Below are 72,089 nucleotides of genomic sequence, written 5' to 3'. Positions count from 1 at the left end.
TTAATGTCAATAATACCTACTAAACTCATGTGGATGAAGACAATTCCTCTGCTCACAATAAGGCAGGGAAGAAAGGATCTTCCTCAGGCTGTTGTTCTCATGAACTCACATGGAGCATGGATCATAGACAGCCTTCTTTGAAACTTAGTCCCTACCATGGGTAAATCAGGCAATATTTTCTTATCCAATAAGCTGACTACCCTGGTTGGTTTCCTTACACTTTTTTCTTAGTTATATTCTTTCTTGTTCATTCTCATGATCCTAAGCTTTACACATTTTATATAAATGTAACACATGAACTTTGCTTGTGTTATCAGAATTGTATTGTTCCTGAAATATTTGCTGATAGTGTACATCTAAAATTTTCCATTTTGAGAAAGAGCCCATTTCCTCTGGGGCAGGCTCCTTGAACATCTCTGGTTTCCAGCCTATGCATGGAAGCCAGCATGCTTTGTGGTGTGCTCTGCTGTTGCCCTCAGACTATTTCTGGATACATCAGTTCAACTGCCCGTGCAAAGCTTTGCAGTTATTTTCTGTCTTCATTGCTAAAAGGGCTGGTCCCTGTATTTGTTTTTTTTTTTTTGTTTTTCTAATAACTTTATAATAATGAATAATACTGGTCCTTTGGTAGTCTATATTATTTATACCACAGTTATGTCTGAGTGCCAAAGTGGCACTAAAATACAGTGTAGAATGTGCTACATAAGACACAGAAAGAAAAGACTATCTTTGTTCTGAACAAGTAGTACATGAAAAATTTGAAGAATATTGGTTATTTTTTACTAGAAATTAAATAATAATATAAAAAATTGTGGAAGTATAATCAATTTTATAGGATTGGTTATTAAATGCTAGCCCCCATTCTTTTATGAAAAGAGTGCTAGGAAAACCCTATTTTTGTTTTATTTTTAAAAGTATGGCACCTTGCACTTGCATCCATCTGCATCTTTTTACACCACTCAGTTGAAAAGTTAGCCAGTTCAATCACATTTACTGATTCACATCCCAGAGGTATCTAGAGCCCAACGAAAAGGTGTCAGTGCTACAGACCTGTAAGCATGGTGATAGGAGTTCACAGAAGAGACAAAATGAAACTTGTGGGCTCAAGGGTTTTCCAGCAACATTAGAAGTTTCAGAGATGTTGAACATTATTGATTTTCTTATGAAAAGCCATTATGGACCAGCAGCATAACCCATTTATTCAATTTAGAGGAAAACTGTTGACCAGGGAGTATCACACCTTGGGGAGCCCAAGGCAGTTTCGCATTCTGGCTGTATTGCTTTCATCCAAGACCCTCTTCCAGGAACAAACTGGCAGTAAGAGTCTAACCTGCTGTCCACTACCTAACCTGCTGAGGTTCAGTGCACCTCATCTGGGAAGCCTGACCAGCATTTAGAGTGTTTAAATACAGACCACAGTTCACAGGAGCACTAAAATCCACATTAGACCTTAGGTGAGCACCTTGTCCACTTTCCAAAAGTCGAAGATCTCCTCCTTTTGTTGGCTTTTTTTGTCCCTGGACCCTTGTCAGCACTTCAGTGCTGGTGAAGCTACTGCTATGTGTAGATGGTTCTGTGGAGAAATGCATTACCCAGAGCTGTTACAGGTGGGATCCTTGAAGCTGGATGTGCATCCAGCTTGGCCAGGAGGCTGCGTGCATACTTGTCCATGTAAATGGTCAGTGGGATCAAGGCTGCAGTGAGTTAATTACCCAGCTTGTCTCACTTTTCTTCCTCTCAGAGCTGACACATAACCTGGGCACAGCCATTCTGGTGGTGCCATAGAGGGACAAACAGATCTGACAGATCACTGTCACTTTCAGTCCCTGCAGTTTAAACCACTTACTCCAATGTGTTTAAGGTCTTCTGTGTTGCTTCTGAAACACTAAAGGAGTAAAAAACTCTGCCTTTTGTGAATATTTCAAGGGCTTGCTTTTACTTCCAACAAAAATGGTACCAAGTAAATTTTGTTCTAGACCAAAATCTGCTTTCTTCATCTTCTTGCATAGACCTCAGCCAGTTGCAGGATCTTGACATTTGACTTAAAACCATCCTTGGTGTAACAGCCTCACATTGCTGGTGTTACTTCATGATTTACAGTTCTGTCTTTAGAGTGAGCTTTTTGCATATCTGGAGTGGTACCTGAGAAACCTGCAGCATTTGGCTGTCTTGGGAACAGGCCATACACAGATTGTCCAATCTCTGTCCAACTACTTTTGGAAAGTGTGATCTTCTAATTCTATGGCTTTACATTTACCTCCTCTGTGATGGGCATGCAAGGATCTTGCACAGTATCTCCCAGTGCTATGGGTCTCAGTGGGCTTTTAAAGTGACCCAATAGCCAAGGATGTCCTGGTCCTTCCACAAAGCTCTCCCTTGAGCCTTCCCTTTCACACTGAATAGCCTACTACTCATACTGGGGCAAAGTCTGTCCTGGAAAAAGACTACAGAGTTTAAAATAGGCAGCAGACACCTTTGCTATTAGATGCTATGTCCTGGAAAAAATATTCTTCTCAAAACTGGACAGGGAAGTTTTAGATGCTGTGCAGTCCAGCTTCCTCATAGATAACAGATTTTCTAATGTTTTTCAGCGTAAATTAAGAAATAGGGTTTTTTCCTCTCTGGGCCATTATCTTTCAGAGAAGTGCTGCCATAAAATTTTGTTTAAAAATTAAAAAAAACCCCAAACACTTTGTTGTGAAACTAAACTAACGCTCAACTACCTTTTCCTCACTTGGCCACCACTTAAATGAAAGAAGACTTCTCATATGGTAGGGAAGTTCTTCTTTCTTGGAAACCTTGACCCTGTTGCCAGTAAATATGGAGATACCGTTTAGAAAAACGTCACAGATGATTGTGGTCAAATTTGTTGAAAGTGGAGCAAGATGTATAAAAAAGCACAGCAAAAATACCAATCAGCCACCACATGAGCAATAGGTTATCTACGTGAGCATCTCGGGGAAGAAGCTACTTTGAGGGTTAACAAAATTAGGTTAACCTCTATCTTCTAACCAGTCTGGCTGCATCACACATGCTGCTGTGACTGCAGAGGCTCGAAGATTTGGGAGCGAAGATGAAAGTATGTTCTATTTTCAGATCTGGGCATTTTTTATTTCTGCTTTGTCTATTTGCTGTGGAAGGCAAAAGGTCACCTACAGGAAAGCACACCTGCCGGAAAGGACTCCTCTCCCAGGTGACAGAGAACCTGTATATCAAGGCAACTAGTTTAAAATCGTCTGTTCCTGTAAGTTGATCCCACTAGTTGGAAAAGTTTGTTTTATTTATAGATGCTTCTTTATTAGTTTAATTGTTGAGCTTCTGGACACTTTAATTAGGTTGAATGATCTCTACAGTGCCATATAGGGTAATGCAGCTACTTCTTTTGTAAAGGTGGGGAAAAAATGATGCATAGAAGATGCATGGAAAGGTTGGATGGGCTTGCCATGAAGGAAATTTGTAGCTAGGATAGGATTGGAACACAGATTTACTGAGTCCTCATCCTACATCTGAAGACGATGATGAAGAATAATTTTATCGCTACTCAGTTTTGTACAAATCAGACTTGAAACTGTCTTCCTTCCTCTGCTCAAGTTAATTAACACCACCACATCATATTTTACAGAAGGATCTCATCAAGACCACAAGACTGCTTAAAAAGACTACGAAAGTGCTGTTTATGGTAAGATTTATACTACTGGTTTTCCATTTCCTCTCTTTGATTTTCTCTGGTCAATAAAAGCAGGAATATGTGATCAAGAGCAATGACAGCCAATGCAAAAATCGCTTGTGTTTAATTGGGAAAGACATTTATGACAACGACAAACTTAATGATGCCCTCTGCTTAGAGGAAGAGTGTTATTTCTGTCACATAGAAAGGGGTATTCCCCTGGGACGTGAAGGGACATTTGGTCATGGTATGGGGAGAAGGAGGTGGATTTGGACAGCCTGCCTGGAGGCATTTCTCTCTAGGCAGTTGTAGTCATGCTCTGCCAGGGAAGTTGGGGTGAGGGTGGTTGTGGTGTCAGGGAGGAGTGTGCTTGTGGTAGCACTCACTCCTGTGAGCCCTGGCTTCATGGCAGCCTTCCAGCAAAGCTTTCAGGCACCAGCCCTCAAAGGAGGGCCAGAGACACTGTCCTGCAGCTGAGGCACCTTCTGTGGAGGGTGTGCATGCTTTTATGCGGATGAAATTTTAGGCCAAAGTTGACCTCCAAGGTTTTCATCTGGCAACTCGTTACTTGATTTGTTTTCAGACAAACTGCAGTGTTCGAGATCAGCTCCTCTCCTTCTATGTAAAAAATGTCTTCAGTCGTCTTGAGGTGAGAAGCGACAAGTTGTATGTTATTAGTGCCTTCCGGGTCCTGCAAGAAAACATGGATGCATGTGTAAGTATATTCTTGAGAGCTAAGCTAACTTTGTCCATCTGAAAAGTTAGGGAAGAGCTCCATCTCAGTTTTTCAGCAGACAGAAGGGTGATTCAATCACTGTGTGTCCCATGCCACAGTGAACCCAACTTCTCGAGAACTTCCCCCTGGGGCCAGGAAAGTTTGACACTGTTCATTCCCTCTCAGAGTGATCTTGTGGAGTGTGCAAGGTGGTGGAGATCCTATGGAGACAAGCCACCTCCTTACTGATGAGGTCACCTTGTGCTGCCCGCTTGTCACCAAAGCTGCAAAGAGACTGGGTGGTCACAGGGAGAAATGGGTCTCCTCAAGGATCTGTGATGAAACAGTGGTAATGCTTTCCTTCTTCAACAGTGTACCCTCTGTATGTGTGCAATCTTTTCTCACATGTAATCTCTGCTCCTCCATGCTGAATTTTGAAAGAACCACAACTTGTGGTTGTGTCTCACGAGGTAGCAGGAACCACAATTATGAAGCACATGGGAGCAGTTCCCATGTATCAGCTGTGCCCACAGTCAGAGCAGGTTGTCAGGGAATGATGTTCTACACTGGCAAAATGTCTCCAGGTGCCCAGAGAAGAGGCACTTTCATCAACACTGTCTAAGTAACAACAGAACAGCAGCTAGAGTCTGTGCAAATATACTTACTACCATACCAAGTGGAATGCTAAGATGATGGCATCACTTATGGGACATTTCCAATCTAAGTTTTAAGGGCAAACAAATCGCAACAGGGTGTTTTTAAATATCCTATGGATTTTTTTTTTCTCCCCTAAACCTGCTGTCTTCACAAATCACGATGTCCCAAAATGTGGAGCCTGACTTTGGGGAAACTATAGCCATGGATATCCAGGCAAATGTCTATAGCGATTTTAAGAAGTCAGAGCAGGATGGCACGTCAATGAATTAACGAATTAAATTAATTGAAACTTTGTCTAATCTGTACTGTATCATAGCATGAAAGAAAAGGACATTGGTTCTACACGCACAAAAATATTTGCAATGCAAAAATAAGCAGTTTCAGAGATCTCTGCAGGGTTATAGCTCAGAACTCAACCAGGATATTTGCATAATGTAAAAAGATTCAAACTTCAGTGGGAAAAAACTCCACCAGCTTTCAAGTTCTGTATTTAAAACCATGCTAAACAGTTGTAATTTACAGCCATTATTCACAGCATTCTGCTGTGATCATACTGCTGTGGTTGTCTGTATCTGTCTAAATTCCAGATAATACTATAATATAATTCCAGAATGCGATAATATAATTTCAGATGGTGTAATATGCTTTATAGAGATTTCATTCTTGTCTGGAGAAACAATTACATTCTATAAAAGTGCCAGTACACACTGAGAAGTTTAGACTGTCAGCTGTGACTGAATTCAGAATATCAGTTATTCTTAAATACTGCTAGTGTCTGTAGCTTGCTAGATAGCTTAGTAATACATTCTGTGCTCTATGGAGACAAAATGCTGCAGATTTCTCAGCGCTCCTACATTCTTTTTCATGACTAGTGCCAGCGTTTTACCCAACAGAAATCTAAACATAACAACTTACATTTTTGGGTCTTAAAATGTGCTCATAAGAGAGATAAGACTTCCCTTGCTAGTAGAAAAAAACCTGTCCCTTTGAGAAATCATGGCTTGCCATGATTTTCTAGGACACACCTCATTTCTGGAAACTAACACTTTTTGAAATGTTTCTCTTAATTCAAACCCAAAAATACAAGACAATGTGAAAGAATAAGAGAAACTGTGAATAGAGTGGAAATAATGGATCCTTTGCTAATACCAAACTCAAAATTTTTCATCATATTATTCCTCAATAAATCAACATTCATTCATCCATGTACATAAGCTCTTTAGATGTTATTATCTAATTATGCTATCAGATGTTTATTAGAAGGGATTTCCACCATGACAACATATGCAATTAATTTGTTACCTTGCAAGGATAAAATTCTCTATACAACTAAGGGAAACAATGATACCTTTATATACATATTCACCCTATATTCATTCACAAAACCAGGCTGTAATTCAGCCAGCTAGAGGAAGGTCTATTATCTAAAAATCCCAACAATATTTGCCTCCAAACCAGTTCTAGTACAACGCTAAAATATTATAAATGTCACCATGCCAGTTCTTGGTTTTTGTCCAAACAAGGAAGCATTAATATTTTCCAATGACATAGGGGCACAAGGTCAGTTTTTCAGAAACACATAAATTCAAAAATCTCTAAACTAATTTTCTTTAGTACAGTCAGACTTTTTCATTTAGAATATGACTGTGAGGTAAAGGCAACAGGCATTTTTCCTTGGATACTTGATGCATCCACCTGCAGCACCACTGACCTCATTAGTTGCTCAAGTGCCCTGGTCAGCATTGCTGAGAATGGTCTGGAGCTTCTTCTGTGGTTGAACTTATATTCCTACATCAGTAGTGGATTGTGGAAGCGTTTTCTTGTATTTGAATGGAGTGCAGAAGGATGATATATTCCCTGCAGAACCTTTAATATTTCTCTGTCATTGTAGGCAGGGCTTATAGACCTTAAGCTGAGTTTGAGTGTTGTTTGCAATACTCAAACTTGCTGGATAGCTCATTTAGTTACTTAGAGTTTATGCAGGAAGAGAAGAGTTTGTAATGTGTATCACCACAAAAGCCAACATGTGCATACACTCATTTAAGGTCAGCTCTGCTACCAAATGATATTTTATGGAAATCTGCATCATACAAGATGAAGATCATTACTTAACAAAAAACAAAAAAAAAAGCCCCAGGTCTGAAAAAAAGCCCCCGGTGCAGAAGTCAGATCTGAAAGAACTGCTGTGGTTAAAAGAGTTTAAAAATTTACTTTTATTTATTTACACTGTCTTCTAAAGATTTACTTTTTTCTCCACTTTTATCATGTGAGGTGACTTTAGGAAGCATAAAAGGCAACCGGAAAATATTTGTGCTCCTTTTTCAAGTACTGTGTGTGAGATAGAAAAGGACCAATTACCAATCATTTAAGCAGAGTAGTTTCCTTCCATGAGTTGAGGTGAGGACCTTTGCCTTTTTTCCTTTCAAACATGTTGCCCTTTGCAGATAGGAAAAGATCAGATTTTTCAAATTTTTTTCACTGAAAGAGTGTATCTTCCCCTTTGAAAACCCAAGTAGCTGAGGAATCAGCAAGACGTTGCTCAGAAGGCTTTGTCTGGCAGATCTAAAAGAAACAGCTGGAACAGCTTTGGGTGGCCAGTGCTGAGCAGCCAGAGATAGGTGGTGAGGAGAGGACTAAGCCCTGTAATTAGCCAGACACTGGAGAAATGAGCAGGGAGACAGAGACCAACACAAATTAACTTTATAGGCATGTTTGAAGGGCTTGCAGAAATGTGCAAAATTGTTCCCTGTGCTTTGCAATGGTCTTTGACCCTTAGCCTTGCCTTCTTTCAGGCTCAGAGATTCTGAGGGTTCAGAGTTAAAGGACCTAGAATCTTAGAACCAGGATATAATGTGCAAAAGGTGTAAGTGCAACTTATGTAAAGGTTCCTGAGATGAATAGAAAGTGTTTAAAAAGAAAGCTTAGAGGTAATCATGGTACCAATTTTTTGTGTTGTGAACACACTTGGCAGGAGGCACACAGGTAAAAGAACACATTTGAAGTATTGGGAGATGCTGAAACGATGCTGAGATCATGCATTTTACTGGTAGCCCTAGAGTGCCACACTGTGGGCTGCACTCTTCCTCATCACTATGTCTTTACATCAGCATCTTTGGGTTTTTTTCATCCTTCAGCTTCCGTGTGCTCCATCCACAAGGTTAACTTCTCCTGTCAAAAAGTTAAAGAGAGAGTTTCTTAAGGTAAGAACAGGAGGTGCTGGCTCCCCACTGCATTGTTCAAGGGCTGTAGCTACTTTGTTTTCTAATGCCTTTATATTCTCAACAGCTCGGAGATCAGGGAATCTACAAGGCCATCCATGAGCTGGACATTCTCCTTCCCTGGATTCAGGCCTACATACAAACTGTCCTATGAAGAATGAGGAGGTGACAGACAACGTGCTGCTTCTGTGCTAAGAACAGATCATTACCTAGAAGGCCTGAAAATGAGCTGAGAGCCAGATGTACAATGAACCTGGCAGTAACTCCATCCCATGGAAGGACACCTCTGTAACACAGCGGTGTAAAGAGGAGTTTTCACAAGGTTGCATGGTTAGCCTGGCACAGCAGCTTTGCCTCTTCTGCCTCTGGAGCAGTCACAGTACCCTGCTGTGCTTCCCATCCTGCCTGCCTGCCAGCTGCCTCGCAGGCAGCCCCAAACACTGGCAGAATGAGGAATCTGCTACCCTGTGAGTCACACACAGTGCCCCATGTGCCGTGGGTGTGATCCAGCCGTGGCCTGTGCCATACTGGGTGAATACAGTTCAAAGCAATGAGGATCACTTTGGAAAATCCTGACCCTAAGTTATATTTCTTTTGGGGTGTGTGGTTGTAGATATATAAGAGTTATAACTGTATACATAGTCATTCTACATGTAAATAAGAAATGTAATCATATGCTGCTTATCTTTATTATTAATTTAAGGTAATAATTGATCCCTAATGAAAATACACAATTAAAGTAAAAGCTTTGTTCTCGTACTCACGCATGACCTTCAGATGCCATATGATCTACATGAGATCAGACATTCAGAAAGCACAATAAATGGATTGCTCTGACTAGGATTGTAAAATGATTTGTGAGAGGTTTATGGAAGTTGATGGTAGTGGTTTCCAAAATGTCTTTCATATAGCATAGAATAAAGATAGTGTTCCAGTTTTCTCATATTTTTAAAGATTTACCAGGAGAAACTCTCTAGGCAAGGAACGTATTCCCAATCTGTATGTTTGGCAGTTCCATGGGGCTGAGATTCTGCAAATTTTGAAATCTCACAGTTCTGCTATGTCAGGAGCATTTGAAAACATTAGTGTGATGACACTGATGAGCCTGAGCCAGTTCATCTTCTGCCTTGTGTCCTTCTGCAGCCCACCGATGTTACCTCTCACATAACTTGATGGTGATTGAAAGCTTCCCTATGCAGAACTCTTTTTTTTTTTTTTGGTGCTGTATCATTTTCACATAATTTTTGATCTCCAGCTCCCTCAGGCATTTAAATAGAAAGACAGAGCTTGGGAATAGCCTACCCAGGTGCCCATGGCATAAGTAAAAGAGAAGAGCAAGAATACTTTTTAAGATCAATTCAGTTGCAAGCTGTCCTATAAAAGCAAGTCGGGAAATAATTCGCAACCCCCCTCCCCCCATAAGTAAAAGAAAAAAAATATAAAGACCTAACCAGTAAGGAATATATCATCTCCTAAAATTATTCCTAACAACTTGGCACTATACATTTAAACCTGCTCCTTGTGAAAGATTAAAGAGATGCCTGACAAAAATGTTCCTAAACATATACATCCTTACTCTGGGAGACAGCAAATGCTAGTGCACCTAGTGCACCATCCTGCATGATGATTTAAAATTTGACAGGGATCTGCCAGTGCAAAACATACATGGAATAATATATAAAAAACACAGGCAAGGAGAGAAGAACTGCCTTATACCCCTCATTCCATAGAATTACCAGCTCCTGCTTGAATGCACTGCGTGTTTAGCAATAAGACACAGATTTAATCCTCTATTGTATTAGTAGTTATATGGTTTCATTACTTGTATTTATTACTAGAGGGATTTGCAGTATGTGACATGTGAGGTTTTGTTGCAGTACCTTACCAGTCATCTGTATTTTATCTGAACAAACTGTGTTATAAAACAAACAGAATCTGAGCATAGCACTCTTGGCTCTGAGGTATCACCTCCAAATTATTTAGATCCTACTGAATTCCTTGGTTTTTTGTGATTTGATATGCTCATAGGAGCATAATAAGACACCTAGGAGGCTAACAAGACCAAAACATATTCCTAACTCTAACTTTTAAATTTCATGAAGCTGGTTGTTGCCAAAATAGCACATTCAGAGAGAAGAAACAGAAAAAGCTGGCCCAGTGCTTAAATTAACAGGAAGCTGCAGAAGCAGACCCAGGCAGACACCTGATACCATTGCACGAAAGTGCAGGACCCATCCTGGGCACATGCTGTGGGAGCAGGAGCCTGAAGGTTTTGTAGGATGTGATGCCCATCCCAGGGTGAGCTGGGCACCTGGAGAACTCAAGGAAAGGGAGGTGTGGCTGGAGGAGTGTATGTTCACCGGCTCACTCCTAAGAGCATAACTCCATAATTTCAAATGTTTGCCTTGCAGACAAGCAACTACATCATCCCACCATTCTGCAGTGTCAATATTCAACATTAGCTTGCAGTGAAATTAGAAAATGTCTAACTAATGCAAGAGGGTTGCTATGCAAAATACATTTTTTTCAATTGAAGACAAAATGGTTAATTAGAGGGACAGTGGCAAATTTAATGTCATGGTCTTTTTTGAGCATGTAATTTAATTTTTAATTAACACAAGGTTCCTTTTAATAGATTTTTTTTATCTATGACACATGAAGACACAAGGAAAGAGATGACCTTTGAAAAGGGCAAGTAACACCTTCCCTGCCATGCTGCATTCCTGGTTTCAGCCTTACGGTGGGTATGGGCAGCCAGCAGACCTCCTGCAGCAGGGTTTGAGGTCAGGCTGCAGCAAGGCTCAGCCTCTGTTCATCTGACAGGGAAATAAAATTATGTTATGGCATAGAAGCTTAGGATTTGTGTATTTCAGCCCTCATTTTCCTTATGGCTTGGGACACTTTGTGGATTCTTAGTTGCCTGTCTATAAAATGAGAGTGCCTCTGGGCATGGTGCATCACTTCATACAGTAATGATAATCACATTTCCAAACCAATTAAACTCTCCTGAATGAAAGGCAAAATGCAGCATCTGCAAAATAAAGGAAGGTCTTTACTTAACACAAAAATGTTGTGGTAAGTGATGCATTGCCATATGCATACTGTCTAACAACAAATATCGCTTTGAATCTTCACAACAACATAGCAAAATAACTGTTATTAAATATATTCAACGGTCAATTCAAAGTAATAAGTATGGACAAAGGCTTGCTACCTTTTAAAACTGGACAACTGAAAGAGTGCATTTTAATTTTACATATGAGACTCTAGGTGTCACTCTTAGAAAACAAGACTCATGTTTGTCCCAGTTTACTGCTGACTTCAGCTGATGGAGAAAGTGTTAGAGCATATTTCATAAGCAGTTTCCTTGGATGGAAACTGAGATATATATGCAGTTGGGTTAGAAAGATTGAATTATTTATATTCAATTGCCAGAAATGAAAAAATTGAAATGAAAAATGAAGGGAAAAGACAATGGGCATATAGCCAAATACTAATCAAATTCAGTCTTTAGTTTTACTACAGAATTTTTATGTGACTATAGACAAGTTCCTATATTAAAGTACTGTTCTCCTTTGAGAAATGGAAAAACTGTCTATCAATTATTTGTTCAAGTTAATTTATCTTTTCTTAGCATACAGAAATCCTCAGAAGGAAATTATTTCCCACGTAGTGTTAATTGTTGTCACTGCTGCTTAGTGTATCTTATTACAGTGTTTTGGTCTTTTTGAAGCAGTGACTCTTGTTAAATGGAAAAAAAAGGTATTTTTTGTCTGTTACTGCAAAAGCAAGAGTGAAAAATATGAAGTTGTGTATTAAAATTGTCACTAGATCACAACTTCATGAAAAACACTGATCTAGTGGAAAGTAGCAGCTGCACAAGCAGTTTTGGTGTTATGTAAATAGTACAGCAACAGTCAGCGAAGACAATTTCCATCATAGACAAGACTATGTACAATTTTCTGGTTTCCCTGAAGTGTTTTTTTTCTCTGAAGTGTGAAATCTTCAGAGCAGAGATTATCACTCAATAAATTATTTCTGCTGTCTGCATAACCATCTACTGCAATTTCCTGACCTCAGCTGGAGCCCTGAAGTGGTGTTACAATGCAGTCACAGAATCATGGAATCATAATACCATAGAGTTGTTCAGGTTGGAAAAGACCTTTCAGATCATCAAGTCCAGCCATTGACACAGCACTGCCAAGTCCCCCAGAAAACCATGTCCCCAGGTGCCAAATCTACAGGTCTCTTACCTACCTCCAGGGATTGTGACTCAACCACATCCCTGGGCAGCCTGTTCCAGTGGTTGACAACCCCTTCAGTGAAGAAATTTTCCCTAGTCTCCAATCTAAACAAGTCCTGGCAAGTGCTGGGATAATTGCCATCAGAGAGCATAAGAAGGATTAGAAGATTAGGTTAGAAGAGTGTTTCCTGAAACATGGAAACAAGAACGGGATTTGGACAAGGATGTAACGTGTTGAATTTGGCTGTTTGGTCATTGTTTCTTTGTGCCCACAACATACATCAGTTTCTAGAGACAGCAACCTCTTCACTGCATAGATGCCTGGCCAAAGGTGAAATGCATGGACTTTTCATCTTGTGATTAATGAGGTCCTTCCCAAATAAGTCCCCTGTAGCCACTGAGCCTGCATATTGTTCGAGTCATCTTCCCCTCAGCAATTGTGGGGTTGCCTAGAGAAGGGGTGCTGGCTATCATGGGAATGGGAGATTGCAGGACTGTCACAGGAATGGGAGGGATACAGCAGCCCCTGTACAGCTGTTGCAGTGGTCACCTTACAGCTTCTCCTATCTCTAGCCAACCTTCATATTGCAAATAATGACTGCCCTGGGGGTATCCCCTCCTAAAAACTGCCAGGAACCACTAAGTTCTCCGAGAACACATGTGGAGAATGGTCTCACCTCATATCAGTTTTCATTGAAAAATCAGTATTTAGAGTGAAATTCCTATTCTGTTGGTTTCAGTGGAAGAGTGATTAGGAAATGTAAAGGCAGTTGGTAGGTCTATTGCTCTAAAGGAGCATTGCCAGAGGGAAAAGGGAAGCAATGGAATACCATCTATTGAAGGTGGAGATTATTGTGGAATGAAGATGCTGGTGACATATGCCAGGAGTAGGTTTGAATTGCAAAATATTATGAGTGTTTCTTTCAGTCCTTTGGATGGAGCTGGTTGATGCCCTTCCTACAGTTTTTTGGCTTCTGATGGGTTTTCTGCCCCAGCAAACAGGCAAAGCAGCAGAATAACATGTTATGCTAGGACATTTAATATCAGCTATCTGATTACCATTCCCTGATTTTTGAATAGTCAGAGATAGATCCTGAGAAAATATAAATTTAATTCTGTTCAGTGAAAGAGGGTGTATAGAGGTAGAGGCAGCCCGAAGAAGAAGAATATAGAAGAGGAGTGATGATCGGTGGGTAGAGGAGCCTGGGGTGTTGTCTTATCAATATGCTTCAGCATGTTGCTGTATTTTGCACATTTAAAAAAAAAAAATCTCCTTAAAGGAAGCCAGAAGTAAAGCTTCTAGCAGCTGGAAGTAAAGCTTCTAACAGCTGGAGTTGCAGAGAAAAGAATGAAACTCAAACAGAAATGATGAATGAGGTTATTTATAGATATTAAGGTGCATGTAGATACTGTAGGTACTATAGATACTAAGATATCGAGGTGTGAACAGGTTTGGCTCTGCTTTTCAAACAGCCCTTTAGTCAATTATGATTCTTCATATTTAATAAAATCTAATTTCTCCTCTACTTAAGACCTCAAAAAGGCCTTACACTCTTGACATAATAGTAGAGTTTGGGGTAATGATGTGCATGCCTTGTTAATATTAACCAATGGATGCTTTTCCTTCCACTTTCTCCCAGTGCTGCTTATTTAAACTGTTTTGGCCATGCTTTCAAATGAGCTGATGAGAAGGAAATAACTTCCTTGAAGTACCCATGGTGTGGAGGGGGATTTTTTTTGCTTGTTTCCTCTAAAGATTCAATGAGTAGTAGTTAACAGCAGAATACACTGTGGCGGTTTTATTGCCGTAGGTGAAGCTTGTAGCCCATGTCCACCATTTAATAAAGCATCATCAATTATTGTCTGATTTTTCCCTCCCTGCATGAAAGAAGAAGTGATTTGTGCCAACCCAGCTCATTGTCCCTAACCACATGCAAAGAACCCACTGACGTCTCCTAGACAAATTTTTTCATGCCAGTCTAAATGTTTTCTCTGTTCCTGTCTGGTGACTAAGGAATACGCAGCAGCAATTTCCAAGTGATGAGGAAAGCTTGCAGAGATAAACCACAGGTGCCTTAAATTAGTCACTTGATAAAGCGAGTCTCTTACAAGCGAGCCTCTTAGATGTGAGGAAGAATTTTTTTTGTGAATGAGAAACCACAGGCTGGCAGTGGAAAAGACAACCTGTTTTTCTACCCGCAGTAGGGGAAAGAGTGCTTCACGTACAGCGATACCCGCAAGGGTCGTAGATGTGAATCCCAAGACAGAGCACAACTGCAGAGGGGAAGGAGAAGTTCAACATTTGGGGAAAATTGCAGGGTTGCAGAAGGATAGAAAAAGGGGTTGCAGCATCTGGTGAAAAGCTGCAGCTTGACTCAGTGGCCTCTTTGAGGCCAGCAAACTGAGCTTTCATGCCCTGTACCCCTAAAAAAACCTGCTGATACCAAAGGGTGACTGAGTCAAATATTTCACTGATATCAACTGCACTCAGCTGATAGATAAATCCAACACAATCTGGTTTCAGAACATTTAAAGTGTGTGCTTATTCTTCTGTATAGAGAAAAAACAAGTGAATCTTTGGGGAGGTTTTATAGAAGGAAGGGAAGAGGCCATACTAATGTAGTGGAAATATATTAAAGAGTATTATCCTGGCCTAAACCTAGAATGAGTGTTTCACTGAGCGTAAAAAGATTTAAGAATTGTTACAAACTGCATGTTACAAACTGTATGGCAAAAAGGGTGAATATATGTGCTCAACTTGTCCATGAGTGAGCGCTACTGAGACAAAGCAGAAGGATGTAATTTTTGTATGTGGTTTCACTATTGATTTTCTGAGTCTGCTCCAGCTTTTAAGTTCTTTGAAACATTGGAATATTGCAAAGGATTTAAAGAAGAGTTGTAGGAAAATTTGCCCTATGGTACAAGACATTAAAGATATCAGTTCAACCCCACCCATGTGAGGGAAGATAAAAGCATCAGTCAATTGCAATTCATCTACAGAAATGACTTTATAAGAAACTCCATGTTTCCTCAGCCAAATGGCAGAAAGCACAGCAAAGTTGTACTCTTCAATACTAAACCCAGAAAACTAAGATATGCTGGAACTAGCAGTAAGACAGACACTGACCAGGTCAACTGGTATAAATGATCACTTTAAAGACTGTAAATGGAATCTCTAAGTTTTTTTATAAGTTACATCTTCCAGATACCAAGCACAGAAATGGAAAGAGCTCCTCTGAAATGCTTAACCTATGAACTCACCTCTGGTTTTGTTGTTTTGGTGGTTTTGTTTTTGTTTTTGGTTTTTTTTGTTTTTTTTTTTAATGAAGGCTGTTGCAGAGTTTCATGTTCTGATTGCCAGAAATCTTTCATTTTCTGGTCTGAATTTACTCACTAGCAGTTTATAGACATTTTGTCTAGTGTCAGTTTATTCTGTTAGCCTACATGTGTTACTGAATTTGCTGTTTTCCCACTCTAATGTAGTTCAGATAACAATTGGGTCTTCTCTCAGCTTATATTTTTCTAAATATGAACAATCCCAACTCTTCTAATCTTCCATTATAAAACAGGAGCTCTCTGTTTTTGTAGTTTGAATAATCTATATAGCACAGGGTTAACCCACAAATGTACATTGGCACTGCTGCCCTCCTCAGTCCTCTGGAAACACCTCACCCAGTTAACCTTCACAGCATCAATTTCCATTGCAGCATTGGCACAAGATACTGCTCCTGTGATGAGCACTGGCACCATGGAGTCATTCTCGTCCTCCAAAGGGTGTCCTCCAGCTTCTTCTGGCTATAAGCCTCACACCCAGAGTGACATTTACACAATCACATTTCTGCCTGTTTTATTCATTCTATCTTCATGTAAACCAAATTCTTCTCACTGAGGTCTGCCTTTGATTGAATCAAGGCTGCATTTTATTCTTTACCCTCCTTGTCTTTGATGGTTCATTATTTCATAATTTGTTCTAAAGACTTGCACACCACTCTTGTCAGATAACATATCTCTTTCTGCCTTGCTCATGCTACCACTCATCTGACAGATGGATTAAAAATTTCTCACTATTGCAACAGCAATTTTGTGTGCCCATTTGTTCCATTTGTTTACTTGATGGAAGAAACTTTAACTCTACCTTCCTGCTTGTGCTTTTGCCTTAGAGGAGACTGTTTCCATTCCTATTGTGGTCAGTCACCTTGACTTTACCTCTCTGTTTTGTGTCAACATCTCTCAAAATAATCTTGTTCACCTAGTACATTCAATGCTTCTTAATGTACCCATCATTGAGATGAATTGTCTGTTTAATTCTGGGCCTAGAATATATACAAACATCCAGGCCAGTCTGAACCTGCACCAACCTCTCTTCTTCCCTTATGCTCCTATTTTTTACATTCCCCTGACATGATTTTCTACTTCTGTTTTTACATTTGATTTGGTGAATTTGGGAAGTTGTTTCACACCCTTTTTCACATCTGAGATGCAGTTATCACTCGGGATCCTGCTGTCTTCCTATTGTTCTTGGGGAAGTGGCTAGCTGGGCTGCTCTCGTCAGAATAAAATCACAGCAATGCCCAGGTTGAAAAAGAGCTCTGGAAGTACCTGGTCCAAACTTCTTCCGTGAGCGTGGCCTTGGGGTTAGGTTATTTAAGATTGTGTCAAGCCCAGTGTTGAACACTTGAAGGTAGGTTCCACCACTTCTTCAGGCAGCTCGCTCTGACATTTAATGCTTCTCATGCTGAAACAATTTGAGCCTGTTGCACCGTGTCCATTCACTCTGCCCTGTGTGAAAAGAGTACCTCCACCTTCTTTATAACTACCTTTTGGGTAGTGGAAAGCTGCAATTAGATACCCCTGAACCTTCTTGTCTTGTGGCTGAACAAATCAAATTCCTTCAGTCTTTCTTTGCAAGTAGAGATCTTCAACCCTAAATGACACTGGAGGCTGTTGGCAGAACATTCTGCCATTTTTCAGTGTCTCTCTTGTGATGTTACTCTCTGTGGGGGGACAGCAGGGGATGGCAGCCCCCCAAAACGAGGTCCCTGGGGGGCATATCTCCACCATGTCCGGGCCGGGCAGCCCCCGGCGTGCGCTTAGTGTGGCGTGGGTCTCTGAGTCACAGAATTTCAGCAGGAAACGCAGTGAGACGAAGGAACAAACTGAACCCATCTCCTTTCTGCCAGGAAGGTTTATTTGGGGTTCTTAGGTAGGGTGCAGGGACGGGAAAGGGGGAGGAGAGCGGGGGATGGGAGTAAGGTCTGGCAGCTCAAAGATGGAGACCACGAGCTGATGCAGGCATCGGCTTATAAGGGAAAGGAAGGGGACGGGGCTGGCTTCCCCGGAGCCTATCCCTGGAGGTCTGAAGGGAAGACAGGCAAGGGGAACACACCAATAGATTTCGGATACAGCAGGATGCATATTTCAAAAAGAACCAATAACATACAGAGCAGCGGAACAAAGGAAAGCCACATGGAGATCTGAAAATCGCATTGCTACACTCTTGAGCTGGGGGACCTAAGCTGGGTGCACTATATTGGGTGTGGACTGAGAAGTGCCAAGCAGAATGGGAGAGAGAATGTCCAGTGACTCACTGGCTGCAATTCTGCCGATGCAGCCCAGGATCCTATTTGTCTTTGCAGCTGCATAGATGAAATCCACTCCCATTCAGCCGTCCACCAGCAATTCCAGTCCTCAACAGCAGACTTGCAGTCCTGTCATATTTTTTTTCTTTACTTTTCAGGCAAATTTTAAATAATTTTGCACTTACAACTTGCAGAAACCCCAGTCTTGTTTCATGTTTATCTTTACCTTCTGGCCCATTGATTAGTTCCTTCAGCTAATGGTTCTTTCAGAAACATTAGTTTGAAACAAAATGTTTCTTTTTGAAATGAAAATATAATTGTTTAACTGAAAAGTTACAACTCACAGGACAACATCCAGTCTTATTCAGAGAATGAGCATTGACCGTAATGATTCCTTTTGTGGTAGTACTTGACTTCTGTTGAAAAGACCTACAAACATCTTCCTAAATCTGTGAATATCAGCGAAGCATAACCTTCTGGTTTGGGATGTCTAGAAAAACAAAGTGAATCCATTCTTTCCTCAACTGAGTAACACTTCGTTATTGCTGACTCCTAGACACACAGTTCTCACAGGGACTTCCTTGGAAGCAGAGGGGGAACTGATGCATCCCACCACAGGCTCTTTTAAATGTAATTCAAGCTGTAATGCCATAAATTAGAGGGATTTTTAATGTGTTTCCATGTGTACCTATGTATGAGAAGATCCATGACTTCTTTCAAATACTTAATTACTTCTTCAACAAATATTTATTACTGCACACTTACCTGTCTACTTATGTTTGATTATTATGGTTCAGGTTCTAGTACAAATAACATTTTAATTTCATGCTTCCCATTGCTTAGACCATTCACCTTGGGTGCTTAAATATTTCAGGTAAGATCTGAAATTGTTGGAAGATAATTTATGTCTTCATTAGCAAAAGGAGCAATACTACAGGAGCAGATTATTAAGTTAAAAAAATTGGTCTTGAGGACCCAACTTCCACACTGTGCTTGTTTTGAGTTTGTTTTGAACAATCTCTAGACTGGTCCTGTGACCTGAGCTCCTATGAACAATTGGAGAGCATCAGAGAGTTTCTGAAAAACATTTTTCAGTTTTATTTTATCTGAAAGGAATTCATTTTTGCTGGTTCCCAGAGTGCTCCCAAATGCAAGACAAAGTAAAGTGAGTGGTGCTCAGGAGATTGCCCATGTGTAGGACAATTGTCACACAAACACAGAGGATCTTGTTGATATGCCATTTTGCCTTATATGGGCAGAAAAAAAATTGTGAGTCAGTCTCAAATGTCTTTGGGCATTTTCTTTTGGCAAGTATTGAATCAGAATTGATGGTTTTCCAGAGGAAAATTCTCTTATGGAAATGGCAGAGCAGTTCAAGTGTGCTAATGGAAACCAGAGTTGGTGTGCCTGAATTCTGAGCTCTTTGCAATTGATACTCAACTTGTCTGTGTACTTTTGCAAAGCTGTGAAAGGACAGTTGTACTTTGCCTATGCACACAGAGACAGAGGTAGAACACTACTGATAAATTCTGGAGTATCACAGCTCCTCTTCTACTGATATCCACACTAGTTAGATTAAAATAAACCCACCTTAGCTGTTGTGGTTCATGCTACAGTTTCTCCTTCAATTTTGCTGCACAGATATTCACAGAATAGGCTGGTGTGGCAAACCAGAGGTATTGAAAAAGGATAAAGTAAGAATCCAGAGCCCTGTACACATTATTACAAAACAGAATGATCAATTAAAGTGTCAGGGGAAAGTTCTTTTCACTATTCTTTTTCATAAATTTTGGAAGATTTTCCTAATTGTCGTATAGACTTTCCTAGATGTTAACAATCCTTGAATAATTGATGAGATAAATATTCTTTCATAACAACCAAATAGTGATGCTAGGAAAGGTATTCCCCTCCTTATGGTAACTAACTCATACAGACGTTAAAATACCAATGTGTGGTCCATCATTAGTAGGGTAATCTTGCTGTTGCTTAGCTGTCAAATTTAATGAAGGTGGCAGGAGTTAAATTAGCTGTGAGACCTTTAAGTCTCCCAAAATCAGAAGACACTGCTGACTCTGCTCAAAAGTTACTGACAAGGAAGGAACTGACAGCTAAAAAACTGCATAAGTTTCATTTCCTTAGGAAAAAAGATTAACAACCCAGCCTGCCACAGTACCTACATTTTGATTACTTTAAAGTATGCTATTTGAGACTGTAGTTTGTAAATTTTTGAAAAGTGCATTTTTGCAGTTTGGGGGGAAAGAAAGAGCATATTTGTTTATTTTATTGTCTTTTAAAAAACTTGTATTATTTTAGTTTGGGGTCAGAAGCTCAATTGTCTCTTCAAAAAAGCAAAGAAATTTATTTCTGTCATTTCTTGGGTTTGTTTTCTTTAAAAAGTATTTATTACTAACTAATTAAATATTTTAATTGTCTTAGGAGCACTAGAATATATTAATTCAGAGCACTTCATAGTTGTAGGTTCAGGCCTTTGAAAAAGGAAGATGAGCAACTTTAAAATGAAGTGCATCTACACTCGACCCACAGTAGCTCTTCTACAGGCAGCCTTATTTCCTGTGGAGATGAAGAGGAAATGTGTTTAGGGTGTGAAGTACCTTCTTCATTTTTTAACTACTAAAAAGCAAAGGTCTTGCATATTTCTCCTTTCACTTTAAAATCGGAATCTAACTGAAAAACCTTTGCAAGCAAACTCCTCTCAAGAAGCCCGGTTCTAAGTAAAATGTTATCTGTGGATGAATTGCTTGTAAGCCTGACTTTCTGGCATTCCCCTACATGTCCTGGAGGCTGGACAGAAACAGGTAGGACCAAATCTGTGTACCAATTTGCTTTTTTCTGTGAGAAAACATGACTGGCTTTCTTAGTCACACAATTATGAATGGTGCTAAAAAGATTGGCAGGAAAGGGGGATCCCCACCAAACCGTCTCCTGGATAGTTTTAGAAGAAAAGATTGCATCATGTAATAGATTTCTTCTAGGAAACATCCTGTGGAGGTTTCCAAATGATTATGACAGAAAATGTCCACTCTGTAGGCTGGTTTGAAAGATTTAATGGATATTTTTTTACTGATGCTTGAAACAGATCGTTGACTTAGCCTCCAACATGTGCCCACATGTACACACTTGTGTTTCCATGTACTTATGTGATAATTAACTATTATAAACTGTATAGGGGATAACATGTAAATGATCAGATTTTTCCTCCAAATGCTCACCTTTCAAGGTAGAATATTCAATAATAAATTATAGCAGGGTTGCTTCCACTACTTCTTTCTTCCAAACTTAAATGTATTAATTTCTAACAACAAATACATATGTAACATAAAGTACTTAAACTGTGAAAACAAATGCAACTACACAACGAAAACCCAAATAGCACTTGAATTCCTTATTAAAAGTTAGATCAAAAAGCTCCACTGCAAGTAAAAGCGAACAGCACCAAAAAATCAGCATAATGAGAAGGAAAACAACACCCAGCTCATGGAGAGTATTCTATAAATATAATGAGAGGAAGAAGAGCAGGACTGGCTCACTAACACGTTGATAGTCTGAAAAGTGCCATTTTGACATAGTATTAAGAATGTGTGAGAAGTATTAGATTGTTATCCATCTGCAATGAATATTCAGTTGACTCTGTGCTGCTTTGTGAGGTGGCAAGCTGGCCTCTGATGAGGTTAATGGAGATCCCTGAATGGTTTGATCTAACACATGCAGAAACTGACAGCTGATCCAAGACTAGCATCCTTCAGTCTTCTCCCTTTAAAAATGATGTGGTCCTTTCAAAAAAGAGACTTGGGGTATTATCACAGATACTTGGATGAGAAGTTCCAGTGGTTTTTTTGCTCCTTTTGAAGGTGGATCTGATCCTATGAAAATGAAACTGAATAACAGACTGAGAAAACACCAGAGGTCTCTGCATGGAGAATTAAAATATAGAGAAAAACATGCACTCATTTACTGGGAATTGGGGAAAGAAACTGAGCAAAACATCTATTTTTTCTATCTAGTACCATACAGCAACAGTAGACATACACATATATATTTACAGGAAATATCAGAAAGTCAGAATCACAGAACACAGTCAGGGCAAATTACAGCGGAATTGTTTTCTCCATGAATTAGCTTTCTCAAAGTGAATTAAAATATTACCTTGAAACTAATGGAAGCATTTGTGGAAAAGATTATGGTAATACTAGCATGATGGTCTTATGAAGAGCAGGGCTATTAGAGAACCTTGGAATCATAGATCATCCTGACCTGGAAGGAACAGAAGAATTAAAAAACCTTGGAAGATCACTTTGGGGACAACTATTTTAATAATATATATCCTTATTTTTTAGAATACCTCGCATCCACAGAGTGCCTTAGCTGAGGTCAATATGTTCCATTGATAACATTAAATATATAGCATTGCCTGCTTAACATTAAAAACCAACAAATATGAATGTTGTAGGTGATAGTGCCTAAAAAGCCTAAGCAGAAGTATTTCAAAAATATTAGGAAAAATCTTGTAACAGTCATGTTTAAATAATTTTTTTTTCTATTTGCTTTATTTTGCTTTTAGAACTTCTTGTTTTCTGTCTTTTCCCTGCAACTGTACTGATTAAAAAGTGATTAGAAGAGACATCCCAACCCCAAAACTCTAAAACAGATCCCAATATTCATGAAATCATATAAAACAAGAAGCTGGTCTTTAAAGTAGAAAAAAATACTGTAAGATCCATGAAATAATGCTCATAACTGGCAGTACCTCCAAAGGGTATTATGGCCCTGAAAACAGAAAACTTTCAAGAGTGTTTTATTCCTATTGGAAGAATGAGGAAGAGCTGGTGAAAATGGAAGATTTTATGTGGAAAAACCTGTAGACACTCTGTGTTTGTAGCACGGGAGGTATAACACAGCCATAGTTTTGGATTGCTGCTGTGCCAACAGTTGTGCTGCATTTCCATTGATATGGACTTAAACTAAAATTGCATAAGATTTAGAATTTTATTCTATTTTATGGGCAATAGGTTATCATCAGGATTTGGATATGTGGAAAGATTCCAGACAATAGAAGTATAGAGTAAAAATGCACACCATATTTGTCCATCACTGTCTTCTACATTGTCATATTTTTTTTCCATACTTTATTACAAGAAAAAGAGTATTTTGGAATTTCACCTGCCTTTCTCATGGCTAGCTCTCACTAGTAGCTTATATTTTCTAAATCCCACATACATGCAGACTATGTTTTTTTTGAGAGCTGGAAAAACAGTTTGTACCAACGTGAAATACAGCACAAGAAACAAGAAGGAAACTTTGGTCTCCATTACTTATTGCAGTCCATGTACAATTAGCAATGAGGAAATGTGTTATAGGTCTCTCTTTCCAGACTCAGAATTCCTCATATATATCAAGTCAATAGTGTTTCAAGGAGAAGAAAAGAAAGACAGCGGTATGCTGATTTTAGAAACGGACGTGAGCAGCTACTAATGAGGATAGATGTTCTGAGAAAAATATTTTTTATCATCTTCAGAAAATTATTTTAACACTAGTCCTGAATATTTATATTATGCTATTGCTGAAGTTTTTAGAAAATGCAAAGATAGTGATACATTTAGGAATTACCATAAATTACCATAAACACCAAAGTGTTTGAGAAAGGCCGGAGGCTATCCTCTTCTTGGGTAAAGCAAAAGCTTGAACATTTACGGGATAGATGAGTACTCAGACCATGAGGGGTAGTTATTTCTGTTGCTAGTTCAGAAAGGAATCATTAGTATTTGGTGGGGAACTCCTGCATGAGTTTACCAAATTAAAAAACTGAAGGAAAGTATGAAACGGATGTCTTGTGTAAGTCAAAGTATCAAGGTTTTAATAATTTTGAACTTACACTCTAATCAATTCAAGTTGTATCCATCAGCTCATTATCTATTTGGAAGTTTGTCTCTCTAGATGTCTAATACCACTGAGTGCTAATTTCCTCTTCCTTCTTTTTCTTTGGGAGACTCAACAGCTTATGTGTATAAGAAAATTTGTGAGTGGAAAGAGGGATCAATAATACGCCTTTTCCCCTTGCCAATTGCATGCAGACAGGGGTATGTAATGGAGGCCAAAGGACCATCCTAGTGTCATATTTCAGATGGTATAAACTGGTTTTCCAGTTCTCTCAAACAATATCTCCAAAGTGTCCTTGGAATGGGATGAAATTTTATTTAGAAAAATGCTAAAACAATTACTTTTGAACATTTCAGAAAATCTCTCTACCCTGAAATTTTATTTTATAAAACAAAGTAGATGTTTTGTGTCAGTATTATCCCTAATGAGGGATAATATCTATAACTCTATCCAGAGTCACTGGAAACATCCTCTAAATCACAGAGATCCAGTGGTCAAAGAGAGTAGACAATTACATCCTCTATAATGTGTAGTACTGATGAAGCATATCCTTATCTGTAGGAGAGTGGTGGGTTGGCTTTTTAATTTTATTTTTGGTTTTGATTTTTGTTTGGTTTGGTTGTTGTTTTATTTGCCAGTTTGGGGAGTGTGTTGGTTTGAAAACAAACCAGTGGGAGATCACAAGTCAAGATTGAAATTAAAAATAAGTGAAATAATACAAGGAAAAGCACTGACAAAGTCAGATACAACCTAACACCCTGTTAGGGTGGTAGTAGCAGTCTAACTGAAGTAGTCCAGTTGAAGCGGTGATTTTGTGAAGGTCTAGTCTCTAGCTGAAGATCTAGTGGTAGCTCTGGTCTTCTGGGAACCCAGTAGACAGGGCTAGCTCAGGCAGTTCTAAGGCTAGGTTATATTCAGGTGGGAACACCTGGCTCTTCTCTCCTCGGCAGAGCATCTCACAATGGGATGAGATAAGTCTATGAGTCACACGGTGGGTCTCTGATGGCCCATTGCCTGTCATGCGGGGTGGGTCATTAGCAAGTGATAATAGCTAACGGATGGCCCATTGCCTGTCATCCGGAGTGGGTGATAGCAGCTAATGGCCCACAGCTGGTGGTAATAGAATACTTAACTACATCAATATTGCAACCTAGGACAGGGAGTTTTTTTTTTTTTTTTGGTTGTTTTACTTTTTTTCTGGCAGGGGAAACAACAACGTTATATGTTTGTAAGGGTCAGTTGTAAATTTACAGAATCATAGAAAGGCTTGGGTTGGAAGAGACTTATAAGATCATATAGCTCCAACTACATGGGCAGGAACACCTTCCACTAGACCTGGTTGCTCAGAGCCCCATCCAGCCTGGTCTTGGACACTGCCAGAGATGGGGAATCCATTGCTTCTCTGGACAATGTTCCAGTTTCTCACCATTTTCACAGCAAAGAGTTTCCTTCTAAAGCCTAATAAAAACCTTCCCTCTGACAGTTTGCAGCCATTCCTCCGTGCTATCATTACATGCCCTTTTAAAAATTCCCTCTCCGGCTTTATTGTAAGTCCCCTTAAGTCCCCTTTACTAGTGATGCCTGATTATCAAGTTATCTGCTTTGCAGATAGTACTACCATGAATAACAATGTTTGGCAATTGCATATCACTGGCACAATGTGTAGGCAGAGTTTAATCACTTGACACCCTCAAGTGAGCCAACCCCTCCTCCACCGCCCCCGGCACCGCGAAGGACGAAACAAAGGAATTGTTTCTGCTGCTTTGTAAGAAAGGGAGACCAAGAGGTGAAGTGTGATATAATGTCAGAATGACAACTCAGAGAGGGTTTTCCGACCCTGGGCTGCTTTCCTTGGGCAGTGGTGACAGAGAAAGCCACTGCGTTTTAGAGAAATGAAAGGCAGAGATCTGCTGAACTGGCATGGGCAGTTGCTCACTAAACCACTCAGCGCTCTGAGGAGTAAGCATAAAACAAAAAATGAAAGGGAAAAAGCTGTAATCAGTGGTTATATTGAAATTTGACGTGACTTTGCAAGGGCATCTTCGGGTATTTGGTGTAAGGTGTTGTATGAACAGAAGGGTGTGAAACCTCTGCTTTGCATGAAGAGTCAGATGAGTTCCAGGCAGCAAAATGAAAAAATGCCTTGGTTTCACTTCCTTCTGTGTTTGGAACCGATGACAATCCAGCTGTGACTACGGAGTCTCACAAAAGGACCACTTCAATTCTATGCAGCGCAAGACTTCTCAATACACTTCTGGCATCTCTTTGAACTAGATAGCACTAGTGCCCAGACAAAGAGCTTGTGTTAGTGCTGAGTGTTCAGTCCTCTCCAGCATGCACTTCACAGATATCTGTCAAAGAACACAGATAAAAAATTGCATGCTCTTAGGCCCTTGGAAAGGGCAGATATTTTCAGGATACCTCCTGCATTTTTTGTAACCATGTTGATTCTCAGGAAAGGCAGTGCAGGGGAGCCATCTGAACCTGGGGCTTCCTCACAAAGGGACTGTTCACAGTTCTTGGCCAACAAGAACTACACTGGACAACGGTGATCTGCTCCATCACTTTTGGATGGAATGGAAAGCAAAACAGGGCTGGAAGAAACACAGAGCACTCATATTCTGACCATCTGCTGTAGACTGTTACCTAATTTCAAAATAATTTGGTAACATGAGGTTGTGTGTCGACAGAAGAGAATATTATGAGACAAATATGTCAATGTTAATGTGGCACCATTTATTAAAATGTAAAGGATTTGGAAAAAGGGTACTCTATTTCTATATTAAAATACATTTCAGTTCAGCTGATGATTTACGACAGAACATTAAATGCTTTGTGTGATAATTTGAATATGGAGATAAGTAAAAGGCCTGAATCTAACCTCTCCAGGTAGGAGAGTGTACCTACAAGTCAGACCTGCACTCAGAAGATACCATGACAGAGACAGATGTCATAGCTTTTTTTTTTCCTTTTTGCCTAATTTCTTGCCTCAGTTTATGATATAATACTTGTAGCACTGCATTGTGGTCAAAGGACCACAATGGGACTAGGAGACCATGTTCGTGTTTCTAGATTTGTCTTTGCCAGAGGCTGGATGATCATGAACCATCGCATTACTCTGTGCTTCTATTTTCTTACCTGCAAAATTGAGTGCTTGGCAAGTGACCTTCTCTCAAGTATGAGGAGATTTAGTGATCAAATTAGCTGAGTAACCTCCCAAAACTTTAACCAGTATTGACAAAATGTGAGCAGGCAAAATCCTTTTTTTTGATACTTCATCCTCCTGCTAGTCTTAAAAGTTTGGTTGCAACATGAGATCAAATGGAAGTCACCTAGAGAGGCTCAGCCTGCTGTGGATGAGATGTGTGTCAGACAAGTTTAACAGGGCAGCCTAACCCAGCACAGTCACTCTGGGTGGACAGTTCTCTGGAGAAGGCAGTACTGCTGACTTAATGTTTCAGGTCCTGGAATTACATCTTCTGCTTGGCTGGAAAATTACAGAAATTAGTTGTGTTCAATTGTGTTGTGATTTGTTCTTAATATGTTAGGAAGACTGAACTGTTTAAGTAAAGAATCTTTCCCAAACTTCCTTCTTTCAACTATTCTTTACACTCTCTCTAGTAATTCTGCACAAAAGCACTGTTCAAATTAGAACCTGTAATTGGCAAAAATTTGGCTTCAGGATCCAGTCCCTCATCCAGTTGTACGTTTCTGACTGCATAAAGAGTGGCATATGCAATAGGAATCATTTTCACTCTCCCACTTCACATGTCCTTTCCAACACTTTGCCAAAGAATTGCTCCATAGACTCACGGCCAGTCAATGAACTTCAGCAGGTGTTCCCATCTTGTAAAATATGCTGTCTATAAAACTACATTTGGCTGAGCTGTAATGTGTCTTTGTGCTTGCCTTGCATAGCAATCCAGATGCTTCACCATTATCATTAGGTTTGTTCAGTGTGCTGACATTTGTGAGTTCATTTTGAATTGTGAGTCCACTTTGAATTTTGGTGGGGCCTCCATTTTTCCACTATCCCTGGAGGTAATGAAAAGGCATATGAATGTGGTGCTTGCAAACGTGGTTTGGTGATGGACTCAGCAGTGCTAGGTTAGTGGTTGCGCTCAATGGCCTTAAGTGTTTTTTCCAAACAAAATAATCCCATTATACTAATTTCTAGCACAGAACCGCAGAATAAAAATGGTTTGAGTTGGAAGCGACTTTTGAAGATCATCTAGTCCAACCTCTCTGCCATGAATGGGCTTGTTAACTTTGCATTTGTTTACAGTGCTTTGAAGCATCCTTGAATAGCACTATTACCTTACCTTCACGCCAACACGTCCAGCAAAGAAGTTATTGCTTAATCAGTTTTAACTTCTTAAACTAAAACCAAGGTGTGCATTGCATAGTGTTACTACCTCAAGCAGCTTACAGCACTAATTTTTGTGCAGTACCACACCTGTTGTGAGATGTGCCCCATCTGTCTATGTTGCTGTTGCCAAGGAGTTCTAGCATGCAGCTTTTGGGTCTGCCATTGTTGGTGAAATTTGATTATTTTCCCTGAAAAATGATGATTTCCTGGTAGTAGTAGTCTTGGTTTATTCCACAGATTGAGGTCCTCTTTCAAACTGCAGATGAAAAAGATCTGATGGCATTAGTGGTCATTAGCTGAGATGGAAGGAGCTTCTGGGGAAAAGGAGAGTTTCTTGCAAGGAATATCTAAAGAGACATGTGGGGCTGATCTGAAGAGTTCTAATCTTACCTGTTGGGAACCACTTTAATTTTCACCTGTTTCTGATGAGCTGCACACATCTTCCATTGCAGCCTGTGTGAACTGAGCCCACAACTGCCCTCTTCATGATTCTCTCTCTCTTCTTTTCCCTATCGGCCCCTTCTTTCTTTCCCTTGCAGGCTCCAACCTACCCTCCATTCATATACTGCAGCCTAAAATTATCTAATTTCTTCATAAGACTCTTCAGAATTACCTCTTTTCCCATTATATCCATCAAAGCAGAGTTTAATTCCTATACAAAACCGTTTTCTTTCCCCAGCTATCCTCAGCACAGTTGTTTCAGGGTCCTGTATGCACTTGGAGACCACCCTGTCTTCTTCAACTGGGCTTATTTTCATCCATATCCTTCTGTTTTCATATTCCGCACACATTAGTGCAAGTGAAATGGCAGGTGGGGAATTTTAATCATTGCCAAGCAAAAATGAGTGTCTTAAGTACTAAATACTCTGCTCCCATAAATAGTAGACAACCATAGAGGAATTTAATATGATACATCATTGCATTAATGATGGAACCTTGTTTGTCCTGCTCTGAATCTGGAGGTGAGGAATGCAAAAGCAGCAGAAGTGCACTTTGGACCATGGAAAGGATGAATGCAGTGTTTTACAAAAGGATAGCAGTAGAAAGAATGTTTAAAATTCTAAGTGTCTGTGAAGAACGCCACGCCAAACTCAGTGGTTACTTTAAAAGAATACCAGAAATGAGTTGACTGTTATACTGACCCTTTAACCACAAGATATGATTTTTTTTCAGATGGTGTGTAAGAATTGGTTTGAGCCACAATGCATACTTTTTGATCAGCACTGTAATTTCCCCCTTTTCCCCAACCACGTGTAAAAGAAACTTCAGAACTTGCCACGTAAACGTTACCCATTGACGAACCACCAAAATTTTTTCCAGGACCATGTTTTAACAAAGACTCTTTCGAGGGATTCCCTTGATTAGCCAAAAAATGAAGGGTTCTTATCTAACACTATCTTGTCTAAATATACACAGCCTGTGATGACGAAACAAAAAAATTTCAAGACCAGGTATAAATACCACTGACAGGCTGATGAAGTTCAGTCGTCTACCTTCTTCTAATAGAAGATCTAACTATTAGAAGTTGAAGCTCTCTGGTCTTAGACCTGTTCTTCCAGAACTTATCTGAGCAGTTTAACTGAACCACCACCAAGAAAATGGCTTTCCAAACCTACAGCTTGTTTGCTCTGGCTGTCATCATGATTTCTTTTGGGCATGTGGAAAATAGATTGAATCTTCTTCAACTTCAAAATGATATAGACAAACTGAAAGCTGATTTTGTAAGTATAGTCTTCTACATTTCTCTTCTCTTTCTGCTTGTGCTTTACATATAGTCCAAACTTGAGCACTGCTTGACACACTCAATATGTACCAATAGAGGGTAATCATAGAACTAATTTTTGATCATACCTTTTTTCTTCACAAGAATATGGATACTTCTTTTGTTTTACTAAGCTATTTCATTAACCTGATTCAGATTTTCTATAGTCATAGTTATTGTAGTAATTTGCATTTATTTCAGAGATGCTCTTTCTTTTACAATAGCTTCTTCTAGCTCAATTCAGCCTTAATTACATTGAACATTTTGTAGCAAGAAATCTTAATGCAATTTATGGTGAATATATGAATCTTTATTCAGTTCTGACTAGATGAAAATTACTGACTTTTAAAATTTTATGTTAGCAATATTAATGGGAGATTTAGTACTAGTTAGCAATATGAACAAATTGGTGATGAACTTTTGCTTTAACAAATGCATTTGCTACTTATTTTAAATTCTAGTAGTGTGTTGCTCAAAGGTGGTTCCTAGTTCCTATATTTTTGCATCCTCCAGTCATTTTACTTCCATATGTGTGGCTTTGATCTGGTATGGGAATATAATCTGGCATGATATTCTTTCTTGTCAAATAAAATTTTGGTAACTTGATAACAGTAATGTTAATTCACCAGTCTTCATGTGGGAGGCATTAAGGGAATACACAGCTGAATTCAGCAGGGATTAATCACAGAGACAGCAGATTTACAGTAGAGTCACTTTTAATTAAAAGATTTTATTTTTAATGTATTTTTGTTTGGTTTTTTCCCCTCTAAAAGGATAAAAACAACTGCAAGAGTCTGCTCCTATTTTCAGCTCTGATTTTGCCATGATTTTGCTGTAATTTTGTGCAAATGACAGTTGAAATTTGATAGTCAGAGAATCACCCTGAAGTGGTAAAGACTAATGTGATACTTCAGTGTTTGCAGGAAACTGGCTGTAAAATTGGCATAAAATCTAAAATTTATCATTAGCATAGACCAGAGAGAGTCTTGCTAGAATATACATAACTCTGTTGAAGAGATCCTGAGCTATGGTGAACTTTTTGCACTGACATTAGAACTTTGCTCCACAGAAGGAGCTCCAAACCTTTCAGAAGCAAAAAAAAAAAAATCAAAGTTTGGTAGTGTGCTCAGCATGGGGAGCCAATCAGCCTAGGGGCTTCTGTCAGTGTGCAAGTTTTCCTTTGCACTCACTGTAATTAAATTACTGAGCAGACAAAAGAAGGAAATACACTGCTGTATACAAAAAGGGGAAAAAAAGACACACAGAAGAGGAAATGATTCAGTTTGCCTTTCCTTGGTAGGAGAGTTGTATTGCTCCTTGTTTCCTGGAATCTGACACAGTGTGTAGCCAACATCTGACAGTTAAACTCTGTCCCTGTGAGCCTCTCAATAGCCCAATAATCTTGCTTATCCCCATGCTTGACTGTGAGCTACTGGGATATTCTCCAGTTCTGCAAACTCTAGTTTTATGGTAAAAATAGTTTATTCTTGTTCCATATGAGATTTTGCTGAGACTGTATGAATTTAAGGTCACAGATTACAAACTATTGGACTGAAAACATGCCAATATCAGACCTAATGATTTTCTAGCCAGTTGCTGTGTTTATAAGCTTTTATTTTCATCTGTCAATAGCAAAACTTGCAAGGAGCATTTGGGAAAATAGATGTGCTAAACATCTCTATTCAGATGAGTTATAGCAGGAGAAGACATTGAAAAGCAGATTAATTCAATTTGTGGTATCTGGCAGCCATATAGTGGGATTTGGTGGTTAGCGAAGTGAAAGCATTGTGATAGCTATAGGCCAGATGTGCAAAAATCAGGATTTTGCTGCACATTTGAATACAGAACACAAATTTGCCTTGTGAGAAATATTGTTTATGTAATAGATATGTTCGTTCTTTTTTTCAGAACTCGAGTCATTCAGATGTAGCTGATGGTGGACCGATTTTCACAGAGAAGCTGTCAAGCTGGACAGAGGTGAGTCAAAACCAGATATGACAAAGCGTCTCAGGCACTTTGTGGAGCACTTTTGGTACAAAGCAGCTCCCAGAACCAGCATCATTAGCTGCAGTAGAATGATCATGTGCAGAGTTCTCTTTGGTAGCTTGGAAATGAGACAAAAATCCCCATAAAAATGCTTTATACTGCACCATGAACCGACTCTGAGGTACAGCCAAGCCTGGGAGATGAGTTGCAACATCTTCTTTATCATCTTGTTTCAAGCAGCAGAGAATCCCTCGATGCTGTATTTTATCTTCCTTCATTTCCCTGCTGATGGGCACTCACAGACTTTTTGTTTTTAATTGTATTTTTCAACAGAGAAATGAAAAAAGGATCATCCTGAGTCAGATTATTTCCATGTACTTGAAAATGCTCGAAAACACTGACAGGTCGAAGGCTCATGTCAGGAACATATCTGAGGAGCTCCATACTCTGAAAGAAAGCCTTTCTGATGGCTCAAAGAAGATAGAAGATCTCAAGGACCTGACAAAACTTCAGGTGAGGCTCTTCCTTTGCCTCCACGGCCCATGATGTTATATTTTCCAGTTGTGATTTGAGTGTGATTCTAGCCAACAGTACTGCAGTAACCCATATGGTAATCCCCATCTAGCTCAGTTCACGCTGTAAAACCAAATGTTTCCAGCTGCAGGGGCTGCTGCAGGTTTACAGTGTGGGCTAGTGCTGAGCCTTGCTGCAATCTGGCACAGAGGTGCAGGCAGCAATGCCACACAGGCTTTACACCAGAGCTGCCACTGATGCAGCCATTTGTGGGGTAGAAATGGGTTGGGAAAGCTGTGCCCAGCTGTGGAATGCTCTGTGGCTGTGGGAGAACTTGGCTTACGGTGCTCGAGCCAACAGCACAAACCACTGAGCTCTGCAGAGCTCTGCACACAGTGCCCAGTGGAGTCAGCTGCTTTTAACTACAGGGTAGCTCTGTTTCACAGAATATGGCTCTTCTGTGGCAGGTTGCAACGTGGCACGGAAAGGGGAAAACAAAAATCTGTGACAGAATGACTCTCTGTTGTGGGAATTAGGTGGTAGGGAATTGAAAATTGCAGATGTCCTTCTGTTTTACCCTGGTAGCAGGGTAGCCTGTGGGTTGGGATCAGTAAATATTTATAGCTCTTGGCATGGCTTTTATTCCATTTGTTTCTTATTTATTACAGATGGGTGACTTGAAAATCCAGCGCAAGGCTGTGAATGAGCTGTTCAGCGTCTTACAAAAACTAGGGGACACCTCAAGTTCTCACAAAAGAAAAAGAAGCCAGTTTCAGAGGCTGTGCAAATGCTAATGCCATCTTATAATCTTTTGCACTGAGCTACTGTGCAAATCTTGTTGTGACAAGATTTTAAAAATGTTAATATTTCTATTGATTTTTATACATTTATTTATTAATATTTAAGTGCCTAAATAATTATTTATTAAGAAATACAAATAAAAGTATTTATACTCCCTAATATTATATAAGAAATTATCTTGTCTTAAAATCCTGTCTATTTGTTATATGTTTGTTGACCTGAAAATACAGAATGGGGCAATATTTACCCAATTTCCATATGGAAATCTTGAAATGACATGATATGGTACCCAGCTTACCATCTGGTGATGCCTTGAGAGAGGGGTGTTATGAGATTAGTCTCATCTCTTTGGCATGGAGATACAAGCACCAGTACAGGGAAACTGCAGTATTCAGGAAAACATATTTATGTCTGCTTACTACTAAACATATCTAAATCCAAATAAGGCAAGTAGAGATGCTTAAGGGTATGCAAATGTTGAAGCGCATTTTGGAACTAGAGGATTGATGATTAATTGCTGGTTATTATTATTATTATTATTACTATTTTTATGCACTGAAGTTACCAGGAGGACAGTCCACTTAATATCTCAAGAGAATGTGACTAACTGTATTGCACTGACTTAACTTAAACTCTCAGATTTTAAAAATTTCTGTTGTTTTTTTTTTTTTCTTTAAATGAATCATTCACATGTGTCTGTTGTAATTTTATTTATTTGGAGGTAGTAATATGGAAGTTTTAATCTCAAAGACTATATTTTTGCACTGGAATATTATTAAAAACTTCAGATTTTTTCCAAAAGAGATGTTTTGAAAATTGAATATTAAATAAATAAATACATATGTTTTAAATATGTGTTTTCATGTTCATTCACCATCATCTCCATGAAAAGTAAAATGTTAATCTTGTTCTACATTGTGAAAAATGATGGTCCTGCCCAGACATATAAAAAATATTTTGTTTCCTCCTGCCTGTCCAAGACTAGGGAAAGGACAATGTCTTTGAAGAAATATGGCAGAAGAGTCTAAAATTCCCAAGCTTTTCTTTGATCTGGATGAGGAAACATAATTTGGCTTTTGAGAAGGCATTGATCATTTGAAATTTGTTGTTATTGTGATTAAGGATAAAAAACACTTCCAAATTTCTGTGCATGTCAGAGCTGTGGAGCCCAGGCTGATATCAGCCCATCTCCTGGGCTCCCTGCCAGTGTCCAAGCTGGAGACCTGGGGCAGCTCTGGCCAGCCTCACAGGCTCCCAAATTTTTGGGTCCTCAGGCCTTTACCCAGCAAATCTGGGGGTAGTCTGCCTGAACTGACTGGAAATAGAGCCAATTTTCCTTGGCATTCCTGCCAACAGGAGATTTCCAACTACATCCTGAAATTTGACTGACTCAGCAAATTTCAGAAGTATCACCACATCACATCCAAAGTTTAGTTGCAGTAAGTCCAACAAGTTTAGCTGGAATTCCTGCAACCATTCCTACCCCCAGGCTCAGCTGGTCTCCCTTGGTGCAAGACACCTTCATTCATATCCACATTTGACAGTCATAACAAAGTCACTCAATGAGCCTGGAGACTTGAACTTATTTTGAGGGAAAAAGCTGCTCTTGTTTACATTCATCACAGACATGCATATGCACGGGAGATGCAAGTGACATTTCTCCTGTAGGATTTCTCCAGTTTCAGAACTAGGCATGAGAAGCCCCAGTAAGCATTTAACATAGAAAATATGTTCCTCTGTGCTCATGCTCTTTCATGAGGTATTAAAGAGACTCATGTCTGGGGGAATAGACCAGGTGTAGAGAGCTCTATTGAAAAACATGCAAGAAAAAAGAAAGAAAATGGAAAAGAAATTAGAGGAAAGGGAGAAGAGAAGAGAAAAGAAGAGAAGAGAGAGAGAGAAGAGAGAAGAGAGAAGAGAGAAGAGAGAAGAGAGAAGAGAGAAGAGAGAAGAGAAAAGAGAGAAGAGAGAAGAGAGAGAAGAGAGAAGAGAAGAGAAGAGAAGAGAAGAGAAGAGAAGAGAAGAGAAGAGAAATAGAAAAACCTAACAGAAGGGTTAAAGTTTCATTAGCCATTGGCAGTGAGACAGGGTGTCTCCCCGCTACTCCTGAATGAATTAATACTCTATTTCTTGAATTTAAAGCCAGGACTGGTTAGGAACTATTAAATTAGACTATAAACTGAAAATTCCACAATCCTTCCACACCTTGCTGTATGGTTCCATGGAAAAATGATTTAAGGTAATTGCATACAGAAGAAATAACATTTCCCAATACAACCTGCTTTGGCTGTGTGTACCAACCCTGTGCTCTGCTGTCCCCTGCATTCTTGAAATTATTGTACTAAATCTGGCTCAAAATAGCAAATGTTTTGTGGGGAGATTTTGCTTGGTCATGCAATTTTCTGGGTTCTTCTCATCCTGGTACTGGGTAGCAGAGAAGTAGCAAAGGAATGAGTAGGACAGAGATGGAGTAGCAGCTGTCACTCCTAACAAAATGAATTTGTATATTTTCATTTCAGTAGTTTGGTGGTTTGAGGGTTTTTTGCTTGTTTAATTCATTAGTTGGATTTTTTTCCTTCTTTTTTCCCTCTGAAGTATCTCTGCTATTTTAAGCATCTTGGAACCTTTCATGCTAAACCTGACACCAGACATTGTAGAGATTAACCAGTGCTGCCATAGTTTTCCAACAATTCAAAGAAATATAAAGAATTAGTTTCTCATATTGACCTGACTTTTCCCTGCCCAGTGTAAATCTGTGCAATTTCTACAGGGTGCTTAAAATAAACTGCTGAACATTCCCCACTTTATTACTGTGATAATAATGCTAGAGAAGAATATAATAAAAATCAGCCTCTACAAAACCTTATCTTTTTCATCCCATTCCATCCCATCCCATGCTTTTTTTGTATGGTATATAATTGCATACCATACAAATTAGGTGAATAACTTTCAACATGAAAACCTGTCATTTCTTCTTTTGCATTCACCAGAGTCCTGGATCTCCTTTTCTACGTCATTCCTCACAATATCCAAGTGAAGAGGGCTCTTGCAGCTAAGCTAAATGTAAGGGTAAAATTAATTTTAATGGCTACCATAAATATTTCCATAGAAAAACATAGCAAAAGCTTTGGCCTGAACATCAATGCAATTTCCACCTACACAATCTGAGTGTGAATACATGCGCATGCTTAGAGTGAAAAGATATTATCTACTATTTAGTAGTTAAAATTAGAAAGGGAAAAAGTCAAAAGGAAAGACAGAACTGTCTGCGAACCTCACTGTGTTTTACTCATCACTTCTGCAGCATATTAATTCTGTCCTTACTCTCTGTTCCTGCATACTACCAGCCCTGATTTTAATCTGCCATTTTATCACCATGTCACTCTGTATTTTGAAGTCCTCTAATAGTTCTTTGCAGCTGGATGTCCTCTCTGTATCCTGCATAACTTAGCACATCACCAAACTTAGTTATGAATATTAATAGCTTACTACATCAGCAAACTTAATTGTGAATATGAGTAACTAAGTTAATATAAATAACTTAGTACATCAGCAAACTTAATTCACAGGTCCCCCTGTTTCTCAAATTGTTGATGGCTTTAACATTTTAAATCATGGTATTATTATGGGTGGAAAAGGCCTCTAGGACCTTTAGTCCGACTGTTAATGCAACACCTCTGTGTTCACCCCAACCCATATCCCCAAGTGCCACATCCACATGCCTTTGGAACACTTACGGGATGGTGATCCCAGCACTTCCTTGTGCAGCCTATTCCAATGCATGACCAATGGCACAGGCCCCAGGCAAGCCCTATCATGACTGAACCCACTTAACTGCAAAAACCTTTCACTGATTCCTGCACTTTCTTATATTTTAACCAATTGCACATTTATGTGAGGAGTTGTAATAGCTCAACTTCCTTGGTAGTTTTACAGTGAGGCTCATCAGAGATCCTTTTGAAGCTCCAAGACATGGTGGTATTTTGAGTCACCCTTGTCTCTATTCCCTGACTTTTCAGTAAACTCTACTACAAACAAGAAGTGTGGTACATCCTGTCACAAATGTCACAATATTTACTATTTTCTTTTGTACCACATTTATCCATGGGCCCACTTGGGCTTGGTATTGTGCAGTAGGGATGCCAGTTTTATTGTTTGCACTTTTCTGGGATTCCCCCGAGGCCTTTTAGAAAACTAATGTCCAAGAAGTCTACTTTGTGCATCCCTGGTGTAGGGGCAGACTCAAGAGCAAGTTGGATCCTCCAAACCCTGAAATCTGTTGTTCAGCTGTTTTACCCTGCAGGACTCCTGAGTAAGGGTTGTCAGCTCAAATCTGTCCCTGCCATCATCTTCCTCCACTAGTCTAGGAGTGACCATGGGATTATTTTTTTGTCAGTGGGAAGTAGAAATATTAAAAAAGTCTAAAAAGGTCTGGAGGCGTAAAGACACAAACTGTCAGTCAGGTGTGGGATTTTCAGCCCAAAAATAGCTAATTGTGCAAAACCTCTCACCTCTTCGCTGTCTTGCGTGGGGCAGAGTGATAACAGCAGCTTCTGCAATGCATGGGATGTATGTAGGCTGCTGAAGTAGGTGAGAAGCAGCACAATGGCCTAACAACAGCAAAAATATTACTTCTGGGCGTCTTGTATAGCCATTGGTCCTGATACAAGATAGTAAAATAAGGCCACCTGTCTTCCAGCTTCCTCCTTCATTCTTTTGTTACGGTTCTCATATTGACCACAGTTCCTCTCACAGTAACGAGAGAGATCCTCACAAGCAATAAGGAAGGTGTATGCCAAAATCTACCTGCAGAAAAAAGTAGAGTAGATCCTTGATCCATAGGAAAACCAGCTGTGTCTGTATGGTGGTCACATCATCCAGAGGGAAACTGAAATCAAAGAGGGCTCCACTCCAGATCTCACAAAGTGGGGAGGAACCTCCTGCACCACTCCCTGATCAGTGCTATCTCACAGGCAAACATGTCTTTTGCAAGATTTCTCCCTATACCACTGGTCAAAGATGACCTTGACCTTATAAAACTGAAAGCAAACAAGTCAGGTAAACCTGGTCTCTAAATCAACCCAGGGCTGTGAGTTTAACAGGAACAAATGTCACTCAGTACTTCTTCACAGATGGGATCTATGTTATCAGAAAATGCAATACAATACATATCTCCGTGCATAAACATTTCCACAGAAAAATATTCTTGAAAAGTGCGTCATCATACACAATGAATCCAAAACCAATGACACCGAAGAAAAGTCATTCCACAATTCATGATTTTATTTTATCCTTAGGCTATTAATGTCACCAGAGGTAAGGAAATTCCCCCCACAGCCACCTTTCTGATAGGTTCCTGAAGGTCAAACATGTTGCTAACAGGCAACTGTCCCGCTGGGGCAGGCACAGCTGTCCTTAGTCCACTTTCAAGTCTTCCTGCATTATCATCTGGTGTCCTCCTCCACAGGCTTCTGGTTCCCTCCTCCAAAACTGTAGACATCAATAATTTATGAACTTATAAGAGCAAATTTAGACTTCCCACTTTCGCGTCACCTTTACAAGAATTATTGAACGGAAACATCATGAAGATAATGCTGCTCTATCAACTAAAATTTATTTTCAGGAATGTAAAAGGTATCTTCTCTCCACTTGAGCTACATGATTACACTATTTCAAGGAATTATGATGATCAATTGAATTTTAAATACTTACCTCCATTGAAAACTTGGCTATCAGGCAAAACAAATGCTGGAGGACTCCCTCTTGCCCAAATTATTGCAATAACCAATCTTTACTGTCTGTAGTGCAAAACCAGTGGTGTGCTGTTCGCTTGAGCTATATAATTCCTTGTGCAGCTGGTGCTGCTTGAGGTTTCTGTTACAGGTTGATTGATTTAAAAATTCATAAAAGTAAATGAAAATATTCCTTTTGATTTAAAAGTGATTTGAATTGGAAAACTGGATTCTGGATATCAATATAAGGTGCTTTTCTTAAAAAAATTCTTATAGCTAGAGTGGGGTGCTCAAAAAATGACTCTGACAGATGAAAAAATTATAGAAAAGGTTGGGAGTTTAGAATATATCCTGCACTTTAATAAATTTATATGAAAACCTATCACCAATGTTCACATTATTTGCTGAGAATATTCCAATTTTCTTTATATAGGCTCAAAATTCCTCACATTTGAACCTGGTATGCAGTCTTGAGAAGTATGAAGACTGTGAGTTGTTTCAAATCATCAGAAACCCACTGCACACTATTTAATGGCTCTATTTAATTTGAATGGGCCAGCCTTACTATCTTTCAGTTCCTGAATCATGCTTCTCTTTTGGCTGCTCCAGACACTCAGGCAATGACTTTTACTCAATGATGGAAAGATTATATTGCTCACTGTAAAGCTAAACTGTACTGGTTTTGATTACAAATAAATATGCTAAAGTCCTTTTCCTCATTTAGGATAGTAGAAAAATGTTTGGAATATAATGGCTGTGAATTTATGGAAAGGCCATAATTTGGTGGTAAGTAATAAAACTCCCAAGTTACAGAAAATACCTTAAAATTCTTAATTTAAAATGCATATCGTTATTTTCAGAGGTTTCTAGAAAATGCATAAAATGCTGTCAGCTGCCCTATGTCATTCATGTGCTTGTTCTCTGAGCTTGTTGATTAACATAGCAGTTTAATAAAAATGATCTGAATGAACAAATGGTGCTTTTTAGCTGGCACACCAAGCAATGAATCCAAAAGTTCAGCTGGTGAAATTCATGTTGCCTATCTAGTAACTATTTTTTTTTTCCATAGACTTTGTAAAAATTATTTGCTTCTTGAATGCTGAAAAAATTGTGGTTCTCAGATGGTGTTTATCACAAGTGGCTAGTGACATGGATAAAAATGGAAAAAATGATTCATTTTAAAACCTTGAGCTGGTCTTAATAAGTTAGCTCTTCATTTCAGAAAGTTCTTATGAATTCTAAAATTATGTATAGCCCAACCACACAAATGCTACATGAACAAACTGTAGGCAAAGAACAGCAATTAAAAGAATATATTCTCATGCCTTTGTGCCTGTATGGAAAATAAGCTACACACAGATGGACAAAATAAGTATCTTTTAATCTGCACAGAGAAAAACAGTCTCAGATGAAAAGTAAAAGTCACTTCAGCTAAGTAGCTTCTGTTCAGTGATAAAAGTTGCATCTCAGTAAACCTTTCACATGCCATTCAAAAAAACCCCAAACAAAACCAAACTCAAATTTGCACTTTTTACAGAAACAGTGTTTGAGTACCTGTGTAACCCACTTACTGAAAGTTCTGTCTCAAAGGTGCTCTTTGAGGATATAAGAAGCACCATCTAGCCTGACTCTGTTCCTAACTAAAGTTAAGGAACAGCTGTCCTGCTTCCACAATTTTAAAAGCCCTAGGCACCCTTTTAATCCATGCAGCACTCATTTCACATATTTTTTACTTTGTTAGACCATGTACAACATCAATTCACAGGTTTTCAATTTTTGCTAGGCCATTTTCTACTCCAAAGGGGCTTTTCTGATAAACTTTCTGAAATGGTGAGAAAATGACTGACAATACAGAAGCAAAATTTTCAAGAGGATGCATTTAATACTGGATAGACTTCTTTTTGACTTATTTTTCAGGGTGATGTATCATTTCCAGGACATGTTTGTGTGCATTTCTCCGAGGGACATTTCTGAAAGTGCAACTCAGGGATGCAACACTCTGGGAGGGAAAAAATATGAAACAATTTCCCCTGATCCTCTTCCCACATGGATAGTTCTGCTCCTCCTGGTGCCTGTGTTTCCTGCCATCTTCTCTGAACTTAAATTCAGAGTGAATGAGCTACAGCTGAGCACTAGCTCAGTGGTTCAGATAGGTAAATGAGCAAGGCTTTGGACTTAACCTTCTTCCTCAGTCCTTGTTTCTGATTTAAATTTCCACTGGTTTGCAATATTTTCTTTCTACCAGTCACCTTTCTCTCTGGTTACCTGTGACTCTTTTTCTCCCACTCCCAGGAAAGTTCTCCGACCTTTTTTTACCCTGCTTGGCCCTTCCCAGAGCCAGCCCTTCCTGGATCTACGAACAGGGCCAAAATTCATCCTTTCCTATGGATCTCTTTTCAGGGCTTACCGCTTCCCATAAGATGTGACCCAGTCAATGTTGGCCAAGCACAAAGGAAATCTCAGTCAGATGAATGCATGTATGCTTGAATTTATACAAATGTGAATACATTTAACGCCTGTCTATTTTCAGAACAGCCCAAACGACCCTTTCTCCACATTTCTCCATATCTTAAGAGGACTGCACAATAATCAGACACATACTTTAGCCATTTCTAAAAGTAATTATTTGACTTTATTATGATCCTTCTAATCTCCTCTCTATTCTTTTTTCTGTTTTAATAAACTCGCACCCTTGGTTTGTGAAATTTTTTAGCACCTTATGAGCTCCTATCAAATATTGGTAGCTAATTCAATTGAGCTAATATTTTAATGCTCTGTCCCAATCATCTATTGTGGTATCCATTATTTGGAGAGATTTTTACTTGCTGACATAAAAAATAATGAGTCTACCATTTACGTGTGGGAGTTTTACTTCTTGTCTGGCTATTTCCTACTTGCAGCTAATCAGTTTGATCTTCATAGGAAAGTCTGTAGGTTTTGTTCCTTTTTGCTGTTATTGTTTTCTTCCTGGTAGTTATTTTCAGTTTCTCTGTGTTTGAACTAGAAGAGACCTCCTGTACAATACCTCTTCAGCCACAAGAGCATGCAAAGACATGTATAATAAATTCAGCATCAAAGTAGCTACTGGTATTCTGACATGCCAGCGTGAGCACTGTTACTTTTTCACCTCCAAGGAGTGAGTGGGGATAGATGGTTTTGAGTTAAAAAATGTCTGAGGGTTAGCTCAAGCAGAAAGATGATTTTCCTTCTCACTGTCACCCTGCTTTGCTACCCCAAAGTGCTGGCACACAACATTTTATCTTACTGAGAGATGCATACACTCATGTAACTTGCCCAAACCCCAACTTTTCTGCAGTAAGATTTATAAATTTATACTTAGCATCCAGACTACACACTTGAGTTAAACATTGAACAAAATTGTTGAAAAGGAATGATAGCTTTCATATGTTTGAGAAGGCTGTGGTAAGGGGAAGGTCTGTAACATAATTCAGGAGAAAAGGTCCCAGGCAGTACCACCATCTGATAGCCTGGTTTTGTGTCACCACATCTGTCTCAGAGTGCCAGAGGCAAGCCAAATTTTATTTCCAGCAGACTCACAATTTTAAGAATTACTGAGCTGTGTGGACTGGAATTCACCTCTGGGCTGAGTGGCAAAGAACCTGCCAGGAACACCTCACACAGTTCAGCTCCAACCCCCGCCAGCCTTCAGCTTGCACAGGTGGCTAAACCAACAGAAAACCAAAATACAGACCTTGTGAAATGGAGGGTAACTGCTACAGAGCTCACACTGAGTAGGGATCAAAGCTGCCCTGGATTCCCTGCATGTGTTGGATATACAGCATTACATACCTGCTCTTGCTGGACTCCTTGCAAGCAGAGATGGTCTGGCCAACTGTATAAATTTTGAGGTGAACAAACTTTTATTAAGAAGAGGAATGAATCCCGCTGTGATCTTACTCAGTTGTGGTCAAAGCTAAGCAGTGAGCACAGTTTGCAGCAAAGGAGCAAAGACTACAAATGCAACACATTATAGTATCGCTGAAACGATCTTATTAAGGTACTCTTTGGTGGAGCTTTTTGTAGAAACAAAGGCACTATATTAGTCACAGTGCTATTAAACGTGTTGTCTGGCTGACTCATAACAGCAAAGTGACAATAAAGCAATTAAAAATATGGGCAACAAAAAACGCTTTATGGTTACTTTTCCAAGATAGTAAAGAAAATAGTGAAAAGGAGTAGGTAATGTCAAGTCAATTTATTTTTGTTTAAGGGGGAATTTGGAGTTTCCCAGCTGGAGCTCTGTGTCACAATGGTTTATTGTGATCATTTGTGGGAATGAAGAAAATAAAAAGGGAGCTTTTTTCTTACTTTCATTCCAAGTTGCTTACACAGTAGGGTTAGATATTTAATATTACACTCATATTCCTCTTGAGATAGATAGTAAGGTAGATTTCTTAAGTGAAGATAACAAGGCTGTGAGGTTATGTGCAAGGGAAATTCATAGCCACAAGAACATTGGGAAGTTTGCATTTCAATTCTCCACTTCCCTGCTAATGAAAAAGTTGTAGAAAATACGCCAGATTCACTAAATTAGTTATTCCTGTTGGCTAGAAATGTCCATTTCTGTTTGGATTCCTGTGGCAAATAGACAGGCTTCAAGTTCTCCAGTTTCAGGCACAGGACCTTCCAGCTAGAAGCTGTTAAATCTTTTAGTATTTTGTCTCAACTCTGTGCTGTTGGGAAACATGATCAGGGTGCACCATATGAGGCTAACCCATTTCCCCCATAGCAGAGGCTATGGTTCTGAGAGGGGGGTTTCTGCTACAAAAAATTTCTAAGGAAACCACAGGCTGCTCCACAGTTTTGTGTACACAGTAGGCTGTGGGCTCAAAGCCCCTTACAACAGCCCAGTGCTGACTTCATATTGTGAGCACAACTGCCTCAAGTGCTCTCTTTATGCAGGGAGTTGCTACAAAAAAAAGCCAAGAAAATATATAAGTATTGGTAGGTCCAGTAGGTCTCACCAGTTTGTGTGCACAGATTTGTTTCATCAGCTTTTGACTGAAACATGATACCACAGAGTTTAGAAGACCAGTTTGAAGGAGAAATGTCCTGTAAAACTTATATCCGGAAAGTAAGAACAGTATTTACTGATAATTTACACCAAGCCAGCAGATGTGTAGGTGAGTGAGGAAACTCCTGTCCAGTTTGTCATAGTGTTGGAAACTGGACATCATCGTTACAAAACAGCCTGGATCTTTTAATACAAATTATGTATAACCACGATACAATTCAACGTGTGAAGCAGCAGAAAAATGGCCTTGGGTTAGAAGACATCTCTATGGCACTCACAAGATGAGAGAGAGGGTAAAAAGCCACGCCAATGAATACAGGTAGATTTTGGCACAAATGAGAATGGAAAACCTACTGAGGGATGCAGTGGAAATGAGATCCTGGTTCATGTGGCACACGGAGAATGCTTGGATTGAAATATCTTGAACCAACATAAACAAGAAGGCTGCATTGCTAAAGGCCAGAAAAAGGGTGTTGAAGCAGAACAAGAATGAAAATGAAGAGATGATAAACACCTGGCCGTTAATTTTTAGCTTTGTAGATTGAAACAGTGTTGTGTTTGGTAGCAGTGTAGTTGTATATTCTGTAGAATTTACAAGACTCAGTGGCAACTGGAATGTGACAACTCAGACAGTTGACATGAAAGAAATACCTGACTTGCAGGCCTGAGGAAAGGTTGATAGCCTGGATCCAGACTCCATTTAACACTACTGAGCTGAAGCTGGTATTGGTCATTCAGAGACACCACAGGGACAAGCCATGAAGGTGAGGAACATCCTCAGCCTAAACAAACAGATGAAGCTACAGGTAGGGCAAGGGAAGTATCACAAAAATCAGGATATTGAGACAAAAAATGGCTGTTAACTATTGAATGAGTTTGGGATATTGATGATAAGTCTGGTCAGGGACAAGTCTGGAAAGCCTGAGAACATCTCAGTGGACTACAAGAAGCAAAAAACTTATTTATCATTCGGAAATGTGGACATTTTCAAGCCAGTGGTTTTACATGTGGATGGGTCATCTCTTTCCATGTGTTTTCATGACTAACTGAGGCCAGGCTTATCAAACCTCGGTGAATGTAACTGATATGGAACGAAACAACATGAAAAGTATGACTAAAGACATATCAGATTAAGAGAGTCTAAGAATGAATTAAAAGAGTCAACTGAGGGGAATGAAAATGAAAGTTAAATCAGGAAGGATAAAGTCATTGAATTTCAGAATGGGTGAAATCAGATTTCACATTTGTTAATTCTGCACAAGGATCATTCTAAAGTTGCACATTTAGCCCAAGGCACAAGGACCCTGCTAGGTCTTGGATCAAGTTATTCTAAACCGGAGCTCTACATGCAAACTATAGAGCTGTTATTTCCAATTTAACACCAAATACAAATGGTATTTAGTGGGAGTTTTTGGTGTGGTATGAAACCATTTGTGTGTTTCTTTGAGACTCGATAAAGTGCAATGCAAATCACTCATGCACACCAGCCTTCACTAAGTTCTTCATATATTTCTGTAGCAAATGCTGAAGAAGAGACCACTGAACTCTTCCTATAAACTGTTTTGTGGCCTCCACCAGCTTTGGGGGCCAATGGACAGCTATCAGCTCTGCTTACAGACCATCCTGCCACTCTGCTTTAATAGTGATGCATCTTCTATTTCACCTGCTGAGGCCAGGTCTCCCTACTGTGCTGTCGTGTACAATATGACCTTCTGACAGTACTCTCACCTAGTTTATCTTCCCCAGTGAATTTGTCAAAGATGCCTCCTCCCTCCTCCCAAATCAAAATAAAAGTCTGTTCTTCAAGTTAATTATAAACTGAGAAGTAACACCTTGTGATGAGGAAAGCAAAGAGTCTGCAGCTGAGATAGACCTTGGAGGCAGATCCAAGCCAGTTTATGGCTTTGAACAGCTCTTGTCCATTGCTATTACTGGAACAAGGCATGGTCAGGAATTTTGAAATTCCATCCAAAAATCTCCTGCTTGCAGTCTGAGATGAGTCTGGGCTATCCATATATGCCCATATGTGCATGGATATTCAAGTGGCTTTGTAATTTAAGTGGAATTTAGTCCAACAGCTATTCTATATAAGGCTCCTACCAAAGAAATCTCTGTTGCCTGCAGTTTCTGTGACACTACAGTGAAGAAATACACTTTCTTGGAAAGCTTTTTCCCCTGTGCGTGAGGAGGGCAGATGCTGTGGGAGCTGCACTGCCAGATTTGTGTGACTAAATTAAAAGTACTATGGCACCAATTAACACCATGCCTTTCAATACACCCCTTTAGGAATCTGTTCCCTGTAACACACAACTATAGCAACATGCAGCCATAAATTCCTGACTTATCAAGAATCAAGCTTGTGAAGCTGTTTCTTCTATGGTTTTCCATACAGCCAGGATGCAGAAAGTGGCTAGGAAAAGGGATACACTCCAGGTCGTCTGGAGGGGAAAGGCTTGCAGTGCCACACATCAGGGAGGAGAGCTGCTGGACAGTCTCACAGCCCCCTTATCCTGGCACAGCTGCACACCATATGCTGCTCTTGATGGCAAAGAGCCCTTTGATGGCTGATCTAACCCAGGCCAGGGGGCACTGCAATGTCATACGTAGCAGCTGGGAAATTGTGAGAGATGAAGAAGTTATTTGTCATCGAACAAATCCAAAACGTATTTCCATACTAATCATTATGAAGCAAATTAACTCTGCCCCAGCCATAAGCAGCACATGTAGTCACAGCCTTTACAGTAGCCCCAAGAAGGGTGCAGGAGCCCCACCACATTCCAGGCCTGGGTGAGCCCCAGGCACACATCTGGGGAGAAGGTGGCATGGCTGGTGTGGTGCAAGGGCAATGGTTATAAGCCACTCATCTCTGCATCCCTCTCTGCCTCACGCTGCTGATCTAGCTGTGTGTGGGACGTGTAAACACACCGTTTTCAAAAGGTCAGGTTGGAAAGATATCTAAAACACGAGCAAATACACCCAAGAAAAAAGCAGTTTTTCTTGCTCTTCACTTCTGTCAGCCTGTTCAAAATGTTGTCAGTGCCTTTCCTGCAGAGCTTTCCATCCTAGCCCAAAACACATGGCCCTTTGAAGAAAACATACAGTGTGCCCTGGTAGCTTTGTACTGCAGACGCAATTTCCTCAAAGCAAAAGCAAACTGTTCAGCAGAGATGTGGGACTATATAGCACCATGCATCTTGTTTCTATACCCACTTACACAATTCCAAGGGAAAGCTCACACATGATTGCTGAATCAGCACATACCACAGGGTTTGGCACAAAGAACCACTCAGGATCAAATGGCAAGTCCTCAAATCTCTTTACATCAGCCAGCCTGGGCACAAACTGAGTCGAGGCAATGCTGTCTGGACTCTGCATTCCAGGCAGGCAAAGTTCTCAGCCCATCAGGTGGCTGCAAGGTTCAGTAGTCTCTGACTCCATCCTGGATCAGCACAGTGCCTGATTATGAAAGATCAGAATGAGAAAGGCTTGTCAGCTGAGAAAAAAATTTTGCACATTTCTTGGTGTTGGTAGTCAATGGAAAACAAAAAGTTGAACAACCTGAATTCTTCTCTCTTCTGGATGGTGAACATTGGGACAGGAAAGAATTTTACGTAGGAGTGACCAACAAATATGGATGCTACTACTTCTGATCACCTTCCTTTTTCTCTTTGAAAGAAGAAAACCCATAATATTCATTACAAGCATTATTCATTGCATGTATCTCAGTTGGAAATATCCAGTCACAGCTGAAGCCCTAGAGAACAGAATTTCAACTACATATACTATTTAATACTTATTGGTACTTTATACTACATATACCTGACGGCACCAGTCACTTCAATTCAACTCATATAAAGCAAACCCCGTTGGCCTTGGCAACTATGCCTGTAGGACCTTCACACATTAATGCAAGATAGCAAGTAAGAAATGATGATGTTCTTGCTCTTATGCACAGCTTAGAACACCACAGAGTAAAACAGACCTTTTGCAAGCTCCTTCAGATTTGACTGTTCACTAGAAACATCCCCACCCATAAGAGTAGAAAGGTTTATTGTGACAGAGGGCAATGTCTGCAAATATCTTGAAAACTATTCTTTGCCACATGCTTTTTTCATGCTTTTCACGAGTTGTGGTAGGACAGCAGTCAGTCCAGATACTGTTGTGAAAAAACAAACAAACAAAATAAAATAAAAGAATATTTCTCATTTGTCAGATCATGTTTGCTTAGTTTCATTTTATATTTCTAGCCCACAGAAGGCTTACAGGAAATTTCAGCTGGTAAAATGTAAACTTACCGTAATTGTGTAGTAGTACCAGATGCAGCTGACCACAAGTTATATGCTTTAGAAAAAAAAAGCATTTGTACTAACAGGGTAGTAAATGTCAGGAAACTGCCTGATGTTAGCACAGCTTTTTGAGCCTATGACTCTCAGAAAAAAAATGTGTACCATACCTCCAAGGGACACCATGCATTCTAATGAAATTCCCACAAGGAAGAAGACATATGGTAAAAAAAGTTAAATTGCAAAGAATAATTAAGCTTTTGTTTTGTTACCTTATAGCATGCCTCTCTGAGGGCTGGTGGGACTACTGGCACACAGGGCAAAAAGTTCAACAGGGGCTTTTCCTTCTTTCTGGTAGGGCAAAGAGGTACCTTTCTATGTGAGCTTCATACAAAAGCCATAAACAGTGCTCTTAGAGCTAGAAAAGCTCTAATTTCTGACTCTGGGCTCAGACAGCAGCACTAGCTGCAGATATATAGAGAGCTCCTCTTTACTCTTTGGGACAGACATAAGCTTCAAGCACCCCAGGTTGTCACTGAAGCTGAAGATCTGATTGCTCTGCTGTGGCAACACTGCCAGTGCCATGGCTGGCTGCAGCCTTCCTCCAAGTGGCAGGGGCAAGCAGCACTGTTGAGTCATCATGACTCTTTCATGATTCTCTCTTTCAGCCTTAATCACACTGCCCTTGTCCTTTCTGATGGCTCTTTCTGCTGTTTTTCCCCCTCTGTCTAACATTATCTATCTTCTTATATGCCAAGTGCACTGTATGTTTTCATATGCTCCTCAAGTTAATTTCTTTCCTAATTATTTTTTTTGTCGCTGGCCTCTCTCCAGTCATACCCTGTTGCAAACCTCTGGGGTAAAGTGTGTCTTTTAGTGCAGGGTGGTCAGTAGTTGCTTCATGACTACTGTCCATCTCTGCTTGCCTGACCATTTCTCCCTTTTCTGGCCTGCCCATCCCCTATTCCCTTCTCAGCGCTTTCTCACTTGTGTCACACTGTGCCCAGGCTGTGTCCCCACAGGCATAGGAAGCCCACAGTGAGCAGAGCCCATTAGTACATCAGCCAGGTGACTCCTGGGGCCTTCTACTTGCCACAACGAAATGACCCTATGAGATTAATTTAGTGGGAAGTTGGCTCACTTAGATCCAAGTGCCCCTTGGAGATATACACACTAGGATCTCTCACTTGCATGTATGTATAAAAGGACATGCAGTTCTCAGTGTTCCAGGCCGTGTTGTCCACATGTGCCTACTTTCCTGTTTGGTTATGTCCACTCTGGTGTGTTTTTCCCAGTGTTACGCTGAGGAACAGTCTTTGGGGCAGAGAGATTCTCCTGCTGTTTTGGCATGGTGGCTTTAGCTATTTGAATAATACAAATTGCTGTTATGAACAGAGCCAGGAAAGGGAGGGAGACAGGCTAGATGCATACACACAGTTTCTCAAATCTCACAAACTATACAGAAGTTTGAAGACCTGATCCTGAGTTAGACAAGTCCCATGTACTTGTGAAGCTGAGCTTTGAAGCTATAACCAGCTACTTTCAGAGGAGTGGAAAGTACAGGCTGAGCACCCCGAACATGTAAGTCTTCTAATGGAAGATTCTAGAAGCGAGTGAGGTGCAAACCCAAATCACCTATTACTCATCCTTAAAAATTGTTAGTTTGCTCACTTCTGCAATCTTGGCCTTCAGGACCTCAGCAAACAGTAGTTTGGAATTTCATGATGAGAATATTTATGAAGGCAAATACTAATTTGGTTTGCAATGTGAAAAAAAACCAACAAAACGCCAACAAACCTACACCACAAAAATACCCACCTAAGTTACTCCCAAATTAAATTTATACTAGATATTTGCAAGACTGACCCAAGCACCTGGATTTGGGGACCAGCCTGTCCCTACCTTTCCACACCCATCTTTGAAGGGACAGGAATTTGTGTGGCTAAGTGCAAAAGGAGAAGACCAGGGAATTCAGTCACTGTCATGCAGGATATAAATCCCTTCAAATGATTAATCCAAAACTAATTCCAAACTGATTGTACAGGTAAAGAGTGTGAAAGGTTTCATCTCAGATTCTTGGTCAGCCAGAACACCTGATCCAACTGGGTGACACCAGCAAGCATAGAGATGAAGGATTTGGAGATGAGCTGCCGTGAAGTCTTCAGCCAAAGGCAACTACAAGGTGCCAGCCTCTGCCTCATGCACCCCCATTGCAGAATACGAGAATCTGAACCCTCCAAAAATCCCCATAGCTTGTTTTGGTTACTCATAAGTTACGAGTAATTCATCCCATCACATTCTGGAAAATAGGATTTCTTGGCAATCATATCTTCATTTTCCAGGTGGTATCCAGCTCACCTGCTTACCAACCTTTTTGAAGCCTTGGAGCATTTTTCAACTGGCTTTGTGGAAAACATAGGCTTAATAAGCTGAGGAACAACAACAAGTTTACCTTGTCTAAACATTAAGATGAGTGGCATGATGGTTTTAAACACTTGATCAGCTGAGCCAGCACATGGTGCATATGGCAGACTGAGACATATAGGGCCTGCAGGAGGTCAGAACACAATACACAGAGTGCAAGGGCAGGTGACAAATTTTCAAGCTTGGTAAGACTGCTTAATTCAAAGTTACTCCTCAGGAAAACATACCAAAATATGGTATAAATGTGAGACTAACTACAGCAACCACCTGATCACACAAACAGGCTTTGCCAGGCAGAGAGGATGAGAAATGCTAAGGGTGACATTTTCTCCTCCTTTGCAAGTGAGCTCAGCATTCCCGTTGCCTAAACCCCTGAAGATATCTACAGGTAAATATGTAGAAGTCTCTAAATGTAAAAAAACCCCAAAACAACCCAAACCCCCCTTTTGAGGCAGTTTATATACACAAAAAGAATTGGAATGCAATTACTTTGCTTTTTCAAATGGCCAAGTGTTGATACCAGCAACTGAGATTTTTCCTTCTTGTTTACTAGTGTGCAGTAGTGCATTGTACTAAACATACAGTATTTATGCTTCATCGGAGCAAAGCTGTTCAGCTGCAAATGAGGAATAATTTTTCAACCACAGGAGGAAACTTCCTGTGTTATTTTGGCTGCTTTAGATGGGCAAGTAAATTGCAGAAGGAAAACCTCATCCAGTATCTTCAAGTAGAGTTTCAAGTAGAGTTCATACAGGAACTCGTTTGTCAAAGAGAGAAAAAACCCAAGACTTTGTCTCCAGTAACCTCTGTGGCAGCAAGTGTATGTGCTGATTAACCACAAAAAGGCTCATATGACAGCCACTTAGGCTTGCTGAACATTATAAAAACGTTTGATATGTCTGTTAAATTGTTCCAGGGACCAATCCTGTGTCTCCTGATTTCAATGGAGAGCAATTAGTTTACTTCTGTAAACTTTGAATCGTGATCAGAAAGAAGATGAAGCTGGGACTTTAAGACAGTAAAATGGAAAAGAAATTGACCTCTTATTATTAAAATGAAAAGGTGTGTTATTTGTGTCACAGACATAGGATATAATAAACTCCATGCCTAGACTCACAAACTGTTTCTCTCCAGTCAAGTAAAGCAATATCTTTTTGGGCAATGTGTTGTTTTCATGTTAGAATTTCACTTTTATGAGAGAAATATCCTCTGTAGTGAATTAAATGTAAATAAAATCTTAACAGCACAAACTATAGGTTTACAGAGAACAAACCCTGTCAGACAAATCAAGATTTCAAATATATTTCTCAGATTATTGTCAGTGTTTCATAATACTTCTTCAATAATTTCCCACAATGCCTTCCTTTCAGAGAATTGTGTTAAGTATGCAAGTGACACTTTTGTCAGGGCTCTCAACTCCTTTAGCCTTCTTTCAAACCTTTTAAAAAACTTCCTAGCTGATTTTGCAGCATACAAAACCAAAACAGACTAATAGGAAATGGTCTAAAAGTCGTTGTGGATGACTGTAGGCTCAATCAACACTTGCATGAATCAGGTGATTTCAACAGGAAAGGTACGCATTTGAAGACTATCTTTTTTTAGAGAAACGTGTGAAGATTCTCGTAGAGAGTGTAACAGGTTCATAGTTCATCCCTGAAAGAGGAAGTGTTCGACTGTCTTATTCAGGAAACCTAAAAGTGTGGTTGATTTTACTGCCCATTCATTTCTTTCAAGGTGAACCACAATAAAATTCCATAGACTTTTGACCATTCTTTACCAGATTTTAATTCTTCAGCACCTTACACATGGGATTTTCTTTAACAGACATGCTCTAGGAAATAGAAACTTCTCATTCAGATGTTGCAGTTTGATTTGTCAGGTTTCACAGCATTTACAGGAGATGGTAGGGATTATTACTTGTCCTTTTTAGCAGGAGAAATGGAAAGGGAAAAGTATAAAATAATTGGTAAAAGGCATAGAGGAAAACAGAGAACCGGTCAGCAGGCTTGTTGATGTTACCACCATCAAAACAAATATTAATAATATTTTTTTTAGCCTTCTTTAGCTTTCTCCCTCAGAGAAAGATGTCAGATGTCTATATTAATGAAAACCAGAATCACCACTAGAATAGGAGAAGAAAATTAATTGCCCATGATACAGATGTGTAATACTAGTAAAAAAGTTGCTTCATATTATTTTTAATAAACTCAATTTCAAATTAAGGGAAGAACCTTCCATGCAGAAAGTCTATTGATTCCAGTCCCCTTGTCATGGACTGGGACACATTTCACTAGACCAGGTTGCTTAGAGCTCCATCCAACCTGGTGTTATATAATTCCAGGGATGGAGTACACGTGATTTGTCTGGGCAACCTGTTCCTGTGCCTCATCCCACTCACAATAAAGATTTTTTTCCTAATAGATAATCTAAACCTGCTCTTTTTCAGTTTGAAGACATTACGCCTTGTCCTGTCACTACATGCCCTTGTAAGAAGTCCATCTCCATCCTTCCTGTGGGCTGCCATAAGGTACTGGAAAGCCACAATGAGTTCACCCCAAAACCTTCTATTTTTCAGGCTGAACAAACCCAATTCTCTCACCCTTTCCTCATAGGAGAGGTGCTCCGTCCCTGTAATCATCTTGGTGGCCTCCTCTGGACTTGATCCAACAGGTCAATGTCATTCTTGTGCTGAGGACACCAGAGCTGCATGCAGCACTGCAGGTGGAGTTTCAGCAGAGCAGAGCAGAGCAGAGCGGAGCGGAGCAGCAGAATCCCCTCCCTTGTCCTGCTGGCCATATTGTCTCACATGCAGGATGCGTTTGGCTTTCTGTGTTGTGGGCGTAAATTGCTGGGTCACGTCCAGCCTGTCCATCAACACCCCCAAGTCCTTCTCAGCAGGGCTGCTCTCCATCTGTTCATCCCCCAGCCTGTGTTCCTACCAGGTTTGCGTCAACCCAGGTGTGGCACCTTGCACTTGGTCTTGTTAAATCTCCTGAGATTCCCATAGGCCCATTTCTCAAGCTTGTCCATGTCCCTCTGGATGGCATTCCATCCTTTAGGTGTGCCAACTGCACCACTCAGCTCAGTGTCACCTGCCAGTTTGCTGAGGGTGCACTCAATCTCTTTGTCCGTGTCATTCATGAAGATATAGAACAACACTGGTCCCCTGAGGGACACCACTTGTAGCTGATGCCCATTGGGACTCTAAGCTGGTGAAAACTGTATGTGACTGTCTGACCACTGGATACAACCATCCAGACACTTTCTTATCCATCTAACCGTCCACCCATTGAATCCATCTCTATCCAATTTTGAGAGAAGGATGCTGTGGGAGACTGTCAAAGGCTTTACAGAAGTCCAGATAAATGACAACTGTAACACTGTAACACTCTAACACTGCTCTTGTCCACTCATGCAGTCACTCCATCACATAGAAGGCCAATAGGTTCTTCAATTTCAACATGCCTTTCTCAGAATTGCATGATATGAAATGTCTATAATGTTCAAGACAAGAGGACATTATTATTTTCATTTTTCTGGCAATAAGCTGACATCTCATAGACTGAGAGCTATTGAGGTGGGGGTGAACAGGGCTGTCACTGCAGAAAGACAGCATCTGACCTTCAATGTCATTGCGGGAATATTGGCGTGGCACTTAGGAAAGATTCTCTTGTTTCTGTTTAATATTTGAAGGAGGTAAAATGCATAAAAAATAGCTACAGTAAACCACATTTACCACATTAAACCAAGCCTGGAGTTAAAAGAAACATCTATTAATCAGGCTTTTCCCATTAGCATTTTGCCACTCAGGTTTGTTCTGACAACCTAAAACTTGATTAAAGAGACCATTGGATGCAAGTGATTCCTTTAAAAGAAATAATATAAAATTAATTGAGTTAATAGTTTGCAACTAACTATGAGGTTAACTGAAAAAAACCTTAAACCCTAACGTAAAAAACCCAACAAACACCCCCATCCAGCTTTCTAGCTCCCTCTTTAGGAGAGAAGGTGAAAACTGGAAAAGTATCCCAGCTGCTACTTTCGTTTTAAGCTCTCTGGCTCCTCCAGAAGGAAAATGAGTGAAGAGATGTCTTCCTGCTGCCAGGGGTGATGTATTTCCCTCTGTAAAATTTCACAACGCTTTGGGGGACTTTTTTCTCATAGGATTTTATATTGGGCATCTTAGGGAAGGAGAACACAGATTAAAAGATGTGTTTAAACTGGACTGCTAAAGACAAATGCAGAGGCAAATTCCTCTAGCAATGTGTGAAAAAGCTTTGCAGGAACAGTTTCAAAGCCACTGAATCCTGCAGGTTCAGAGCTTGGGTGTGTAGAGAGGGTCAAGCACAGGCAGGCTTAAAATGAACGACCATATTTTCCTTAAAAAACCCAACTTTTGTGCAAAAGTGTGGGGATTGAAAATAATTTCCTTCTGCAACTTTCCCATGTTGCTACTTTGTGTATTGTCAAATGCTATCACTCATATTCTAACAATAACAGAGGAATAAACAAGAAGCTGAATCAAGCCGAGGACACAAAAGCAGGGGCTTTGCTTTCCGTGGCAATTCTGCTGGGTTTGGGACTTCTTATTTCTTCTTTACTGTAAAATAAAACCCACTGAAAAGTGTGGAAACCTTCTGGTTTTTCTTGGATGTGCTTTCTGTGTAGACCTGCTCAGGCACAGAAAGAACAGACTCTTAACATGAAATGGGGTGCTTGCTTCCTGTGGTTATGTATTTCTCTTTGTTGAGAAGCCCAGCAAAGTCATTTTTACCTCTGCGGCTGCACCAGGTCATGTTTGACTGAGGTGTTTCCTTGAAAACTGCCTGTTTCAGCTTACTCATCATCTGTTTCACTGAAAACTAGCTCCTGCCCCAGCATCATAATAAAATTATTCACCATAAATTCAAAGACTTTGGACCAAAGCTGCCCCCAGGTTAGCAGATGCAGAAGTCGTCTTTGTAGAAAGACAGTAGTTTACTGCAAAATACAAAAATACTAGATAGTTCCTGTTGTTGTCACCATCACCACCTTTATTGCTGCTCTTTCTAAATGACTCTCCCTGAATTCTCCTGTTTTACCTTTAATAGGGGCATGATGTGTTCTGCAGACAGCACAGCTTTCTAACCTTTTGTACAACCTTTTATGTGTAAGCACAGGGGGGCATCTTGTGTGCAGGAGGTGCATTCATTGCCTGAATATTCCCTTCTGACTCTGATGGTGTTATTGCACCAAATATAAAAAACTATGTAAAGTCAGCTGAAATTAATGGCTATTTGTCCTAATTTCTTTGCTGGGCTTCTGAGTGGATATGTGAGATTGTGAGATATGTGAGAATTGGTTCTTCTCAGGCGAGGTTGCAATAGCAAAAGGCTCTCAGTAAATTCATGATTACACAGGGAAATACTTTTGGACTGACTCAGTTACACAGACCCCTGTTTTAGTGTGGCCCTGCAGCCTTCTATATACAGCACTGCCAGTCCTACAAACAGGCAACAGACTGTACAGTGAGTTTACAAAGGCCTTGCTTTACCTCAATTTTACTTGACATGCCTGATGTTTAATTTTCACTTGCTTGAACAGAATTTTTTTCTGATCATGGTATAACATACACCATAAATTTTTATTTGCCTCAGTTTTCAATGGCAATTGCTCTTCAACAGATATTGAGCCTGTGAATCTCAAGGCATGAACTGGGACAATGAAGACTTGCCCATTGTAAGAGAAGATCAGGTTTAAGACCATCTGGGGGACCTGAAGAGATGCATCCTTAAGAGATGCTGCCTTAAGTGTAGCGCCTTTTTTGCACATGTTATTCCTGCATTTTTTAATGGAAAAATATTAAGAGAGTTTAATAATATTTCTCTACTGGGAGTTGGAACTTCATGGCAACCAATCTCTTTGGCATCAAACTGATTTTTAGTTTAAATAAAAAGTAATAATTCAGAAACTGCCAGCACTACACTTGTATGTATGATAAGAAAATAAGTACAAGCCACCTAGCAATAGCTGTTCTCTGTTCTTTGAAGAAATGAACTGCTTGATGTGCACTTTCTTAAAGCTGGGGATTTTTGATCAGGTTACTATGAGTATGCATGTGCATGTGAGACAAATGCCTCAACTTTGGTATAAAAAGTGTGAAATAAATTCAAAAATTAAAATAATTTAACTGGCATTAAAAATATTGATTTTAAATTAAGATTTGTCAGTATGTACATACATGTTTTGCATTAAACTTTCTAAGATATAGATTCCAAAGGCTTGGTAATACTTGTAAAGCAAAGGTTTACTTAAATAGGAAATATTAAATCCTGAGATGATTTGTATGACAGACTACAGAATGCTATTTCCCAATGCCCATTTTCATTTTCCATTTTGCTGGTATGGTTTGTCCCTCTGCTGTAATTTACAGTATATTCCTTTTTTACAGTTTCTTTCCTCTAGCAGTTTGTTGGCCAATTACAAAACTTGTGTAAGTGCTAGACATTATTTTACTTGCATCTATACACTGCATAAATGTTCAAAAACACTGTTGTACACTTTAGACAGAGTAATGAAAAGTTATTTCTCTTTCACAGGTAAGAGATAAATCATTAAATCAATAGTATAAAACTGCTTAAGGAGCTTGCATTGGCACCCAGTATCTCAAAAAAAGCTTTTCTGCATTGTCTGTTCAAGAAGTTTGCAAGGAATTTGTGTATCATAGGAGTCCCTGCCAGAAAATTAGTATGCCCCACACCTTCCTGTGCCAGGAAGGCTTGTACCACTCTCTAATCCAGCTTCGTACAAAAACCAGGAAATTTTGCACCCCCATGGAGACATGCAGAGGTCTTTTTTTCCTGGGGCAAATTGGAGCTGTGATGAGCTAGAAGCACCCTTTGCATCAATGATCTAAAAACCAGGCTGCAATGCACTAGCAAGCACCATTCCCAGATGATTCTTCCCTGCAGAGAGGAGGAGGAGGGTTCCTGCACCATCTTCTTGCTACCTGAGCAGGGAACACTGGTGCCAGTGTGCAGGAGCCAGGAACACACAACCTGCACCAACTCTGATCACAGGGCTGTATCCAAGGGCAGAATTTGCCTGAGAAGGAATCCATCGCAGAATCACAGAATCAGCTAGGATGGAAAAGACCTTTGAGATCATCGAGTCCAAGGAGAGATATTGAAAGGCAGAATCACACCTGTAAAAAGACAGAATCTTTGCCATTTGGAGAAAAGCATATCAGTGATCTGCCTGGATCTCTTAAATACTTAATCTCTCTCCTCTTAGCTATGTCCAGCCTCATACTACAGAGAGGAGGCAGGAGTTTGCTTTCCACACCTACCCCTGAGCTCAGGGTAAATGAGGTTACTTATATTTCTGCCTCACCCTTCACGGATTACAGATTATAGGATTCAATCATTATGTGATATGGGAAAAGCAGTATTTATCTCTCCCATTGCTATGTTCCAAGGAAATGGAACTCACCCTAGCATCACACCAATATACTTGTAAAAGCACCAAGATAAAACTGAGGCAAACTACTTCCTGGAACTGTTTCCCTAGTAAAATAGGATCTCTGTTAGTTCAAGAAATGGTATCAAGCAGCTATCTTGGTATGATGCTATTGGTCAGTTATTAACAGCATGCTTGACTACTGAACTCCAGTCTCTGTGTACTTGTAGCTGCTTCTTCCCTCAAATTACTTGATTTCCTTGGAAAAAACATTTTAAAGATGGGTCTGGAGTTAAACAGCCGACATACAGATTGGGCTTTGCCTAGAAAAACGGCCTGACCTCTAGATACTGTAGGATTTTTACAATTCTGCCATGCATGGCAATACTGTTTATCATATTCATATATTGTGCAATAACATGAGCAATCACTACATTGCAGGGTTCACCCCATAACACTTTAGTGTAACAGCTTTTGATTTATGGTCTTTCAGATCTCAATTTCTGATGTACGTGTGTTGAAAAAAAGCAAGCCTGGACTGAATTGCTTTGATTTTGTTATTTTGCCTTAGGAGTGGATATTTCAGCAAAATGTGTTTTGGACATGTTGTTTTGCCTCTTCTAGAAAATCTTTAACAATCGTGGTGAAAACCAGCAAAATGTCCAATGTATTGAGCTGGGATTGAAGCTGAGTGAAGGGCTGCTCATCTGCCTGGTGGGCTCACTGGTACTAGCTGGCATTTGGTCTACTAAGGAAGATGGACTACCATGTAGAGCTGTATCTCTCTCTGACCTGGTGCAGATGCTGGCTTCCCACACTGGAGGTGGCTCCTGACTGTCAGAGTGGCTGAGGAAACTGTGAATAAGAGAATTGCCTCATATCCCATGCAAGCCTAGCGCTTCATGAGTGCCCTGGCATTAAAACTCCATTCATTATCCTCATTTTAAAGTAGGGTTAATATAATCTTATTTTCCAATGGGGAAAATAAAAGTGCAGACAGATGTTAGGAACAGGTTTTTATTCTTAGAGCAGGACTTGACTAGCATGTAATGCAAATGGCTTAAGGCTATATGAAGTACCAGAGAGACTCTTGAGCACTTACTAGATGAACACCCTGATCTGGGCAGCCTAAATGGGGTGTGTGGTACAAAAACCATATGACTGACTGTGCCACACTGATTATCCAGCAAGATCAGATTGAACATGAAACTTTAATTCTGCCTTTTTCTAGCTTTTTAATGCTGGACTTTGCAATATAGATAATATTATTTTAATGTCATTTTCTTGTGTATCATTAGAGTGTCAATTCTCCAGCAGCATGAGTGGGTGAGAATCCTCCAGGAAGATGTTGAATCATGGGATCACAGAATGGTTTGGGTTGGAAGGAACCTTGAATATCATCTAGTTCCATCCACCCTGCAATGGGCAGGGACATCTGTCATTAGACCAGGTTACTCAAAGCCACCCCCAACCTGGCCTTAAGAACTTGGAGGGATGTGGAATCCAAAATTTATTTGGGAAAACTGTTCCAGTGCCTCACCACTCTCAATGGGAAAAAACAAATCCTTATATCCAATCTAAATCGACTCTCTAAAGTTTAAGATTGTTATGCGTTGTCTTGTCAGAACTGGCCTTGGGATAAAGTCTTTCTACATCTGTTGTATAAGCCTCTCATCTAAGGCCCTTTTAGAAAGACATCACTGGGGCTTTCTCTTTTGCAGGCTGAACAACCCCAGCTCTCTCAGCCTGTCTTCACTGATGCCCCTGTGCCCATTATTGTGGCCCTCCTCCGGACCTCCTGTAACTGTCCACATCCTTTTTGCCATGGGGGCCCAGAGCTGGACACAGTGGGGTCTCATGAGAGTGGAGGGGGAGAAGCAAGAAGAAATTCTTCACTCTGAATGTGGTGAGGCACTGGAAAAAGTAGCCCAGATAAGCTGTAGATGTCCCATCCCTCAAAAGTTCAAGGCCAGGTTGGATGGGGTCTTAGCAATCTGGTCTAGAAGATGTCACTGTCCTTGCAGGAGGTTAAAACCAGATGATTTTCAAGGTCTTTTCCAATCCAAACCATTCTGTGCTTCTCTGAAATAGCACAATAATTTTACCCAAAACAGAACATTATAGGAGGAAGAAGGATTGATTTGTCTTTAGTTTGAAAAATGTCCTTATTTGGTCTCAATAAAATTATTGATTAATCTATATAGTTTATATACAGATTATATAGATTATGCAGATTATATGGATTATATTAATCTGTTTCCTTTGAGAAGAAAAATACTTTATTTTTTTGTAGTCTTAATCATAACTGAGTATGATGATGAATTATAAATATTAAAGAGAAAGTTTGTAAATTTCAATGAAATTTTTAATCTGAAAAATAATTCAAGAATGTAGAGCTTCAGTAATACATGTTTCTTTATTCAAATTCCACTTAACACAGGAAATGAAATCAATCTCACTTGGTACATCTGACATAAATTCTAGAATACCTTTGTTTCAATGTAATAATCTAATATCTGTGGTTACAGCTATAGTTTTAATTTACATCCTACTATTTTTTTATTAGTAACTTGCGGCTTTCTTAATATTTTTGTGTTGCTTGGAACCTACAAACCTTTATCTTCTATGAATCTATGAAATCACTGTGCTCCACAGTATTGTTGCTTGTGAACGCTTTTTGTGGACAGTAAAAGAGGAAGTTGTGCTAATAGAACAGCCCAGATCTCACTGCTATCCATAGAGATCTCTGCTGATTTCCTGGCATCCAAATGGACCTGTCTAGTAGGATCAGCTCTTAAAGGTAGTGTGCTACAGCCTAAATCAGGCCTTCTCTTTATGAAATGTTTTTTTCTCCATGTACTGCACATTTTATGACTTTCATCACAAGGGAGGGAGAACTCTTATGAGCTGGAGTGTCCACTATGCAACTCAGAGTCTTCCTCTGCATATCACACTTCCTCTGCTTCACTGGACTTGGAGTCCTGTGGGTAGGAAGATTAAAATGGGCTATCATCTAATAGGATATTGTCATGATTACCTCAAATCCTCTGCTCAGTTCTGGGCTCCTCACAACAGGACAGACCTGGGAATGCTGGAGCATGTCCAGGGAAGGGCAGAGTAGCTGGTGAAGGGTCTTGAGCACAGATTTTGTGAGAAGTGGCTAGAGAGCTGGGGGTGCAGAAAAGGAGACTCCGGGGAGAACTTATGGCTCTTTACAACTACCTAAAAAGACATTGTAGGAGGTGGAGATCTGTCTCTTCTCTCAGGTAAGAAGTGAAAGGATGAGAGGCAACAGCCCCAAGTTGTTTCAGTGGAATTTTAGATTGGATATTAGGAAAAATTACAGAAAGGGTTGACAAACACTGGAACAGGCTGGCCATGGAAGTGGTTGAGTGACCATCCCTGTAGGTATTTGAGAAAAGGGAAGATGTGGTGCCTAGGCACATGGTTTAGTGGTAAACATGGGAGTGCTGAGTTACTGATTGGACACAATTATCTTAGGGGACTTTCTCAGCCTAAATGATTCTATATTTCTATTCTATGACATATAGACAGATGGGAGACAAAAGACAGCTGTGTGGGTGTCCTGAGCTGTAGTGTTTCCTATGCTTGGCAACTTGGCTTTAATAAGAAATTATCATTCTTTTCATTTGGTAATTGCAATTTCCTAGGCTTTTAAGAAAATGAACTTATTTAAAGAAATCCCAGCTCAAGAGTGGCTCTTCTACAGCGACTTCTAAGCTCTTTAGAGTAGTGTTGAGCAGAGTTACAGTCTCTGGATGCTGGCACACACCTCTGCCACATGAATCAATCCCCATGAAGGCTGGCCAGAAAGCAAGAATTCCACTTAAAAAAATGTAATGATGGGACTGACCATGGGAAACAAGAATTTCCTTGGCTTCAGAAATTTCAGTTCTTCAGAATGGAAACCAGACTTTTTGATATCCTTAAACCCAATTTCTAGCAATGATCTAGCTGCCTTGTCTTTTTCATGAGACCAACAATTGCATATTGAAATAATTCCAGGAGAAAGAAAATAAGGATGGAAGAGGTAGAGGGGGAATTGAGATTTAAACTTCTTGACTCAGTAATTTATGGTTTTAAGATGCTTAAACTCTGTTGTAACATGGATGAGAAATAACTTTGATGAATAAATGGCAAAACATAAAATAAATATAAATATATACAATATAAAATATAATACCATAACATGGGCTATAAATACCATGTTGGCTTCCCACATTTGACATCGAGCCTTGTGATAGGCTTTTTCTGGTGTGGTAATTGGGAAAAGACTACTGTAGCTCCTCAAGTAGGAGGAAATCAATCTGGAATTTGTTTACTGATATCAGAAAGTGTCTGGAGATAAAAGCAGTGCAAATTATGGACTCTCTCTATAGCAAGAACTATGGCTGCATAAAAGTAGAAATGGTGGCTGAACTGAAAGGTTTCTCAAAGTCAACCCCCTCCATACCTTAATAAAATTGGAGATATGTTGTTTTCTTAAAAATCTGCAATATTGTCCTTCAATGTATAACTTTTCAGAAATGTTGAGGAATGTTTTCTATATCCCAACAAGGTGTAAATGAGGCTTTGTTTCTAAGTGAGAACTTCAGTCCTCTCCCTGACCACCATGACATAGCTAGAGGGTATGACCAGAAGATGGCTTAAAAAGTCCTGGCTTCTTCCTCTGCCCAGAATTTCAACTTGTTTTATTCAGAATATAAGTACAAAAATTTTTTGGTCAAAAACTAAAGTTTGGTGTTTTTCGGATTGCTTGAAACCCATTTTTGCATATTCTTCAGTTCTTCCTTCTGTTACAGCAATTCTGCTGTTTACCATCAAGAACAGTACCGCTAAAATGTTTGATGAGGCAACATGTGCAGTCAGTAACCTAAAGAAATGTGGTGTTCATGCATAATACTTTCAAAATAGAAGTGCTTTACATAAACCAAAATACTGCCAATCCTGGCGCACTTTTGTCTGATTAAAAATGTGTGGCTAATTCCCCCTGGGTTGCTTAGAGCTGAGATTGCTGCTGAATGAAATACAGAAATTACAGCACAGAACGGAAGCAAAATGTTGGATTTGGTGTTGAGCAAATTTTGTGCAGCATTTTTATCTTTAAGATCTTGCTAACATTCTTCTTTCTATGATATAAAACATCTTTCAGAGATGACCTTTTGCATCACCAAATGCTCCCCAGCTGAAATCAACTGTCAGCTAAGTAAAACCTAAATATTGATTTTCCATCCAGCCATCAAGAAAAATACATCAGGGAGATTTTAGACATTCATTTAGACAGATTCTTGGGATTCATTATAATGTGTTTTAAGAGATTAAAAGATTGATTTGCTAATGTTCCAAACTTTCTTGACATTTCTATCTTGAAAAGCACAACTGGGGACTAGGGACCTTCAACCACATCCTCTAGTGGAAGAGGAATTTCTTCACCAGACTGTTGGTGTGACACTCTGTGTGGTGGACAGCTGGACTTGATGATCTTAAAGGTTTCTTCCAACCTTGAAGTTTTGATGATTTTACACGTCCAGAAGCTCTGTACAACAAAGCCACAACTGCAGAGTTACCATCTTTGCACCGTTGAAAAGCATTACTCTCTTGTGGCAAATTTGAGCTCACCTCTATTTGAGCTCTGAAAAACCATATAAAAATTTTAAAATAGTAGTCTAGTTAAATGCATGTAGAAAAACAGAACCTGCACAGATATATAAACTGATACAAGTGCAGACATCCTAGTGCTTTAGGTTTGATAACAGACCTTAAAAAATGGAGAGGACAGTAAAACAAGTAGTGCTTGAGCGTCACTGGGAAGTTAATTAATTACAAACTAGAGTTTATTTAATATGAGCAAAGACAGCTATTCTCATCCAATTATTCAGACATGTATACGGTTCTATACCTTCCAAAATCTGCTGATTACAAGCACACCTCACCCTCCATTCTTTCAGTAGAGAGACACACAGGAAAGTGTCTTATGTGTCTGTGATTAGAACTAAACTTTCAGAAATGAGTAAGCAGTTACTTTTGATCTAATATCAGCATGCAGTTTGTGGCAGTCTTATCTCACTAAGGAGATTCTTATCTCGAAACTGCATTTGGATTTCACCTTAAAAGTGCTTTTCACTTAAGCCTTATTACTCTACTGCAGACTTACAGAAAAGTTTCTCAATCCACCCACATGTAAAGTGGGGTTTCAAATTGCATTTGCTATGGTAGATAAGAGATACGACATTCTTGCTTATAATGGCAGGATCCCTGTTTAGTAACTATGGAAAGGGAAAATACAACTTGTGCCAAGAAGACTCACTGGTTCGATGGAGGGTACCGAGTTAGTCTATAGTTATAAAAGACCGACTCTAGCAAAGCAACTGACCAAGTCTTCTAAATTTAAATGTTTAGAATTAAGTGATACTTGAAGGCATTTTGAGAAAGGAATGAATATGAGGCAGTAATCTACAGCCTTAAATTTTCATAGAAGGTGCCTGATGTGTTCGAAAGCGTCTTGCCATTTCTTCCTGCTCTTATTTGGGTGGGGCTGACCATGAGCAAAAAGAAGTAGACCATTTAATTTTTTTAGAAACTCTCCCTGGTGCTTCAAATATTTCAGGAGGGAGATGGAAAGGGACATGAGCTGAAGAGGGTCTTGTTCTCTGGGGGACCACCATCACCACAAAATGAATTGTCTGAGATTCATCATTGCATTGAACATCCTTCAAAAAGCTAATACTCAGCCTTGGATAAAAGTGGACTGGAACCCCATGGTGGAGCTTCAGTGTCAAGGCAAGTTTAATTCACAAGAACTACCTCATAAAATTACATCAGATTAGCATGAGAATGATGAGTTAGGCTTGTATGTTTTAGCCATTGCCACATACTTACAAATAGTATATACACTTAAGAGTCCATTATTTTTTTATAAGACATGTTTAGAAGTTCCTGGTAAACACTGGTTTTGTTTTCTCAAAAGCACTTCAAATTGCTGTAATTTCAAGTTTACCATTACATAAAATCCAAATAAATTGAATTATTTTGAAATGTCTGCAAAGTAGGGAATTTTCCTTCTCATTGTGTGGCCATCGGTCCCATCAATAGCTCACTTTTTCCAGCACGGTCCAGCAATTTTCCTGTGCCAGTGTTAAATGACACAAGATCCCCAGCATACAATTGCTAGTTGCAGCTTACTAAGTTTTGCAAAAAAAAAAATTTGTTTATCAACTCTGACTTCAAAAATCAGTGGTGAGGCATGGAAAAAAGTACTGTAAGTCCACAGAGAACATGTCACTTAGCATCCATTGGATTCATTTGGTTAATCAGTGCAGTTGTGTTTTGGGACCATTATTCAATATCAGATTGCTCCACAAAGAAATAATAAAAAAACAGGACTCTTCAGATAAGCAGGACTTTCTGCCATCCCAACAGTAGCAAGTTGTTGAGTCAATGTCCACAGGTAAATGGGTCTGGGGAGCAGTGATTTTTCAAAAAAATGCACTGGCCAAATATTCACAAAAGTTTCCAGTGTCTGCAATAGCTGTGCCAACACATATTCTTTTCATCCTTTCTGCTACTCAGGAATGGAAATCCCTGGAGGAGAACACCTAAGTGATAGTAACAACCCTGTCAGGCTGTGGACCCAATTGTTGTTTATATTCTTACCCAGTTATCCTCATTTATTTTTCCCAAATGGATGCCTTGCCTGCACTATGTGGCCCTGTTTCCTACCAAGTCTGTGATGATCTGGGTTTGAAACTAGGGACCTGTGACTTAGAGAAAGGAATAGTTCTGCTGTTATGAAATCTGGCCATCCTCTGGTAATCGGTGCAGAGACAAGAAGAGCTGATCAGTAGTTACAGTCATCTGGTGCAGCTTTAACAGGTTCAGAAACACCCCAAAGCCCCTTCCATATTCTTCCAGTCCTCAGAGCCAAGACTCACTTTTAATTGCACTACTTAGAGGGAAACAGCTCGTGAAGATACTAATTTATTACTCTTCTAAATAAAGACCACCAAAGCACCTTGTTGCTGCTTTCAACTTCTAGTCATTGCCAGCATGGCAGCAGGTGTAGACTTGTCATTAATTAACACCTGACTCACATTGGGAATGATCAGAAGATGCTGGGTTTTCATTTTAGGATGGTGTTTTGTGATCAGTAATAGGGAGATCCCATGGTGGAAGTCACTTGCTTGTATTAGGATGTGTTCCTAAATGACTTCATTAACTAAAGGTGTCAGCTAAAACTGTATATAAGTGTAAATTTAAGTTTAATAAAATAAAGATCAAAATCACCACTTTCTTTCACCAACTACAGTAGGCATGGCAGGAGAATGAAGGAATTCTTAATGTACCCCTGAAGAATGAAACCATGCTCCAATGCCACCTGCTTTGTAGAGACATTTGCTCTATTGGTATAAGTGCCATATAAATAACACATTCTGGTTAAACTGCAGTATTAATCCACCTGCATTTTCAGCACTGCTACTTTGAAGGAAACACAATACACATATTTAAGTGGCCTAATCTATTCTATTACTTTGAGAAGAGACCACAAAAATGATTGGTTTATAGTGGTTTTTTTATAAGCAATTTCTTGGTAACCAATTTTCAAATGTTGGAGCATAATCCACAGTTAATTAAACTAGGTCAAGTATTATTTTTTTAGAAACAAATAACCACACTTCACCATACCATGTCCTGTGTAAGTACAGTATCTCTCTCTTCCATCTGTCTCAGGGTTTTATCCTCTACCCAAACATGATGGTATCTGAATATTTGCAGATTGAAAATATATAGAAGTAGCAAACATTTGGACACCCAATGCATGGAATCTCTGCAACTTCAGTTTAGGAAATGAGTGCATGTGTGTGCAAAGGGGCGTCACCCTTTAAAATAAAAATTTATTGCAAACCTTTCACACCCCCAGCATTTTGGGATGTTTGGTTGTTTGTTTCCTTTTTGAAAACTAATCCCTTGATGTAAGTTTTAAAATTATGTCAAAAGCTTTATATTAATATTGTAAAGATGTGTTTCATTCAATTTGCTCTGTAAGTTTTTACCCAAAATGCTTCTTCCATAACTTTCAGGCACTTTAGAATGAGCCTCTGTGTTCTGCTATGGAGCTTAGCTACACAGCTCTTGTTATAATATCTGCACTCTAATTTAATCTTTGAGAAAGATGTGGCTTAACCTGATTATAACTTGGAAATTAGGACTGTGTCATTGAGGTAGCCCTCAGTGATGACTGGGAAGCAGTGAAGAGACTTTTCCCAGGGTCTCATGAGGAGCTCTAAAGCAGAGGAGACACCACCAGCTGCATTTTGTGTTTCAAGATTGTTTGAGCTCTAGCTGAATCCAGCAGCATATGGAAAATGGTCTAGTTCTCAGCCAGGAAGAAAGACAAAATTTCATTTTGGAATTCAGATAAAAGACATCTTTTCACAACAGTTGTTACCTTGTCATTTGAGACAGAGTCCTGGTCTTAACAGTACTTTATAAAAAATGGAAAACTACTGATGGAAGGAAGCCCAAATTTAGCTCATGCTCTTCATCTCATGTTTCTGTGAACAGCATGGTACCACCATTCGTGAGAGTACTTGGGCAAATTAGGTGACTATTCAAGCAAAAGGTGTAAGGGCTCGTCTGGATGATTATTAGAAAATTCAAAACAAGAGACAAAATTCAAAAGAACAATATATTCTTTTAACTTTTAGTCAATCTATAATTCAATCAAGTGCCAGTCTGTGGAGACTGAATGCTTAGTAATACAAGTGGAGAGCTTTCCTGGCCAGAGCAATGTGATGGTTTGACCCTGGCTGCATGCCTAGTGCAAAGCCATTCTGTCATATCCCTCCTTAATTGGACAGGGGAGAAGAAATATAACAAAAGGTTCATGAGTTGAAGTAAGAATCACAGAATCATCAAAGGTGGAAGAGACCTTTAGGATCGTCAAGTCCAACAATCCACCCAGCACTGCCCCTGTAACCCCTAAACCATCACCCAGCGCCAGGTCCAGACACCCATTAAATACATTTGAGCTGGTGACTCCACCACCTCCCTGAGCAGCTATTCCAATGCCTGACTACCCAAACAGTGAGAATTATTTTCTAGTATCCAATCTGAACCTCCTCAGCCTCAGCCTAAGGCTGTTTCCTCTGGTCCTGTCACCTCAGGCATGCCAGAAGAGACCAGTCACCCCTCTCCTTTCAGGGAGGTGCAGAGAGGAGTGAGGTGCCTCTGAGCCTCCTCTTCCTGAGACTAAACAAATCCAGCTCCCTCAGCTATAAGTCATGTTTCCTAGACTTGTCCAAATGCTGAGAAATCTATAACCACCAGCCATTTTTAGAGATGTTCCTATGCTTTCTAAGCAATTTGTTTCCGCCACATTTTGTTCATACTTTTCATCCTGCCCCTTCTTCTTTACTCTCAAATATCCTCAGGGAAAGGATCATCAGCTCCATGGCATCAGGATGTTCCTGCAGTATACAGATATCTGGCTGCTTTGTCTGTGAGGGCTGATCAGTCATTTTGGTTGTGCTGCCTTAGAAGAGTTTTCAAAATCGCATAGCATGGTTTGGAGACAGCCCTGCTCTATGCAGTGTCTGTCCTCCAGTGCTGCTGACAGTGCATGAGGCCATGATTCACCATACAGTACTGTTGGCCTTCCACAGTGTAGATGAATTTATGCTGAATCCACAATGAATCTGCAATGAAATGACAATGTTCTACATTGTAGAGCAACCTACAGTAGGGATTCACCCTATCATACAACAGATATCTAAGACGGAAAATTTATACTCTATTATGAATACTTAGCTATTAATTACACAGCAATCTAAAGACCTAAGAGTAGACATATAAATTGACAAAAAAAAGCTGCAATGAAAAAGAACAGATTCTACTACAGAAGACTGAAACTTATATATTCAGAGGATGTAAAGCAAGATAAATCACTGGTCTGTATCTCTTTACTTTCTTCTCTGTAAGAAAGGCTTTAATTGTCCTTTTTTCCCCCTGACAAGTTTCTTGCTAATCTTTATAGAGTCACTTCTCAATTTCACTTTGATTATCTAAGCAGATTTTGTACTCTGATTCTCTCACTCAAAGATGTTTGCTTGACATTTTTAGTATTTGTCATGATTCTTTTCACCTTATCAATACCAAAATTGCAGTCACCATATTAAATCTTATCAACACCTTATCTGGAAGTAAAATCACTTCCTTTCATTTTCTTGCTAATTTTATATTTAGAAAATCTGAGGACTGCCATTTGATTTTCTCTCCATATTATCACACTGGAAATTTAAGCTGAACATTCATTCTGAGGACTTGGTTGGCTTTAGTTTTCCCTTTCCAACATAAAGTTACTTCTCTGTAGGTCTGAATTAGATGTAGAACCTTAATTTAGATGTAGAACTTTACACTGGCTCTATTAAAATGCATTAAACAGGCCTCCAATATTAAAACCAGCTCTATGCATGACTGCCTGGATGACTCAGTCTGAACAGTAGGCTGGGCATAGGACTGCTTTTGCATCTCCTTTAAAAGAAAACTCCTTGTGGGCAATAATATTTTAAGTCAGGTCTCTTTCCAGTCAGTGGATTTTTTCAGTGTATTATTAAGTTATTTTTAAAATATTACGTAGCAATTGATACTAAGTAAAAAACAACTGTTTGATTATCTGTTCTCCATAAACTGACAGGAATTAATCACATTCTCATTTTTAAGGCTATGTTTGTTGACTCCCTTATGAGCTTTTCAATTATTTTGCTGAGAAAAAGTTACCAGCCAGTTACCTCATATGTCTTTCTCTGATTTTTTCAGTATTAACAAAATATTGACACTTTACTGGTGTCCAATTGTAATTCACTAGAGTATTACAGATTTTTAAAAAAAATTTTTTCAGTGGCACAGATGTTTGTTCAGACAACTGCTTTTTGCTCCCGTGGGTATTTATTGTTCTTCTTCATATTCATATAGTCAAGTGCACCATCTCTTTCCTATTGAAATATGTCAGAAATATTTGCTGAGATTTTCCTTTTCTTTCTAATTTGTAAACATTTTACTACCTCCATCGGCTACATTGCCTGATTTAATATTAATACTTATCCCTTTTTTGTGCTATAGACTTCTCTCTAGCTTCCCTCATTCTCAAAATTTCAATAATTTTAATTTTTATTGAATCCTATCCCGTTTCCTTTCTCTGTTTGGCAAATACATAGTTTATATTTTAATGCTCCTTACAGAAGCATTACTGCACTGTTGAGCCTGTAAATACCTGAAAATGTTTTGAGATATGATTTAGGCATGATTACATTGTCAGGAATGTCACTTTTAAAACAGAGTGCAGTAAAAGCTGTTTTAGCCCAGTGGAAGCCATGGGGAAGTTTTAGCTGGCTGTACTGCAGCATGCAGCTGACACAGGCTGTTGCTCCCCAAAAGGGGACAATGCTACTCATCAGCCAGAAGCTGGCAGCACTGCATGTCCCACGGCACACAGAGTTACCTTTTAAGCCTTGATGCTAAACTACACTGGATTAGATTAAGACAACAGCCTTTGAATGGATGAATGTATATGAATTGGCCTCTGAGGTTTCACTTACACAACATTCTTTAGCAGAGACACTGTCTTTCTTGGGAAAGCCTTTAAATCTGCTCTTGGGTTTGTATTTCTGTTTTCCTGTGGATAAACGTACAGGGAATTGGGGTATCTGTTGCAAGTCTATGGATTTTTCATTCTGGACTAAGCATATCACTTTGTACTGCACCTATCCTATTTCACAAACAAATACAGAAAAGCTTCAAAGTACAAGACCAGAGGGCTGTAATTGAGTCTGGCACAGGTGCAGTCTCTCAGGTCCCAGATGTTCTGGCTGTGGCACTGGGTGCATGCCTTGATATGGTGCCCTCTGTGTGGGTGTGAGAAATAGTGAAAACTTTTCACAGTAACTCTCATCTTGAGCATTGAGTTCTTAACTGTAGCAGTTTGTTGCTCCTAGGCAAATACTGGTAACTGTAAAGGGTTAGTATCAGGGTTGTCTGACCTTTAAACAGATGCTGGCAAAGTTACTCTATGCTTTTCTGTAGTTCATTGAAAACCTGCTTTTCTCTCTCCAAAAACACTGTATGGATTTCCTCACACAAGAAGAGATGTGACTCCTGAGCAGACACCACTTGGATGGCTCACAAGTTGTCTGAAACATAAACAGATAGAGTAGAACAAGAAAGGATGTGTATCTTTAGGAAAATCTAACTCGTTGCACATTTCAAATTTACATAGTTAAGAAAGTGATCAAAGAGACAGAGGTGCAAAATTTGCTTTTGATGTAACACAATTAATTGTATGACACCATTGTAATTTCTTTCTTTGTTGCCAGGATAAATACATCTGATTTAGAGAGAGATGAGAGTGAGAGTGGTCATTCTGCCAGTGTTATGACACATGAGCAAAATAAATGTTTATTCACCACATAGCATCACTGTCTGCCAGGGAAACAGGAAAATAGGGGTAACCAGTGGCTCCTGTGCCACCCAGAGTTTTCTTATTTCTCTTACAAAATCACAATACCCAGGAGCAGATTCCTTCAGTTCCACTGTACAATAAACTTCACAAGGCATGGTAAGCACTGACAGCAGAGCTTTTGGAAATTTATAAAAGAAAGTGATTAGCCTCCTGTGAAACATGGATTATTTCCTTTCATGTTAATATGCACTGCCCTCTTGTGATAAAATGTATTTTTGGTGTTCTTTCAATGTTCTGTT

At 39.6% G+C, this 72,089-nt stretch overlaps 2 protein-coding genes across 2 annotated transcripts; both read left to right on the top strand.

Moving 5' to 3' along the window:
• The first annotated feature begins 3,073 nt into the window (after positions 1-3,073).
• Positions 3,074-8,663, top strand: IL26 (interleukin 26). Its single transcript, XM_085079450.1, has 5 exons — positions 3,074-3,244; positions 3,623-3,679; positions 4,251-4,382; positions 8,174-8,239; positions 8,325-8,663. The coding sequence occupies exons 1-5, from the start codon at positions 3,074-3,076 to the stop codon at positions 8,409-8,411; spliced, it is 513 nt and encodes a 170-aa protein (XP_084935576.1). The 3' UTR covers positions 8,412-8,663.
• A 19,868-nt stretch (positions 8,664-28,531) lies between these two features.
• IFNG (interferon gamma) lies at positions 28,532-34,256 on the top strand. The gene is made up of 4 exons (XM_085044599.1): positions 28,532-30,064; positions 32,014-32,082; positions 32,425-32,604; positions 33,273-34,256. Exons 1-4 carry the CDS (start codon positions 29,942-29,944, stop codon positions 33,396-33,398), a joined length of 498 nt encoding a protein of 165 aa, XP_084900725.1. The 5' UTR covers positions 28,532-29,941; the 3' UTR covers positions 33,399-34,256.
• The last annotated feature ends 37,833 nt before the right edge of the window (positions 34,257-72,089 follow it).

This window comes from Lichenostomus cassidix, chromosome 1Aa (assembly GCF_008360975.1).
Source record: "Lichenostomus cassidix isolate B80296 chromosome 1Aa, HeHo_3.0, whole genome shotgun sequence".
Lineage (NCBI taxonomy): Eukaryota > Metazoa > Chordata > Aves > Passeriformes > Meliphagidae > Lichenostomus > Lichenostomus cassidix.
The sequence above is the reverse complement of the archived record's forward strand: the minus strand, read 5'-3'. Positions and strand labels throughout refer to the sequence as shown.

Bases quoted from the DNA above. Each gene is read 5' to 3' on its own strand.
- IL26 (XM_085079450.1), top strand. From the start codon at position 3,074: ATGAAAGTATGTTCTATTTTCAGATCTGGGCATTTTTTATTTCTGCTT. The intron at 4,383-8,173 runs GTAAGTATATTC...TTCATCCTTCAG, and splicing joins AAGAAAACATGGATGCATGT to CTTCCGTGTGCTCCATCCAC. The intron at 8,240-8,324 runs GTAAGAACAGGA...TATTCTCAACAG, and splicing joins TAAAGAGAGAGTTTCTTAAG to CTCGGAGATCAGGGAATCTA.
- IFNG (XM_085044599.1), top strand. From the start codon at position 29,942: ATGGCTTTCCAAACCTACAGCTTGTTTGCTCTGGCTGTCATCATGATT. The intron at 30,065-32,013 runs GTAAGTATAGTC...TCTTTTTTTCAG, and splicing joins ACAAACTGAAAGCTGATTTT to AACTCGAGTCATTCAGATGT. The intron at 32,083-32,424 runs GTGAGTCAAAAC...ATTTTTCAACAG, and splicing joins AGCTGTCAAGCTGGACAGAG to AGAAATGAAAAAAGGATCAT.